The following is a 72089-nucleotide window of genomic DNA, read 5'->3' as shown; positions in this document are numbered from 1 at the left end:
ACAGATAGCGGTGTAGATATTTCCATGTTTATACAGATGGCGGTGTAGATATTTCCATGTTTATACAGATAACTATGTAATTATTTCCATGTTTATACAGATGGCGGTGTAGATATTTCGATGTTTATAGAGATAGCAGTGGAGATATTTCCATGTATACACTGATCGTGGTGTAGACATTTCCATGTTTATAGAGATGGCGGTGTAGATATGTCCATGTTCATAGAGATAGCGGTGTTGATTTTTCCATGTTTATAGAGATAGCGGTGTGGATATTTCCATGTTTATACAGATAGGGGTGTAGATATTTCCCTGTTTATAGAGATGGCGGTGTAGATATTTCCATGTTTATACAGATCACGGTGTAGATATTTCCTTGCTTATACAAATAGCGGTGTAGTTATTTCCATGTTTATACAGATAGTGGTGTAGATATTTCCATGTATATACAGATGGCTTTGTAGATATTTCCATGTTTATACAGATGGCTTTGTAGATATTTCCATGTTTATACAGATGACTTTGTAGGTATTTCCATGTTTATACAGATGGCGTTGTAGATATTTCCATGTTTATAGAGATAACTGTGTAGATATTTCCATGTTTATACAGATAGCGGTGTAGATATTTCCACGTTTATACAGATATCGGTGTAGATATTTCCATGTTTACACAGATTGCGGTGTAGATATTTCCATCTTTCTACAGATGGCATTGTAGATACTTCCATGTTTATACAGATGACTGTATATGTATTTCCATGTTTTTACAGATGGCGGTGCAGATATTTCCATGTCTATAGAGATAGCGGTGTAGATATTTCCATGTTTGTACAGATGGCGGTGTTGATATTTCCATCCATACACAGATGACCGTGTAGATATTTCCATGTTTATACAGATGGCGGCGCAGACATTTCCATGGATATGTAGATGGCGGTGTAGATATTTCCATGTTTATACAGATAGCGGTGTAGTTATTTCCATGTTTATATAGATAGCGGTGTAGATATTTCCATGTATGTACACATGGCCGTGTAGATATTTCCAAGTTTATACAGATGGCGGTGTAGATATTTCCATGTTTATACAGATAACTTTGTAAGTATTTCCATGTTTATACAGATGGCGGTGTAGATATTTCGATGTTTATAGAGATAGCAGTGGAGATATTTCCATGTTTATACAGATAGCGGTGTAGACATTTCCATGTTTATAGAGATGGCGGTGTAGATATTTCCATGTATATACAGATGGCTGTGTAGATACTTCCATGTTTATACAGAGGGCTGTGTAGATATTTCCATGTTTATACAGATGACTTTGTAGGTATTTCCAAGTTTATACAGATGGCGGTGTAGATATCTCCATGTTTATAGAGATAACTGTGTAGATATTTCCATGTTTATACAGATCGCGGTGTAGATATTTCCATGTTTATACAGATCACGGTGTAGATATTTACATGTTTATACAGATAGCGGTGTAGATATTTCCATGTTTTTACAGATCGCGGTGTAGATATTTCCATGTTTATACAGATCGCGGTGTAGATATTTCCATGTTTATACAGATCGCGGTGTAGATATTTCCATGTTTATACAGATATCGGTGTAGATATTTCCATGTTTACACTGATTGCGGTGTAGATATTTCCATCTTTCTACTGATGGCATTGTAGATATTTCCATGTTTATACAGATGACTGTATAGGTATTTCCATGTTTTTACAGATGGCGGTGCAGATATTTCCATGTCTATAGAGATAGCGGTGTAGATATTTCCATGTTTGTACAGATGGCGGTGTTGATATTTCCAGCTATACACAGATGGCCGTGTAGATATTTCCATGTTTATTCAGATGGCGGCATAGATATTTCCAAGGACATGCAGATGGCGGTGTAGTTATTTCCATGTTTATACAGATAGCGGTGTAGGTATTTCCATGTTTACACAGATGGTGGTGTAGATATTTCCGTGTTTATACACATGGCGGAGTAGATACTTCCATCTTTATGGAGATGGCAGTGTAGTTATTTTCATGTTCATAGAGATGGCGGTGTAGATATTTCCATATTTATAGAGATAGCGGTGTAGTTATTTCCATCTTTCAACAGATGGCAGTGTAGATATTTCCATGTTTATACAGATGGCCGTGTAGATATTTCCATATTTATACAGATGTCTGTGTAGATATTTCCATGTGTATACAGATGGTATTGTAGCTATTTCCATGTTTATACAGATGGTGGTGTAGATATTTCCATGTTTATTCAGATGACTGTGTAGATATTTCCATGTTTCTACAGATGGCTGTGTAGATATTTCAATGTTTATATAGATGGCGCTGTTGATATTTCCATGTTTATACAGATAACGGTGGAGATATTTCCATGTTTATACAGAGAGCAGTGGAGATATTTCCATGTTTATACACATAGCGGTGTACATATTTCCATGTTTATAGAGACAGCGGTGTAGGTATTTCCACGTTTATACAGATAGCGGTGCAGATATTTCCATGTTTACACAGATGCCTATGCAGATATTTCCATATTTATACAGAGGGCTGTGTAGATATTTCTATATTTATACAGATGGCAGTGTAGATATTTACATGTTCCTACACATGACTGTGAATGTATTTCCATGTTTATACAGATGTCTTTGTAGTTATTTCCATGTTTATAGAGATAGCGGTGCAGATATTTCCATGTTTATACAGATAACGGTGTATATATTTCCATGTTTATACAGATCATGGTGTGGATATTTCCATGTTTATACAGATACCGGTGTAGATATTTCCATGTTTATACAGACCACAGTGTAGATATTTCCATGTTTATAGAGATAGCAGTGTAGATATTTCCATGTTTGTACAGATGGCGGTGTTGATGTTTCCATCTATACACTGATTGCCGTGTAGGTATTTCCATGTGTATACAGATGGCATTGTAGATATTTCCATGTGTATACAGATGGTGGTGTAGATATTTCCATGTTTACACAGATGACTGTATAGGTATTTCCATGTTTATACAGATGGCGGTGTAGATATTTCCAAGTTTATAGAGATAGCGGTGTAGATATTTCCATATTTATACAGATAACGGTGTAGAAGTTTCCATGTTTATACAGATAGCGGTGTAAATATTTCCATGTTTATACAGATCACAGTGTAGATATTTCCATGTTTATAGAGATAGCGGTGTAGATATTTCCATGTTTATACCGATAGCGGTGTTGATATTTCCATGTTTATACAGACCGCGGTGTAGATATTTCCATGTTTATACAGATAGCGGTGCAGATATTTCCATGTTTGTACAGATGGCGGTGTCGATATTTCCATCTATACACAGATGACCGTGTAGATATTTCCATGTTTATACAGATGGCGGTGCATATATTTCCATGGATGTGTAGATGGCGGTGTAGATATTTCCATGTTTATACAGATAGCGGTGTAGTTATTTCCATGTTTATATAGATAGCGGTGTAGATATTTCCATCTTTCTACAGATGGCATTGTAGATATTTCCATGTTTATACAGATGACTGTATAGGTATTTCCATGTTTTTACAGATGGCGGTGCAGATATTTCCATGTCTATAGAGATAGCGGTGTAGATATTTCCATGTTTGTACAGATGGCGGTGTTGATATTTCCATCTATACACAGATGGCCGTGTAGATATTTCCATGTTTATTCAGATGGCGGCGTAGATATTTCCAAGGACATGCAGATGGCAGTGTAGTTATTTCCATGTTTATACAGATAGCGGTGTAGGTATTTCCATGTTTACACAGATGGTGGTGTAGATATTTCCGTGTTTATACACATGGCGGAGTAGATACTTCCATCTTTATGGAGATGGCAGTGTGGATATTTTCATGTTCATAGAGATGGCGGTGTAGATATTGCCATATTTATAGAGATAGCGGTGTAGATATTTCCATCTTTCTACAGATGGCAGTGTAGATATTTCCATGTTTATACAGATGGCCTTGTAGATATTTCCATATTTATACAGATGTCTGTGTAGATATTTCCATGTGTATACAGATGGTATTGTAGCTATTTCCATGTTTATACAGATGGTGGTGTAGATATTTCCATGTTTATTCAGATGACTGTGTAGATATTTCCATGTTTTTACAGATGGCAGTGTAGATATTTCAATGTTTATATAGATGGCGCTGTTGATATTTCCATGTTTATACAGATAACGGTGGAGATATTTCGATGTTTATACAGAGAGCAGTGGAGATATTTCCATCTTTATACACATAGCGGTGTACATATTTCCATGTTTATAGAGACAGCGGTGTAGGTATTTTCACGTTTATACAGATAGCGGTGCAGATATTTCCATGTTTACACAGATGCCTATACAGATATTTCCATATTTATACACAGGGCTGTGTAGATATATCTATATTTATACAGATGGCAGTGTAGATATTTAAATGTTCCTACACATGACTGTGTAGGTATTTCCATGTTTATACAGATGTCTTTGTAGTTATTTCCATGTTTATAGAGATAGCGGTGCAGATATTTCCATGTTTATACAGATAGTGGTGTATATATTTCCATGTTTATACAGATCATGGTGTGGATATTTCCATGTTTATACAGATACCGGTGTAGATATTTCCATGTTTATACAGACCACAGTGTAGATATTTCCATGTTTCTAGAGATAGCAGTGTAGATATTTCCATGTTTGTACAGATGGCGGTGTTGATGTTTCCATCTATACACTGATTGCCGTGTAGGTATTTCCATGTGTATACAGATGGCATTGTAGATATTTCCATGTTTATACAGATGGTGGTGTAGATATTTCCATGTTTACACAGATGACTGTATAGGTATTTCCATGTTTATACAGATGGCGGTGTAGATATTTCCAAGTTTATAGAGATAGCGGTGTAGATATTTCCATATTTATACAGATAACGGTGTGGAAGTTTCCATGTTTATACAGATAGCGATGTAAATATTTCCATGTTTATACAGATCACGGTGTAGATATTTCCATGTTTATAGAGATAGCGGTGTAGATATTTCCATGTTTATACCGATAGCGGTGTTGATATTTCCATGTTTATACAGACCGCGGTGTAGATATTTCCATGTTTATACAGATAGCGGTGCAGATATTTCCATGTTTGTACAGATGGCGGTGTTGATATTTCCATCTATACACAGATGACCGTGTAGATATTTCCATGTTTATACAGATGGCGGCGCAGATATTTCCATGGATATGTAGATGGCGGTGTAGATATTTCCATGTTTATACAGATAGCGGTGTAGTTATTTCCATGTTTATATAGATAGCGGTGTAGATATTTCCAACTATGTACACATGGCTGTGTAGATATTTCCATGTTTATAGACATGGCGGTGTAGATATTTCCATGTTTATACAGATAACTTTGTAAGTATTTCCATGTTTATACAGATGGCGGTGTAGATATTTCGATGTTTATAGAGACAGCAGTGGAGATATTTCCATGTTTATACAGATTGCGGTGTAGATATTTCCATGTTTATATTGATCGTGGTGTAGACATTTCCAAGTTTATAGAGATGGCGGTGTAGATATTCCCATGTTCATAGAGATAGCGGTGTTGATTTTTCCATGTTTATAGAGATAGCGGTGTGGATATTTCCATGTTTATACAGATAGGGGTGTAGATATTTCCCTGTTTATAGAGATGGCGGTGTAGATATTTCCATGTTTATACAGATCACGGTGTAGATATTTCCTTGTTTATACAAATAGCGGTGAAGTTATTTCCATGTTTATACAGATAGTGGTGTAGATATTTCCATGTATATACAGATGGCTGTGTAGATATTTCCATGTTTATACAGAGGGCTGTGTAGATATTTCCATGTTTATACAGATGACTTTGTAGGTATTTCCATGTTTATGCAGATGGCGGTGTAGATATTTCCATGTTTATAGAGATAACTGTGTAGATATTTCCATGTTTATACAGATAGCGGTGTAGATATTTCCAAGTTTATAAAGATCGCGGTGTAGATATTTCCATGTTTATACAGATCGCGGTGTAGATATTTCCATGTTTATACAGATAGCGGTGTAGATATTTCCATGTATTTACAGATATCGGTGTAGATATTTCCATGTTTACACAGATTGCGGTGTAGATATTTCCATCTTTCTACAGATGGCATTGTAGATATTTCCATGTTTATACAGATGACTGTATAGGTATTTCCATGTTTTTACAGATGGCGGTGCAGATATTTCCATGTCTATAGAGATAGCGGTGCAGATATTTCCATGTTTGTACAGATGGCGGTGTTGATATTTCCATCAATACACAGATGACCGTGTAGATATTTCCATGTTTATACAGATGGCGGCACAGATATTTCCATGGATATGTAGATGGCGGTGTAGATATTTCCATGTTTATACTGATCGTGGTGTAGGCATTTCCATGTTTATAGAGATGGCGGTGTAGATATTTCCATGTTCATAGAGATAGCGGTGTTGATTTTTCCATGTTTATTGAGATAGCGGTGTGGATATTTCCATGTTTATACAGATAGGGTTGTAGATATTTCCATGTTTATAGAGATGGCAGTGTAGATATTTCCATATTTATACAGATCACGGTGTGGATATTTCCTTGTTTATACAAATAGCGGTGTAGTTATTTCCATGTTTATACAGATAGTGGTGTAGATATTTCCATGTATATACAGATGGCTGTGTAGATATTTCCATGTTTATACAGAGGGCTGTGTAGATATTTCCATGTTTATACAGATGACTTTGTAGGTATTTCCATGTTTATACAGATGGCGGTGTAGATATTTCCATGTTTATAGAGATAACTGTGAAGATATTTCCATGTTTATACAGATCGCGGTGTAGATATTTCCATGTTTATACAGATCGCGGTGTAGATATTTCCATGTTTATACAGATCGCGGTGTAGATATTTCCATGTTTATACAGATAGCGGTGTAGATATTTCCATGTTTTTACAGATATCGGTGTAGATATTCCCATGTTTACACAGATTGCGGTGTAGATATTTCCATCTTTCTACAGATGGCATTGTAGATATTTCCATGTTTATACAGATGACTGTATAGTTATTTCCATGTTTTTACAGATGGCGGTGCAGATATTTCCATGTCTATAGAGATAGCGGTGTAGATATTTCCATGTTTGTACAGATGGCGGTGTTGATATTTCCATCTATACAGAGATGGCCGTGTAGATATTTCCATGTTTATTCAGATGGTGGCATAGATATTTCCAAGGACATGCAGATGGCGGTGTAGTTATTTCCATGTTTATACAGATAGCGGTGTAGGTATTTCCATGTTTACACAGATGGTGGTGTAGATATTTCCGTGTTTATACACATGGCGGAGTAGATACTTCCATCTTTATGGAGTTGGCAGTGTAGATATTTTCATGTTCATACAGATGGCGGTGTAGATATTTCCATATTTATAGAGATAGCGGTGTAGATATTTCCATCTTTCTACAGATGGCAGTGTAGATATTTCCATGTTTATACAGATGGCCGTGTAGATATTTCCATATTTATACAGATGTCTGTGTAGATATTTCCATGTGTATACAGATGGTATTGTACCTATTTCCATGTTTATACAGATGGTGGTGTAGATATTTCCATGTTTATTCAGATGACTGTGTAGATAGTTACATGTTTTTACACATGGCTGTGTAGATATTTCAATGTTTATATAGATGGCGCTGTTGATATTTCCATGTTTATACAGATAACGGTGGAGATATTTCCATGTTTATACAGAGAGCAGTGGAGGTATTTCCATGTTTATACACATAGCGGTGTACATATTTCCATGTTTATAGAGACATCGGTGTAGGTATTTCCACGTTTATACAGATAGCGGTGCAGATATTTCCATGTTTACACAGATGCCTATGCAGATATTTCCATATTTATACAGAGGGCTGTGTAGATATTTCTATATTTATACAGATGGCAGTGTAGATATTTAAATGTTCCTACACATGACTGTGTAGGTATTTCCATGTTTATACAGATGTCTTTGTAGTTATTTCCGTTTATAGAGATAGCGGTGCAGATATTTCCATGTTTATACAGATAGCGGTGTATATATTTCCATGTTTATACAGACCACAGTGTACATATTTCCATGTTTATAGAGATAGAAGTGTAGATATTTCCATGTTTGTACAGATGGCGGTGTTGATGTTTCCATCTGTACACTGATTGCCGAGTAGGTATTTCCATGTGTATACAGATGGCATTGTAGATATTTCCATGTTTATACAGATGGTGGTGTAGATATTTCCATGTTTACACAGACGATTGTATAGGTATTTCCATGTTTATACAGATGGCGGTGTAGATATTTCCAAGTTTATAGAGATAGCGGTGTAGATGTCTCCATATTTATACAGATAACGGTGTAGAAGTTTCCATGTTTATAGAGATAGCGGTGTAAATATTTCCATGTTTATACAGATCACGGTGTAGATATTTCCATGTTTATAGAGATAGCGGTGTAGATATTTCCATGTTTATACCGATAGCGGTGTTGATATTTCCATGTTTATACAGACCGCGGTGTAGATATTTCCATGTTTATACAGATAGCGGTGCAGATATTTCCATGTTTGTACAGATGGCGGTGTTGATATTTCCATCTATACACAGATGACCGTGAAGATATTTCCATGTTTATACAGATGGCGGCGCAGATATTTCCATGGATATGGAGATGGCGGTGTAGATATTTCCATGTTTATACAGATAGCGGTGTAGATATTACCATGTTTATACAGATCGCGGTGTAGATATTTCCATTTTTATACAGATCGCGGTGTAGATATTTCCATGTTTATACAGATAGCGGTGTAGATATTTCCATGTTTTTACAGATATCGGTGTAGATATTTCCATGTTTACACAGATTGTGGTGTAGATATTTCCATCTTTCTACAGATGGCATTGTAGATATTTCCATGTTTATACAGATGACTGTATAGGTATTTCCATGTTTTTACAGATGGCGGTGCAGATATTTCCATGTCTATAGAGATAGCGGTGCAGATATTTCCATGTTTGTACAGATGGCGGTGTTGATATTTCCATCTATACGCAGATGACCGTGTAGATATTTCCATGTTTATACAGATGGCGGCGCAGATATTTCCATGGATACGTAGATGGCGGTGTAGATATTTCCATGTTTATACTGATCGTGGTGTAGACATTTCCATGTTTATAGAGATGGCGGTGTAGATATTTCCATGTTCATAGAGATAGCGGTGTTGATTTTTCCATGTTTATAGAGATAGCGGTGTGGATATTTCCATGTTTGTACACATGGCTGTGTAGATATTTCCATGTTTATACAGATGGCGGTGTAGATATTTCCATGTTTATACAGATAACTTTGTAAGTATTTCCATGTTTATACAGATGGCGGTGTAGATATTTCGATGTTTATAGAGACAGCAGTGGAAATATTTCCATGTTTATACAGATAGCGATGTAGATATTTCCATGTTTATACTGATCGTGGTGTAGACATTTCCATGTTTATAGAGATGGCGTTGTAGATATTTCCATGTTCATAGCGATAGCGGTGTTGATTTTTCCATGTTTATAGAGATAGCGGTGTGGATATTTCCATGTTTATACAGATAGGGGTGTAGATATTTCCCTGTTTATTGAGATGGTGGTGTAGATATTTCCATATTTATACAGATCACTGTGTAGATATTTCCTTGTTTATGCAAATAGCGGTGTAGTTATTTCCATGTTTATACAGACAGTGGTGTAGATATTTCCATGTATATACAGATAGCTGTGTAGATATTTCCATGTTTATATAGAGGGCTGTGTAGATATTTCCATGTTTATACAGATGACTTTGTAGGTATTTCCATGTTTATACAGATGGCGGTGTAGATATTTCCATGTTTATAGAGATAACTGTGTAGATATTTCCATGTTTATACAGATAGCGGTGTAGATTTTCCATGTTTATACAGATCGCGGTGTAGATAATTCCATGTTTATACAGATCGTGGTGTAGATATTTCCATGTTTATACAGATAGCGGTGTAGATATTTCCATGTTTTTACAGATATCGGTGTAGATATTTCCATGTTTACACAGATTGCGGTGTAGGTATTTCCATCTTTCTACAGATGGCATTGTAGATATTTCCATGTTTATACAGATGACTGTATAGTTATTTCCATGTTTTTACAGATGGCGGTGCAGATATTTCCATGTCTATAGAGATAGCGGTGCAGATATTTCCATGTTTGTACAGATGGCGGTGTTGATATTTCCATCTATACACAGATGACCGTGTAGATATTTCCATGTTTATACAGATGGCGGCGCAGATATTTCCATGGATACGTAGATGGCGGTGTAGATATTTCCATGTTTATACTGATCGTGGTGTAGACATTTCCATGTTTATAGAGATGGCGGTGTAGATATTTCCATGTTCATAGAGATAGCGGTGTTGATTATTCCATGTTTATAGAGATAGCGGTGTGGATATTTCCATGTTTGTACACATGGCTGTGTAGATATTTCCATGTTTATACAGATGGCGGTGTAGATATTTCCATGTTTATACAGATAACTTTGTAAGTATTTCCATGTTTATACAGATGGCGGTGTAGATATTTCGATGTTTATAGAGATAGCTGTGGAGATATTTCCATGTTTATACAGATAGCGGAGTAGATATTTCCATGTTTATACTGATCGTGGTGTAGACATTTCCATGTTTATAGAGATGGCGTTGTAGATATTTCCATGTTCATAGCGATAGCGGTGTTGATTTTTCCATGTTTATAGAGATAGCGGTGTGGATATTTCCATGTTTATACAGATAGGGGTGTAGATATTTCCCTGTTTATTGAGATGGCGGTGTAGATATTTCCATATTTATACAGATCACGGTGTAGATATTTCCTTGTTTATGCAAATAGCGGTGTAGTTATTTCCATGTTTATACAGACAGTGGTGTAGATATTTCCATGTATATACAGATAGCTGTGTAGATATTTCCATGTTTATATAGAGGGCTGTGTAGATATTTCCATGTTTATACAGATGACTTTGTAGGTATTTCCATGTTTATACAGATGGCGATGTAGATATTTCCATGTTTATAGAGATAACTTTGAAGATATTTCCATGTTTATACCGATAGCGGTGTAGATATTTCCATGTTTATACAGATCACGGTGTAGATATTTCCATGTTTATACAGATCGCGGTGTAGATATTTCCATGTTTATACAGATAGCGGTGTAGATATTTCCATGTTTTTACAGATATCGGTGTAGATATTTCCATGTTTACACAGATTGCTGTGTAGATATTTCCATCTTTCTACAGATGGCATTGTAGATATTTCCATGTTTATACAGATGACTGTATAGGTATTTCCATGTTTTTACAGATGGCGGTGCAGATATTTGCATGTCTAGAGAGATAGCGGTGTAGATATTTCCATGTTTGTACAGATGGCGGTGTTGATATTTCCATCTATACACAGATGGCCGTGTACGAATTTCCATGTTTACACAGATGGTGGTGTAGATATTTCCGTGTTTATACACATGGCGGAGTAGATACTTCCATCTTTATGGAGATGGCAGTGTAGATATTTTCATGTTCATAGAGATGGCGGTGTAGATATTTCCATATTTATAGAGATAGCGGTGTAGATATTTCCATCTTTCTACTGATGGCAGTGTAGATATTTCCATGTTTATACAGATGGCCGTGTAGATATTTCCATATTTATACAGATGTCTGTGTAGATATTTCCATGTGTATACAGATGGTATTGTAGCTATTTCCATGTTTATACAGATGGTTGTGTAGATATTTCCATGTTTATTCAGATGACTGTGTAGATAGTTCCATGTTTTTACAGATGGCTGTGTAGATATTTCAATGTTTATATAGATGGCGCTGTTGATATTTCCATGTTTATACAGATAACGGTGGAGATATTTCCATGTTTATACAGAGAGTAGTGGAGGTATTTCCATGTTTATACACATAGCGGTGTACATATTTCCATGTTTATAGAGACAGCGGTGTAGGTATTTCCACGTTTATACAGATAGCGGTGCAGATATTTCCATGTTTACACAGATGCCTATGCAGATATTTCCATATTTATACAGAGGGCTGTGTAGATATTTCTATATTTATACAGATGGCAGTGTAGATATTTAAATGTTCCTACACATGACTGTGTAGTTATTTCCATGTTTATACAGATGTCTTTGTAGTTATTTCCATGTTTATAGAGATAGCGGTGCAGATATTTCTATGTTTATACAGATAGCGGTGTATATATTTCCATGTTTATACAGATCATGGTGTGGATATTTCCATGTTTATACAGATACCGGTGTAGATATTTCCATGTTTATACAGACCACAGTGTACATATTTCCATGTTTATAGAGATAGCAGTGTAGATATTTCCATGTTTGTACAGATGGCGGTGTTGATGTTTCCATCTATACACTGATTGCCGAGTAGTTATTTCCATGTGTATACAGATGGAATTGTAGATATTTCCATGTTTATACAGATGGTGGTGTAGATATTTCCATGTTTACACAGGTGAGTGTATAGGTTTTTCCATGTTTATACAGATGGCGGTGTAGATATTTCCAAGTTTATAGAGATAGCGGTGTAGATATTTCCATATTTATACAGATAACGGTGTAGAAGTTTCCATGTTTATACAGATAGCGGTGTAAATATTTCCATGTTTATACAGATCACGGTGTAGATATTTCCATGTTTATAGAGATAGCGGTGTAGATATTTCCATGTTTATACCGATAGCGGTGTTGATATTTCCATGTTTATACAGACTGTGGCGTAGATATTTTCATGTTTATACAGATAGCGGTGCAGATATTTCCATGTTTGTACAGATGGCGGTGTTGATATTTCCATCTATACACAGATGACCGTGTAGATATTTCCATGTTTATACAGATGGCGGCGCAGATATTTCCATGGGTATGTAGATGGCGGTGTAGATATTTCCATGTTTATACAGATAGCGGTGTAGTTATTTCCATGTTTATATAGATAGCGGTGTAGATATTTCCATGTATGTACACATGGCTGTGTAGATATTTCCATGTTTATACTGATGGCGGTGTAGATATTTCCATGTTTATACAGATAACTTTGTAACTATTTCCATGTTTATACAGATGGCGGTGTAGATATTTCGATGTTTATAGAGATAGCAGTGGAGATCTTTCCATGTTTATACAGATAGCGGTGTAGATATTTCCATGTTTATACTGATCGTGGTGTAGACATTTCCATGTTTATAGAGATGGCTGTGTAGATATTTCCATGTTCATAGAGATAGCGGTGTTGATTTTTCCATGTTTATAGAGATAGCGGTGTGGATATTTCCATGTTTATACAGATAGGGGTGTAGATATTTCCCTGTTTATAGAGATGGCGGTGTAGATATTTCCATGTTTATACAGATCACGGTGTAGATATTTCCTTTTTTCTACAAATAGCGGTGTAGTTATTTCCATGTTTATACAGATAGTGGTGTAGATATTTCCATGTATATACAGATGGCTGTGTAGATATTACCATGTTTATACAGAGGGCTGTGTAGATATTTCCATGTTTATACAGATGACTTTGTAGGTATTTCCATGTTTATACAGATGGCGGTGTAGATATTTCCATGTTTATAGAGATAACTGTGTAGATATTTCCATGTTTATACAGATCGCGGTGTAGATATTTCCATGTTTATACAGATCGCGGTGTAGATAACTCCATGTTTATACAGATCGCGGTGTAGATATTTCCATGTTAATACAGATAGCTGTGTAGATATTTCCATGTTTTTACAGATATCGGTGTAGATATTTCCATGTTTACACAGATTGCGGTGTAGATATTTCCATCTTTCTACAGATGGCATTGTAGATATTTCCATGTTTATACAGATGACTGTATAGGTATTTCCATGTTTTTACAGATGGCGGTGCAGATATTTCCATGTCTATAGAGATAACGGTGTAGATATTTCCATGTTTGTACAGAGGGTGGTGTTGATATTTCCATCTATACACAGATGGCCGTGTAGATATTTCCATGTTTATTCAGATGGCGGCGTAGATATTTCCAAGGACATGCAGATGGCGGTGTAGTTTTTTCCATGTTTATACAGATAGCGGTGTAGGTATTTCCATGTTTACACAGATGGTGGTGTAGATATTTCCGTGTTTATACACATTGCGGAGTAGATACTTCCATCTTTATGGATATGGCAGTGTAGATATTTTCATGTTCATAGAGATGGCGGTGTAGATAATTCCATATTTATAGAGATAGCGTTGTAGATATTTCCATCTTTCTACAGATGGCAGTGTAGATATTTCTATGTTTATACAGATGGCCGTGTAGATATTTCCATATTTATACAGATGTCTGTGTAGATATTTCCATGTGTATACAGATGGTATTGTAACTATTTCCATGTTTATACAGATGGTGGTGTAGATATTTCCATGTTTATTCAGATGACTGTGTAGATAGTTCCATGTTTTTACAGATGGCAGTGTAGATATTTCACTGTTTATATACATGGCGCTTTTGATATTTCCATGTTTATACAGATAACGGTGGAGATATTTCCATGTTTATACAGAGAGCAGTGGAGATATTTCCATGTTTATACACATCGCGGTGTACATATTTCCATGTTTATAGAGACAGCGGTGTAGGTATTTCCACGTTTATACAGATAGCGGTGCAGATATTTCCATGTTTACACAGATGCCTATGCAGATATTTCCATATTTATACAGAGGGCTGTGTAGATATTTCTATATTTATACAGATGGCAGTGTAGATATTGAAATGTTCCTACACATGACTGTGTAGGTATTTCCATGTTTATACAGATGTCTTTGTAGTTATTTCCATGTTTATAGAGATAGCGGTGCAGATATTTCCATGTTTATACAGATAGCGCTGTATATATTTCCATGTTTATACAGATCATGGTGTGGATATTTCCATGTTTATACAGATACCGGTGTAGATATTTCCATGTTTATACAGACCACAGTGTACATATTTCCATGTTTATAGAGATAGCAGTGTAGATATTTCCATGTTTGTACAGATGGCGGTGTTGATGTTTCCATCTATACACTGATTGCAGTGTAGGTATTTCCATGTGTATACAGATGGCATTGTAGATATTTCCATGTTTATACAGATGGTGGTGTAGATATTTCCATGTTTACACAGATGACTGTATAGGTATTTCCATGTTTATACAGATGGCGGTGTAGATATTTCCAAGTTTATAGAGATAGCGGTGTAGATATTTCCATATTTATACAGATAACGGTGTAGAAGTTTCCATGTTTATACAGATAGCGGTGTAAATATTTCCATGTTTATACAAATCACGGTGTAGATATTTCCATGTTTATAGAGATAGCAGCGTAGTTATTTCCATGTTTATACCGATAGCGGTGTTGATATTTCCATGTTTATACAGACCGCGGTGTAGATATTTCCATGTTTATACAGATAGCGGTGCAGATATTTCCATGTTTGTACAGATGGCGGTGTTGATATTTCCATCTATACACAGATGACCGTGTAGATATTTCCATGTTTATACAGATGGCGGCGCAGATATTTCCATGGATATGTAGATGGCGGTGTAGATATTTCCATGTTTATACAGATAGCGGTGTAGTTATTTCCATGTTTATATACATAGCGGTGTAGATATTTCCATGTATGTACACATGGCTGTGTACATATTTCCTAGTTTATACAGATAACTTTGTAAGTATTTCCATGTTTATACAGATGGCGGTGTAGATATTTCGATGTTTATAGAGATAGCAGTGGAGATCTTTCCATGTTTATACAGATAGCTGTGTAGATATTTCCATGTTTATACTGATCGTGGTGTAGACATTTCCATGTTTATAGAGATGGCGGTGTAGATATTTCCATGTTCATAGAGATGGCGGTGTTGATTTTTCCATGTTTATAGAGATAGCGGTGTGGATATTTCCATGTTTATACAGATAGGGGTGTAGATATTTCCCTGTTTATAGAGATGGCGGTGTAGATATTTCCATGTTTATACAGATCACGGTGTAGATATTTCCTTGTTTATACAAATAGTGGTGTAGATATTTCCATGTTTATACACATAGTGGTGTAGATATTTCCATGTATATACAGATGGCTGTGTAGATATTTCCATGTTTATACAGAGGGCTGTGTAGATATTTCCATGTTTATAGAGATGACTTTGTAGGTATTTCCATATTTATACAGATGGCGGTGTAGATATTTCCATGTTTCTAGAGATTACTGTGTAGATATTTCCATGTTTATACAGATAGCGGTGTAGATATTTCCATGTTTATACAGATCGCGGTGTAGATATTTCCATGTTTTACAGATCGCGCTGTAGATATTTCCATGTTTATACAGATAGCGGTGTAGATATTTCCATGTTTTTACAGATATCGGTGTAGATATTTCCATGTTTACACAGATTGTGGTGTAGATATTTCCATCTTTCTACAGAATACATTGTAGATATTTCCATGTTTATACAGATGACTGTATAGGTACTTCCATGTTTTTACAGATGGCGGTGCAGATATTTCCATGTCTATAGAGATCGCGGTGTAGATATTTCCATGTTTGTACAGATGGCGGTGTTGATATTTCCATCTATACACAGATGGCCGTGTAGCTATTTCCATGTTTATTCAGATGGCGGCATAGATACTTCCAAGGACATGCAGATGGCGGTGTAGTTATTTCCATGTTTATAAAGATAGCGGTGTAGGTATTTCCATGTTTACACAGACGGAGGTGTAGATATTTCCGTGTTTATACACATGGCGGAGTAGATACTTCCATCTTTATGGAGATGGCAGTGTAGATATTTTCATGTTCATAGAGATGGCGGTGTAGATATTTCCATATTTATAGAGATAGCGGTGTAGATATTTCCATCTTTCTACAGATGGCAGTGTAGATATTTCCATGTTTATAAAGATGGCCGTGTAGATATTTCCATATTTATACAGATGTCTGTGTAGATATTTCCATGTGTATACAGATGGTATTGTAGCTATTTCCATGTTTATACAGATGGTGGTGTAGATATTTCCATGTTTATTCAGATGACTGTGTAGATATTTCCATGTTTTTACAGATGGCAGTGTAGATATTTCACTGTTTATATAGATGGCACTGTTGATATTTCCATGTTTATACAGATAACGGTGGAGATATTTCCATGTTTATACAGAGAGCAGTGGAGATATTTCCATGTTTATACACATAGCGGTGTACATATTTCCATGTTTATAGAGACAGCGGTGTAGGTATTTCCACGTTTATACAGATAGCGGTGCAGATATTTCCATGTTTACACAGATACCTATGCAGATATTTCCATATTTATACAGAGGGCTGTGTAGATATTTCTATATTTATACAGATGGCAGTGTAGATATTGAAATGTTCCTACACATGACTGTGTAGGTATTTCCATGTTTATACAGATGTCTTTGTAGTTATTTCCATGTTTATAGAGATAGCGGTGCAGATATTTCCATGTTTATACAGATAGCGGTGTATATATTTCCATGTTTATACAGATCATGGTGTGGATATTTCAATGTTTATACAGATACCGGTGTAGATATTTCCATGTTTATACAGACCACAGTGTAGATATTTCCATGTTTATAGAGATAGCAGTGTAGATATTTCCATGTTTGTACAGATGGCGGTGTTGATGTTTCCATCTATACACTGATTGCAGTGTAGGTATTTCCATTTGTATACAGATGGCATTGTAGATATTTCCATGTTTATACAGATGGTGGTGTAGATATTTCCATGTTTACACAGATAACGGTGTAGAAGTTTCCATGTTTATACAGATAGCGGTGTAAATATTTCCATGTTTATACAAATCACGGTGTAGATATTTCCATGTATATAGAGATAGCAGCGTAGTTATTTCCATGTTTATACCGATAGCGGTGTTGATATTTCCATGTTTATACAGACCGCGGTGTAGATATTTCCATGTTTATACAGATAGCGGTGCAGATATTTCCATGTTTGTACAGATGGCGGTGTTGATATTTCCATCTATACACAGATGACCGTGTAGATATTTCCATGTTTATACAGATGGCGGCGCAGATATTTCCATGGATATGTAGATGGCGGTGTAGATATTTCCATGTTTATACAGATAGCGGTGTAGTTATTTCCATGTTTATATACATAGCGGTGTAGATATTTCCATGTATGTACACATGGCTGTGTAGATATTTCCAAGTTTATACAGATGGCGGTGTAGATATTTCCATGTTTATACAGATAACTTTGTAAGTATTTCCATGTTTATACAGATGGCGGTGTAGATATTTCGATGTTTATAGAGATAGCAGTGGAGATATTTCCATGTTTATACAGATTGCGGTGTATATATTTCCATGTTTATACTGATCGTGGTGTAGACATTTCCATGTTTATAGAGATGGCGGTGTAGATATTTCCATGTTCATAGAGATGGCGGTGTTGATTTTTCCATGTTTATAGAGATAGCGGTGTGGATATTTCCATGTTTATACAGATAGGGGTGTAGATATTTCCCTGTTTATAGAGATGGCGGTGTAGATATTTCCATGTTTATACAGATCACGGTGTAGATATTTCCTTGTTTATACAAATAGCGGTGTAGTTATTTCCATGTTTATACAGATAGTGGTGTAGATATTTCCATGTATATACAGATGGCTGTGTAGATATTTCCATGTTTATACAGAGGGCTGTGTAGATATTTCCATGTTTATAGAGATGACTTTGTAGGTATTTCCATGTTTATACAGATGGCGGTGTAGATATTTCCATGTTTATAGAGATAACTGTGTAGATATTTCCATGTTTATACAGATAGCGGTGTAGATATTTCCATGTTTATACAGATCGCGGTGTAGATATTTCCATGTTTATACAGATCGCGGTGTAGATATTTCCATGTTTATACAGATAGCGGTGTAGATATTTCCATGTTTTTACAGATATCGGTGTAGATATTTCCATGTTTACACAGATTTCGGTGTAGATATTTCCATCTTTCTACAGATGGCATTGTAGATATTTCCATGTTTATACAGATGACTGTATAGTTATTTCCATGTTCTTACAGATGGCGGTGCAGATATTTCCATGTCTATAGAGATAGCGGTGTAGATATTTCCATGTTTGTACAGATGGCGGTGTTGATATTTCCATCTATACACAGATGGCAGTGTAGATATTTCCATGTTTATTCAGATGGAGGCATAGATACTTCCAAGGACATGCAGATGGCGGTGTAGTTATTTCCATGTTTATAAAGATAGCGGTGTAGGTATTTCCATGTTTACACAGATGGAGGTGTAGATATTTCCGTGTTTATACACATCGCGGAGTAGATACTTCCATCTTTATGGAGATGGCAGTGTAGATATTTTCATGTTCATAGAGATGGCGGTGTAGATATTTCCATATTTATAGAGATAGCGGTGTAGATATTTCCATCTTTCTACAGATGGCAGTGTAGATATTTCCATGTTTATACAGATGGCCATGTAGTTATTTCCATATTTATACAGATGTCTGTGTAGATATTTCCATGTGTATACAGATGGTATTGTAGCTATTTCCATGTTTATACAGATGGTGGTGTAGATATTTCCATGTTTATTCAGATGACTGTGTAGATAGTTCCAAGTTTTTACAGATGGCAGTGTAGATATTTCAATGTTTATATAGATGGCGCTGTTGATATTTCCATGTTTATACAGATAACGGTGGAGATATTTCCATGTTTATACAGAGAGCAGTGGGGATATTTTCATGTTTATACACATAGCGGTGTACATATTTCCATGTTTATAGAGACAGCGGTGTAGGTATTTCCACGCTTATACAGATAGCGGTGCAGATATTTCCATGTTTACACAGATGCCTATGCAGATATTTCCATATTTATACAGAGGGCTGTGTAGATATTTCTATATTTATACAGATGACAGTGTAGTTATTTAAATGTTCCTACACATGACTGTGTAGGTATTTCCATGTTTATACAGATGTCTTTGTAGTTATTTCAATGTTTATAGAGATAGCGGTGCAGATATTTCCATGTTTATACAGATAGCGGTGTATATATTTCCATGTTTATACAGATCATGGTGTGGATATTTCCATGTTTATACAGATACCGGTGTAGATATTTCCATGTTTATACAGACCACAGTGTAGATATTTCCATGTTTATAGAGATAGCAGTGTAGATATTTCCATGTTTGTACAGATGGCGGTGTTGATGTTTCCATCTATACACTGATTGCAGTGTAGGTATTTCCATGTGTATACAGATGGCATTGTAGATATTTCCATGTTTATACAGATGGTGGTGTAGATATTTCCATGTTTACACAGATGACTGTATAGGTATTTCCATGTTTATACAGATGGCGGTGTAGATATTTCCAAGTTTATAGAGATAGCGGTGTAGATATTTCCATATTTATACAGATAACGGTGTAGAAGTTTCCATGTTTATACAGATAGCGGTGCAGATATTTCCATGTTTGTACAGATGGCGGTGTTGATATTTCCATCTATACACAGATGACCGTGTAGATATTTCCATGTTTATACAGATGGCGGCGCAGATATTTCCATGGATATGTAGATTGCGGTGTAGATATTTCCATGTTTATACAGATAGCGGTGTAGTTATTTCCATGTTTATATACATAGCGGTGTAGATATTTCCATGTATGTACACATGGCTGTGTAGATATTTCCAAGTTTATACAGATGGCGGTGTGGATATTTCCATGTTTATACAGATAACTTTGTAAGTATTTCCATGTTTATACAGATGGCGGTGTAGATATTTCGATGTTTATAGAGATAGCAGTGGAGATATTTCCATGTTTATACAGATTGCGGTGTAGATATTTCCATGTTCATACTGATCGCGGTGTAGACATTTCCATGTTTATAGAGATGGCGGTGTAGATATTTCCATGTTCATAGAGATGGCGGTGTTGATTTTTCCATGTTTATAGAGATAGCGGTGTGGATATTTCCATGTTTATACAGATAGGGGTGTAGATATTTCCCTGTTTATAGAGATGGCGGTGTAGATATTTCCATGTTTATACAGATCACGGTGTAGATATTTCCTTGTTTATACAAATAGCGGTGTAGTTATTTCCATGTTTATACAGATAGTGGTGTAGATATTTCCATGTATATACAGATGGCTGTGTAGATATTTCCATGTTTATACAGAGGGCTGTGTAGATATTTCCATGTTTATAGAGATGACTTTGTAGGTATTTCCATGTTTATACAGATGGCGGTGTAGATATTTCCATGTTTATAGAGATAACTGTGTAGATATTTCCACGTTTATACCGATAGCGGTGTAGATATTTCCATGTTTATACAGATCGCGGTGTAGATATTTCCATGTTTATACAGATCGCGGTGTAGATATTTCCATGTTTATACAGATAGCGGTGTAGATATTTCCATGTTTTTACAGATATCGGTGTAGATATTTCCATGTTTACACAGATTGCGGTGTAGATATTTCCATCTTTCTACAGATGGCATTGTAGATATTTCCATGTTTATACAGATGACTGTATAGGTATTTCCATGTTCTTACAGATGGCGGTGCAGATATTTCCATGTCTATAGAGATAGCGGTGTAGATATTTCCATGTTTGTACAGATGGCGGTGTTGATATTTCCATCTATACACAGATGGCCGTGTAGCTATTTCCATGTTTATTCAGATGGAGGCCTAGATACTTCCAAGGACATGCAGATGGCGGTGTAGTTATTTCCATGTTTATAAAGATAGCGGTGTAGGTATTTCCATGTTTACACAGACGGAGGTGTAGATATTTCCGTGTTTATACACATGGCGGAGTAGATAGTTCCATCTTTATGGAGATGGCAGTGTAGATATTTTCATGTTCATAGAGATGGCGGTGTAGATATTTCCATATTTATAGAGATAGCGGTGTAGATATTTCCATCTTTCTACAGATGGCAGTGTAGATATTTCCATGTTTATACAGATGGCCGTGTAGATATTTCCATATTTATACAGATGTCTGTGTAGATATTTCCATGTGTATACAGATGGTATTGTAGCTATTTCCATGTTTATACAGATGGTGGTGTAGATATTTCCATGTTTATTCAGATGACTGTGTAGATATTTCCATGTTTTTACAGATGGCAGTGTAGATATTTCAATGTTTATATAGATGGCGCTGTTGATATTTCCATGTTTATACAGATAACGGTGGAGATATTTCCATGTTTATACAGAGAGCAGTGGGGATATTTTCATGTTTATACACATAGCGGTGTACATATTTCCATGTTTATAGAGACAGCGGTGTAGGTATTTCCACGCTTATACAGATAGCGGTGCAGATATTTCCATGTTTACACAGATGCCTATGCAGATATTTCCATATTTATACAGAGGGCTGTGTAGATATTTCTATATTTATGCAGATGACAGTGTAGATATTGAAATGTTCCTACACATGACTGTGTAGGTATTTCCATGTTTATACAGATGTCTTTGTAGTTATTTCAATGTTTATAGAGATAGCGGTGCAGATATTTCCATGTTTATACAGATAGCGCTGTATATATTTCCATGTTTATACAGATCATGGTGTGGATATTTCCATGTTTATACAGATACCGGTGTAGATATTTCCATGTTTATACAGACCACAGTGTAGATATTTCCATGTTTATAGAGATAACAGTGTAGATATTTCCATGTTTGTACAGATGGCGGTGTTGATGTTTCCATCTATACACTGATTGCAGTGTAGGTATTTCCATGTGTATACAGATGGCATTGTAGATATTTCCATGTTTATACAGATGGTGGTGTACATATTTCCATGTTTACACAGATGACTGTATAGGTATTTCCATGTTTATACAGATGGCGGTGTAGATATTTCCAAGTTTATAGAGATAGCGGTGTAGATATTTCCATATTTTTACAGATAACGGTGTAGAAGTTTCCATGTTTATACAGATAGCGGTGCAGATATTTCCATGTTTGTACAGATGGCGGTGTTGATATTTCCATCTATACACAGATGACCGTGTAGATATTTCCATGTTTATACAGATGGCGGCGCAGATATTTCCATGGATATGTAGATGGCGGTGTAGATATTTCCATGTTTATACAGATAGCGGTGTAGTTATTTCCATGTTTATATACATAGCGGTGTAGATATTTCCATGTATGTACACATGGCTGTGTAGATATTTCCAAGTTTATACAGATGGCGGTGTGGATATTTCCATGTTTATACAGATAACTTTGTAAGTATTTCCATGTTTATACAGATGGCGGTGTAGATATTTCGATGTTTATAGAGATAGCAGTGGAGATATTTCCATGTTTATACAGATTGCGGTGTAGATATTTCCATGTTTATACTGATCGTGGTGTAGACATTTCCATGTTTATAGAGATGGCGGTGTAGATATTTCCATGTTCATAGAGATGGCGGTGTTGATTTTTCCATGTTTATAGAGATAGCGGTGTGGATATTTCCATGTTTATACAGATAGGGGTGTAGATATTTCCCTGTTTATAGAGATGGCGGTGTAGATATTTCCATGTTTATACAGATCACGGTGTAGATATTTCCTTGTTTATACAAATAGCGGTGTAGTTATTTCCATGTTTATACAGATAGTGGTGTAGATATTTCGATGTATATACTGATGGCTGTGTAGATATTTCCATGTTTATACAGAGGGCTGTGTAGATATTTCCATGTTTATAGAGATGACTTTGTAGGTATTTCCATGTTTATACAGATGGCGGTGTAGATATTTCCATGTTTCTAGAGATAACTGTGTAGATATTTCCATGTTTATACCGATAGCGGTGTAGATATTTCCATGTTTATACAGATCGCGGTGTAGATATTTCCATGTTTATACAGATCGCGGTGTAGATATTTCCATGTTTATACAGATATCGGTGTAGATATTTCCATGTTTTGACAGATATCGGTGTAGATATTTCCATGTTTACACAGATTGCGGTGTAGATATTTCCATCTTTCTACAGATGGCATTGTAGATATTTCCATGTTTATACAGATGACTGTATAGGTATTTCCATGTTTTTACAGATGGCGGTGCAGATATTTCCATGTCTATAGAGATAGCGGTGTAGATATTTCCATGTTTGTACAGATGGCGGTGTTGATATTTCCATCTATACACAGATGGCCGTGTAGCTATTTCCATGTTTATTCAGATGGCGGCATAGATACTTCCAAGGACATGCAGATGGCGGTGTAGTTATTTCCATGTTTATAAAGATAGCGGTGTAGGTATTTCCATGTTTACACAGACGGAGGTGTAGATATTTCCGTGTTTATACACATGGCGGAGTAGATACTTCCATCTTTATGGAGATGGCAGTGTAGATATTTTCATGTTCATAGAGATGGCGGTGTAGATATTTCCATATTTATAGAGATAGCGGTGTAGATATTTCCATCTTTCTACAGATGGCAGTGTAGATATTTCCATGTTTATACAGATGGCCGTGTAGATATTTCCATATTTATACAGATGTCTGTGTAGATATTTCCATGTGTATACAGATGGTATTGTAGCTATTTCCATGTTTATACAGATGGTGGTGTAGATATTTCCATGTTTATTCAGATGACTGTGTAGATAGTTCCAAGTTTTTACAGATGGCAGTGTAGATATTTCAATGTTTATATAGATGGCGCTGTTGATATTTCCATGTTTATACAGATAACGGTGGAGATATTTCCATGTTTATACAGAGAGCAGTGGGGATATTTTCATGTTTATACACATAGCGGTGTACATATTTCCATGTTTATAGAGACAGCGGTGTAGGTATTTCCACGCTTATACAGATAGCGGTGCAGATATTTCCATGTTTACACAGATGCCTATGCAGATATTTCCATATTTATACAGAGGGCTGTGTAGATATTTCTATATTTATGCAGATGACAGTGTAGTTATTTAAATGTTCCTACACATGACTGTGTAGGTATTTCCATGTTTATACAGATGTCTTTGTAGTTATTTCAATGTTTATAGAGATAGCGGTGCAGATATTTCCATGTTTATACAGATAGCGCTGTATATATTTCCATGTTTATACAGATCATGGTGTGGATATTTCCATGTTTATACAGATACCGGTGTAGATATTTCCATGTTTATACAGACCACAGTGTAGATATTTCCATGTTTATAGAGATATCAGTGTAGATATTTCCATGTTTGTACAGATGGCGGTGTTGATGTTTCCATCTATACACTGATTGCAGTGTAGGTATTTCCATGTGTATACAGATGGCATTGTAGATATTTCCATGTTTATACAGATGGTGGTGTAGATATTTCCATGTTTACACAGATGACTGTATAGGTATTTCCATGTTTATACAGATGGCGGTGTAGATATTTCCAAGTATATAGAGATAGCGGTGTAGATATTTCCATATTTATACAGATAACGGTGTAGAAGTTTCCATGTTTATACAGATAGCGGTGCAGATATTTCCATGTTTGTACAGATGGCGGTGTTGATATTTCCATCTATACACAGATGACCGTGTAGATATTTCCATGTTTATACAGATGGCGGCGCAGATATTTCCATGGATATGTAGATGGCGGTGTAGATATTTCCATGTTTATACAGATAGCGGTGTAGTTATTTCCATGTTTATATACATAGCGGTGTAGATATTTCCATGTATGTACACATGGCTGTGTAGATATTTCCAAGTTTATACAGATGGCGGTGTGGATATTTCCATGTTTATACAGATAACTTTGTAAGTATTTCCATGTTTATACAGATGGCGGTGTAGATATTTCGATGTTTATAGAGATAGCAGTGGAGATATTTCCATGTTTATACAGATTGCGGTGTATATATTTCCATGTTTATACTGATCGTGGTGTAGACATTTCCATGTTTATAGAGATGGCGGTGTAGATATTTCCATGTTCATAGAGATGGCGGTGTTGATTTTTCCATGTTTATAGAGATAGCGGTGTGGATATTTCCATGTTTATACAGATAGGGGTGTAGATATTTCCCTGTTTATAGAGATGGCGGTGTAGATATTTCCATGTTTATACAGATCACGGTGTAGATATTTCCTTGTTTATACAAATAGCGGTGTAGTTATTTCCATGTTTATACAGATAGTGGTGTAGATATTTCCATGTATATACAGATGGCTGTGTAGATATTTCCATGTTTATACAGAGGGCTGTGTAGATATTTCCATGTTTATAGAGATGACTTTGTAGGTATTTCCATGTTTATACAGATGGCGGTGTAGATATTTCCATGTTTCTAGAGATAACTGTGTAGTTATTTCCATGTTTATACAGATCGCGGTGTAGATATTTCCATGTTTATACAGATCGCGGTGTAGATATTTCCATGTTTATACAGATCGCGGTGTAGATATTTCCATGTTTGTACAGATAGCGGTGTAGATATTTCCATGTTTATACTGATCGTGGTGTAGACATTTCCATGTTTATAGAGATGGCGGTGTAGATATTTCCATGTTCATAGAGATGGCGGTGTTGATTTTTCCATGTTTATAGAGATAGCGGTGTGGATATTTCCATGTTTATACAGATAGGGGTGTAGATATTTCCCTGTTTATAGAGATGGCGGTGTACATATTTCCATGTTTATACAGATAGCGGTGCAGATATTTTCATGTTTGTACAGATGGTGGTGTTGATATTTCCATCTATACACAGATGACCGTGTAGATATTTCCATGTTTATACAGATGGCGCCGCAGATATTTCCATGGATATGTAGATGGCGGTGTAGATATTTCCATGTTTATACAGATAGCGGTGTAGTTATTTCCATGTTTATATAGATAGCGGTGTAGTTATTTCCATGTATGTACACGTGGCTGTGTAGATATTTCCATGTTTATACAGATGGCGGTGTAGATATTTCCATGTTTATACAGATAACTTTGTAAGTATTTCCATGTTTATACAGATGGCGGTGTAGATATTTCGATGTTTATAGAGATAGCAGTGGAGATATTTCCATGTTTATACAGATAGCGGTGTAGATATTTCCATGTTTATACTGATCGTGGTGTAGACATTTCCATGTTTATAAAGATGGCGGTGTAGATATTTCCATGTTCATAGAGATAGCGGTGTTGATTTTTCCATGTTTATAGAGATAGCGGTGTGTATATTTCCATGTTTATACAGATAGGGGTGTAGATATTTCCCTGTTTTAGAGATGGCGGTGTAGATATTTCCATATTTATACAGATCACGGTGTAGATATTTCCTTGTTTATACAAATAGCGGTGTTTTTATTTCCATGTTTATACAGATAGTGGTGTAGATATTTCCATGTATATACAGATGGCTGTGTAGATATTTCCATGTTTATACAGATGGCTGTGTAGATATTTCCATGTTTATACAGATGACTTTGTAGGTATTTCCATGTTTATACAGATGACGGTGTAGATATTTCCATGTTTATAGAGATAACTGTGTAGATATTTCCATGTCTATATAGATGGTGGTGTAGATATTTCCAAGTTTATTGAGATAGCGGTGTAGATATTTCCATATTTATACAGATAACGGTGTAGAAGTTTCCATGTTTATACAGATAGCGGTGTAAATATTTCCATGTTTATACAGATCACGGTGTAGATATTTCCAGGTTTATAGAGATAGCGGTGTAGATATTTCCATGTTTATACCGATAGCGGTGTTGATATTTCCATGTTTATACAGACCGCGGTGTAGATATTTCCATGTTTATACAGATAGCGGTGCAGATATTTCCATGTTTGTACAGATGGCGGTGTTGATATTTCCATCTATACACAGACGACCGTGTAGATATTTCCATGTTTATACAGATGGCGGCGCAGATATTTCCATGGATATGTAGATGGCGGTGTAGATATTTCCATGTTTATACAGATAGCGGTGTAGTTATTTCCGTGTTTATATAGATAGCGGTGTAGATATTTCCATGTATGTACACATGGCTGTGTAGATATTTCCATGTTTATACAGATGGCGGTGTAGATATTTCCATGTTTATACAGATAACTTTGTAAGTATTTCCATGTTTATACAGATGGCGGTGTAGATATTTCGATGTTTATAGAGATAGCAGTGGAGATATTTCCATGTTTATACAGATAGCGGTGTAGATATTTCCATGTTTATACTGCTCGTGGTGTAGACATTTCCATGTTTATAGAGATGGCGGTGTAGATATTTCCATGTTCATAGAGATAGCGGTGTTGATTTTTCCATGTTTATAGAGATAGTGGTGTGGATATTTCCATGTTTATACAGATAGGTGTGTAGATATTTCCCTGTTTATAGAGATGGAGGTGTAGATATTTCCATGTTTATACAGATCACGGTGTAGATATTTCCTTGTTTATACAAATAGCGGTGTTTTTATTTCCATGTTTATACAGATAGTGGTGTAGATATTTCCATGTATATACAGATGGCTGTGTAGATATTTCCATGTTTATACAGATGGCTGTGTAGATATTTCCATGTTTATACAGATGACTTTGTAGGTATTTCCATGTTTATACAGATGGCGGTGTAGATATTTCCATGTTTATAGAGATAACTGTGTAGATAGTTCCATGTTTATACAGATAGCGGTGTAGATATTTCCATGTTTATACAGATCGCGGTGTAGATATTTCCATGTTTATACAGATCGCGGTGAAGATATTTCCATGTTTATACAGATAGCGGTGTAGATATTTCCATGTTTTTACAGATATCGGTGTAGATATTTCCATGTTTACACAGATTGCGGTGTAGATATTTCCATCTTTCTACAGATGGCATTGTAGATATTTCCATGTTTATACAGATGACTGTATGGGTATTTCCATGGTTTTACAGATGGCGATGCAGATATTTCCATGTCTATAGAGATAGCGGTGTAGATATTTCCATGTTTATACAGATGGCGGTGTTGATATTTCCATCTATACACAGATGGCCGTGTAGATATTTCCATGTTTATTCAGATGGCGGCGTAGATATTTCCAAGGACATGCAGATGGCGGTGTAGTTATTTCCATGTTTATACAGATAGCGGTGTAGGTATTTCCATGTTTACACAGATGGTGGTGTAGATATTTCCGTGTTTATACACATGGCGGAGTAGATATTTCCATCTTTATGGAGATGGCAGTGTAGATATTTTCATGTTCATAGAGATGGCGGTGTAGATATTTCCATATTTATAGAGATAGCGGTGTAGATATTTCCATCTTTCTACAGATGGCAGTGTAGATATTTCCATGTTTATACAGATGGCCGTGTAGATATTTCCATATTTATACAGATGTCTGTGTAGATATTTCCATGTGTATACAGATGGTATTGTAGCTATTTCCATGTTTATTCAGATGGTGGTGTAGATATTTCCATGTTTATTCAGATGACTGTGTAGATATTTCCATGTTTTTACAGATGGCAGTGTAGATATTTCAGTGTTTATATACATGGCGCTGTTGATATTTCCATGTTTATACAGATAACAGTGGAGATATTTCCATGTTTATACAGAGAGCAGTGGAGATATTTCCATGTTTATACACATAGCGGTGTACATATTTCCATGTTTATAGAGACAGCGGTGTAGGTATTTCCATGTTTATACAGATAGTGGTGCAGATGTTTCCATGTTTACACAGATGCCTATGCAGATATTTCCATAATTATACAGAGGGCTGTGTAGATATTTCTATATTTATACAGATGGCAGTGTTAATATTTAAATGTTCCTACACATGACTGTGTAGGTATTTCCATGTTTATACAGATGTCTTTGAAGTTATTTCCATGTTTATAGAGATAGCGGTGCAGATATTTCCATGTTTATACAGATAGCGGTGAATATATTTCCATGTTTATACAGATCATGGTGTAGATATTTCCATGTTTATACAGATACCGGTGTAGATATTTCCATGTTTATACAGACCGCAGTGTAGATATTTCCATGTTTATAGAGATAGCAGTGTAGATATTTCCATGTTTGTACTGATGGCGGTGTTGATGTTTCCATCTATACACTGATTGCTGTGTAGGTATTTCCATGTGTATACAGATGGCATTGTAGATATTTCCATGTTTATACAGATGGTGGTGTAGATATTTCCATGTTTACACAGATGATTGTATAGGTATTTCCATGTTTATACAGATGGCGGTGTAGATATTTCCAAGTTTATAGAGATAGCGGTGTAGATATTTCCATATTTATACAGATAACGGTGTAGAAGTTTCCATGTTTATACAGATAGCGGTGTAAATATTTCCATGTTTATACAGATCACGGTGTAGATATTTCCATGTTTATAGAGATAGCGGTGTAGATATTTCCACGTTTATACCGATAGCGGTGTTGATATTTCTATGTTTATACAGACCGCGGTGTAGATATTTCCATGTTTATACAGATAGCGGTGCAGATATTTCCATGTTTGTACAGATGGCGGTGTTGATATTTCCATCTATACACAGATGACCGTGTAGATATTTCCATGTTTATTCAGATGGCGGCGTAGATATTTCCAAGGACATGCAGATGGCGGTGTAGTTATTTCCATGTTTATACAGATAGCGGTGTAGGTATTTCCATGTTTACACAGATGGTGGTGTCGATATTTCCGTGTTTATACACATGGCGGAGTAGATACTTCCATCTTTATGGAGATGGCAGTGTAGATATTTTCATGTTCATAGAGATGGCGGTGTAGATATTTCCATATTTATAGAGATAGCGGTGTAGATATTTCCATCTTTCTACAGATGGCAGTGTAGATATTTCCATGTTTATACAGATGGCCGTGTAGATATTTCCATATTTATACAGATGTCTGTGTAGATATTTCCATGTGTATACAGATGGTATTGTAGCTATTTCCATGTTTATACAGATGGTGGTGTAGATATTTCCATGTTTATTCAGATGACTGTGTAGATCGTTCCATGTTTTTACAGATGGCAGTGTAGATATTTCCATGTTTATACAGATGTCTTTGTAGTTATTTCCATATTTATAGAGATAGCGGTGCAGATATTTCCATGTTTATACAGATAGCGCTGTATATATTTCCATGTTTATACAGATCATGGTGTGGATATTTCCATGTTTATACAGATACCGGTGTAGATATTTCCATGTTTATACAGACCACAGTGTACATATTTCCATGTTTATAGAGATAGCAGTGTAGATATTTCCATGTTTGTACAGATGGCGGTGTTGATGTTTCCATCTATACACTGATTGCAGTGTAGGTATTTCCATGTGTATACAGATGGCATTGTAGATATTTCCATGTTTATACAGATGGTGGTGTAGTTATTTCCATGTTTACACAGATGACTGTATAGGTATTTCCATGTTTATACAGATGGCGGTGTAGATATTTCCAAGTTTATAGAGATAGCGGTGTAGATATTTCCATATTTATACAGATAACGGTGTAGAAGTTTCCATGTTTATACAGATAGCGGTGTAAATATTTCCATGTTTCTATAAATCACGGTGTAGATATTTCCATGTTTATAGAGATAGCAGCGTAGTTATTTCCATGTTTATACCGATAGCGGTGTTGATATTTCCATGTTTATACAGACCGCGGTGTAGATATTTCCATGTTTATACAGATAGCGGTGCAGATATTTCCATGTTTGTACAGATGGCGGTGTTGATATTTCCATCTATACACAGATGACCGTGTAGATATTTCCATGTTTATACAGATGGCGGCGCAGATATTTCCATGGATATGTAGATGGCGGTGTAGATATTTCCATGTTTATACAGATAGCGGTGTAGTTATTTCCATGTTTATATATATAGCGGTGTAGATATTTCCATGTATGTACACATGGCTGTGTAGATATTTCCAAGTTTATACAGATGGCGGTGTGGATATTTCCATGTTTATACAGATAACTTTGTAAGTATTTCCATGTTTATACAGATGGCGGTGTAGATATTTCGATGTTTATAGAGATAGCAGTGGAGATATTTCCATGTTTATACAGATTGCGGTGTAGATATTTCCATGTTTATACTGATCGTGGTGTAGACATTTCCATGTTTATACAGATCGCGGTGTAGATATTTCCATGTTTATACAGATAGCGGTGTAGATATTTCCATGTTTTTACAGATATCGGTGTAGATATTTCCATGTTTACACAGATTGCGGTGTAGATATTTCCATCTTTCTACAGATGGCATTGTAGATATTTCCATGTTTATACAGATGACTGTATGGGTATTTCCATGGTTTTACAGATGGCGATGCAGATATTTCCATGTCTATAGAGATAGCGGTGTAGATATTTCCATGTTTATACAGATGGCGGTGTTGATATTTCCATCTATACACAGATGGCCGTGTAGATATTTCCATGTTTATTCAGATGGCGGCGTAGATATTTCCAAGGACATGCAGATGGCGGTGTAGTTATTTCCATGTTTATACAGATAGCGGTGTAGGTATTTCCATGTTTACACAGATGGTGGTGTAGATATTTCCGTGTTTATACACATGGCGGAGTAGATATTTCCATCTTTATGGAGATGGCAGTGTAGATATTTTCATGTTCATAGAGATGGCGGTGTAGATATTTCCATATTTATAGAGATAGCGGTGTAGATATTTCCATCTTTCTACAGATGGCAGTGTAGATATTTCCATGTTTATACAGATGGCCGTGTAGATATTTCCATATTTATACAGATGTCTGTGTAGATATTTCCATGTGTATACAGATGGTATTGTAGCTATTTCCATGTTTATTCAGATGGTGGTGTAGATATTTCCATGTTTATTCAGATGACTGTGTAGATATTTCCATGTTTTTACAGATGGCAGTGTAGATATTTCAATGTTTATATACATGGCGCTGTTGATATTTCCATGTTTATACAGATAACAGTGGAGATATTTCCATGTTTATACAGAGAGCAGTGGAGATATTTCCATGTTTATACACATAGCGGTGTACATATTTCCATGTTTATAGAGACAGCGGTGTAGGTATTTCCATGTTTATACAGATAGTGGTGCAGATGTTTCCATGTTTACACAGATGCCTATGCAGATATTTCCATAATTATACAGAGGGCTGTGTAGATATTTCTATATTTATACAGATGGCAGTGTTAATATTTAAATGTTCCTACACATGACTGTGTAGGTATTTCCATGTTTATACAGATGTCTTTGAAGTTATTTCCATGTTTATAGAGATAGCGGTGCAGATATTTCCATGTTTATACAGATAGCGGTGAATATATTTCCATGTTTATACAGATCATGGTGTAGATATTTCCATGTTTATACAGATACCGGTGTAGATATTTCCATGTTTATACAGACCGCAGTGTAGATATTTCCATGTTTATAGAGATAGCAGTGTAGATATTTCCATGTTTGTACTGATGGCGGTGTTGATGTTTCCATCTATACACTGATTGCTGTGTAGGTATTTCCATGTGTATACAGATGGCATTGTAGATATTTCCATGTTTATACAGATGGTGGTGTAGATATTTCCATGTTTACACAGATGATTGTATAGGTATTTCCATGTTTATACAGATGGCGGTGTAGATATTTCCAAGTTTATAGAGATAGCGGTGTAGATATTTCCATATTTATACAGATAACGGTGTAGAAGTTTCCATGTTTATACAGATAGCGGTGTAAATATTTCCATGTTTATACAGATCACGGTGTAGATATTTCCATGTTTATAGAGATAGCGGTGTAGATATTTCCACGTTTATACCGATAGCGGTGTTGATATTTCTATGTTTATACAGACCGCGGTGTAGATATTTCCATGTTTATACAGATAGCGGTGCAGATATTTCCATGTTTGTACAGATGGCGGTGTTGATATTTCCATCTATACACAGATGACCGTGTAGATATTTCCATGTTTATTCAGATGGCGGCGTAGATATTTCCAAGGACATGCAGATGGCGGTGTAGTTATTTCCATGTTTATACAGATAGCGGTGTAGGTATTTCCATGTTTACACAGATGGTGGTGTCGATATTTCCGTGTTTATACACATGGCGGAGTAGATACTTCCATCTTTATGGAGATGGCAGTGTAGATATTTTCATGTTCATAGAGATGGCGGTGTAGATATTTCCATATTTATAGAGATAGCGGTGTAGATATTTCCATCTTTCTACAGATGGCAGTGTAGATATTTCCATGTTTATACAGATGGCCGTGTAGATATTTCCATATTTATACAGATGTCTGTGTAGATATTTCCATGTGTATACAGATGGTATTGTAGCTATTTCCATGTTTATACAGATGGTGGTGTAGATATTTCCATGTTTATTCAGATGACTGTGTAGATCGTTCCATGTTTTTACAGATGGCAGTGTAGATATTTCCATGTTTATACAGATGTCTTTGTAGTTATTTCCATATTTATAGAGATAGCGGTGCAGATATTTCCATGTTTATACAGATAGCGCTGTATATATTTCCATGTTTATACAGATCATGGTGTGGATATTTCCATGTTTATACAGATACCGGTGTAGATATTTCCATGTTTATACAGACCACAGTGTACGTATTTCCATGTTTATAGAGATAGCAGTGTAGATATTTCCATGTTTGTACAGATGGCGGTGTTGATGTTTCCATCTATACACTGATTGCAGTGTAGGTATTTCCATGTGTATACAGATGGCATTGTAGATATTTCCATGTTTATACAGATGGTGGTGTAGATATTTCCATGTTTACACAGATGACTGTATAGGTATTTCCATGTTTATACAGATGGCGGTGTAGATATTTCCAAGTTTATAGAGATAGCGGTATAGATATTTCCATATTTATACAGATAACGGTGTAGAAGTTTCCATGTTTATACAGATAGCGGTGTAAATATTTCCATGTTTCTACAAATCACGGTGTAGATATTTCCATGTTTATAGAGATAGCAGCGTAGTTATTTCCATGTTTATACCGATAGCGGTGTTGATATTTCCATGTTTATACAGACCGCGGTGTAGATATTTCCATGTTTATACAGATAGCGGTGCAGATATTTCCATGTTTGTACAGATGGCGGTGTTGATATTTCCATCTATACACAGATGACCGTGTAGATATTTCCATGTTTATACAGATGGCGGCGCAGATATTTCCATGGATATGTAGATGGCGGTGTAGATATTTCCATGTTTATACAGATAGCGGTGTAGTTATTTCCATGTTTATATACATAGCGGTGTAGATATTTCCATGTATGTACACATGGCTGTGTAGATATTTCCAAGTTTATACAGATGGCGGTGTGGATATTTCCATGTTTATACAGATAACTTTGTAAGTATTTCCATGTTTATACAGATGGCGGTGTAGATATTTCGATGTTTATAGAGATAGCAGTGGAGATATTTCCATGTTTATACAGATTGCGGTGTAGATATTTCCATGTTTATACTGATCGTGGTGTAGACATTTCCATGTTTATACAGATCGCGGTGTAGATATTTCCATGTTTATACAGATAGCGGTGTAGATATTTCCATGTTTTGACAGATATCGGTGTAGATATTTCCATGTTTACACAGATTGCGGTGTAGATATTTCCATCTTTCTACAGATGGCATTGTAGATATTTCCATGTTTATACAGATGACTGTATAGGTATTTCCATGTTTTTACAGATGGCGGTGCAGATATTTCCATGTCTATAGAGATAGCGGTGTAGATATTTCCATGTTTGTACAGATGGCGGTGTTGATATTTCCATCTATACACAGATGGCAGTGTAGATATTTCCATGTTTATTCAGATGGAGGCATAGATACTTCCAAGGACATGCAGATGGCGGTGTAGTTATTTCCATGTTTATAAAGATAGCGGTGTAGGTATTTCCATGTTTACACAGATGGAGGTGTAGATATTTCCGTGTTTATACACATGGCGGAGTAGATACTTCCATCTTTATGGAGATGGCAGTGTAGATATTTTCATGTTCATAGAGATGGCGGTGTAGATATTTCCATATTTATAGAGATAGCGGTGTAGATATTTCCATCTTTCTACAGATGGCAGTGTAGATATTTCCATGTTTATACAGATGGCCGTGTAGATATTTCCATATTTATACAGATGTCTGTGTAGATATTTCCATGTGTATACAGATGGTATTGTAGCTATTTCCATGTTTATACAGATGGTGGTGTAGATATTTCCATGTTTATTCAGATGACTGTGTAGATAGTTCCAAGTTTTTACAGATGGCAGTGTAGATATTTCAATGTTTATATAGATGGCGCTGTTGATATTTCCATGTTTATACAGATAACGGTGGAGATATTTCCATGTTTATACAGAGAGCAGTGGGGATATTTCCATGTTTCTACACATAGCGGTGTACATATTTCCATGTTTATAGAGACAGCGGTGTAGGTATTTCCATGTTTATACAGATAGCGGTGCAGATATTTCCATGTTTACACAGATGCCTATGCAGATATTTCCATATGTATACAGAGGGCTGTGTAGATATTTCTATATTTATACAGATGACAGTGTAGTTATTTAAATGTTCCTACACATGACTGTGTAGGTATTTCCATGTTTATACAGATGTCTTTGTAGTTATTTCAATGTTTATAGAGATAGCGGTGCAGATATTTCCATGTTTATACAGATAGCGCTGTATATATTTCCATGTTTATACAGATCATGGTGTGGATATTTCCATGTTTATACAGATACCGGTGTAGATATTTCCATGTTTATACAGACCACAGTGTAGATATTTCCATGTTTATAGAGATAGCAGTGTAGATATTTCCATGTTTGTACAGATGGCGGTGTTGATGTTTCCATCTATACACTGATTGCAGTGTAGGTATTTCCATGTGTATACAGATGGCATTGTAGATATTTCCATGTTTATACAGATGGTGGTGTAGATATTTCCATGTTTACACAGATGACTGTATAGGTATTTCCATGTTTATACAGATGGCGGTGTAGATATTTCCAAGTTTATAGAGATAGCGGTGTAGATATTTCCATATTTATACAGATAACGGTGTAGAAGTTTCCATGTTTATACAGATAGCGGTGCAGATATTTCCATGTTTGTACAGATGACGGTGTTGATATTTCCATCTATACACAGATGACCGTGTAGATATTTCCATGTTTATACAGATGGCGGCGCAGATATTTCCATGGATATGTAGATGGCGGTGTAGATATTTCCATGTTTATACAGATCGCGGTGTAGATATTTCCATGTTTATACAGATCGCGGTGAAGATATTTCCATGTTTATACAGATAGCGGTGTAGATATTTCCATGTTTTTACAGATATCGGTGTAGATATTTCCATGTTTACACAGATTGCGGTGTAGATATTTCCATCTTTCTACAGATGGCATTGTAGATATTTCCATGTTTATACAGATGACTGTATGGGTATTTCCATGGTTTTACAGATGGCGATGCAGATATTTCCATGTCTATAGAGATAGCGGTGTAGATATTTCCATGTTTATACAGATGGCGGTGTTGATATTTCCATCTATACACAGATGGCCGTGTAGATATTTCCATGTTTATTCAGATGGCGGCGTAGATATTTCCAAGGACATGCAGATGGCGGTGTAGTTATTTCCATGTTTATACAGATAGCGGTGTAGGTATTTCCATGTTTACACAGATGGTGGTGTAGATATTTCCGTGTTTATACACATGGCGGAGTAGATATTTCCATCTTTATGGAGATGGCAGTGTAGATATTTTCATGTTCATAGAGATGGCGGTGTAGATATTTCCATATTTATAGAGATAGCGGTGTAGATATTTCCATCTTTCTACAGATGGCAGTGTAGATATTTCCATGTTTATACAGATGGCCGTGTAGATATTTCCATATTTATACAGATGTCTGTGTAGATATTTCCATGTGTATACAGATGGTATTGTAGCTATTTCCATGTTTATTCAGATGGTGGTGTAGATATTTCCATGTTTATTCAGATGACTGTGTAGATATTTCCATGTTTTTACAGATGGCAGTGTAGATATTTCAATGTTTATATACATGGCGCTGTTGATATTTCCATGTTTATACAGATAACAGTGGAGATATTTCCATGTTTATACAGAGAGCAGTGGAGATATTTCCATGTTTATACACATAGCGGTGTACATATTTCCATGTTTATAGAGACAGCGGTGTAGGTATTTCCATGTTTATACAGATAGTGGTGCAGATGTTTCCATGTTTACACAGATGCCTATGCAGATATTTCCATAATTATACAGAGGGCTGTGTAGATATTTCTATATTTATACAGATGGCAGTGTTAATATTTAAATGTTCCTACACATGACTGTGTAGGTATTTCCATGTTTATACAGATGTCTTTGAAGTTATTTCCATGTTTATAGAGATAGCGGTGCAGATATTTCCATGTTTATACAGATAGCGGTGAATATATTTCCATGTTTATACAGATCATGGTGTAGATATTTCCATGTTTATACAGATACCGGTGTAGATATTTCCATGTTTATACAGACCGCAGTGTAGATATTTCCATGTTTATAGAGATAGCAGTGTAGATATTTCCATGTTTGTACTGATGGCGGTGTTGATGTTTCCATCTATACACTGATTGCTGTGTAGGTATTTCCATGTGTATACAGATGGCATTGTAGATATTTCCATGTTTATACAGATGGTGGTGTAGATATTTCCATGTTTACACAGATGATTGTATAGGTATTTCCATGTTTATACAGATGGCGGTGTAGATATTTCCAAGTTTATAGAGATAGCGGTGTAGATATTTCCATATTTATACAGATAACGGTGTAGAAGTTTCCATGTTTATACAGATAGCGGTGTAAATATTTCCATGTTTATACAGATCACGGTGTAGATATTTCCATGTTTATAGAGATAGCGGTGTAGATATTTCCACGTTTATACCGATAGCGGTGTTGATATTTCTATGTTTATACAGACCGCGGTGTAGATATTTCCATGTTTATACAGATAGCGGTGCAGATATTTCCATGTTTGTACAGATGGCGGTGTTGATATTTCCATCTATACACAGATGACCGTGTAGATATTTCCATGTTTATTCAGATGGCGGCGTAGATATTTCCAAGGACATGCAGATGGCGGTGTAGTTATTTCCATGTTTATACAGATAGCGGTGTAGGTATTTCCATGTTTACACAGATGGTGGTGTCGATATTTCCGTGTTTATACACATGGCGGAGTAGATACTTCCATCTTTATGGAGATGGCAGTGTAGATATTTTCATGTTCATAGAGATGGCGGTGTAGATATTTCCATATTTATAGAGATAGCGGTGTAGATATTTCCATCTTTCTACAGATGGCAGTGTAGATATTTCCATGTTTATACAGATGGCCGTGTAGATATTTCCATATTTATACAGATGTCTGTGTAGATATTTCCATGTGTATACAGATGGTATTGTAGCTATTTCCATGTTTATACAGATGGTGGTGTAGATATTTCCATGTTTATTCAGATGACTGTGTAGATCGTTCCATGTTTTTACAGATGGCAGTGTAGATATTTCCATGTTTATACAGATGTCTTTGTAGTTATTTCCATATTTATAGAGATAGCGGTGCAGATATTTCCATGTTTATACAGATAGCGCTGTATATATTTCCATGTTTATACAGATCATGGTGTGGATATTTCCATGTTTATACAGATACCGGTGTAGATATTTCCATGTTTATACAGACCACAGTGTACATATTTCCATGTTTATAGAGATAGCAGTGTAGATATTTCCATGTTTGTACAGATGGCGGTGTTGATGTTTCCATCTATACACTGATTGCAGTGTAGGTATTTCCATGTGTATACAGATGGCATTGTAGATATTTCCATGTTTATACAGATGGTGGTGTAGATATTTCCATGTTTACACAGATGACTGTATAGGTATTTCCATGTTTATACAGATGGCGGTGTAGATATTTCCAAGTTTATAGAGATAGCGGTGTAGATATTTCCATATTTATACAGATAACGGTGTAGAAGTTTCCATGTTTATACAGATAGCGGTGTAAATATTTCCATGTTTCTACAAATCACGGTGTAGATATTTCCATGTTTATAGAGATAGCAGCGTAGTTATTTCCATGTTTATACCGATAGCGGTGTTGATATTTCCATGTTTATACAGACCGCGGTGTAGATATTTCCATGTTTATACAGATAGCGGTGCAGATATTTCCATGTTTGTACAGATGGCGGTGTTGATATTTCCATCTATACACAGATGACCGTGTAGATATTTCCATGTTTATACAGATGGTGGCGCAGATATTTCCATGGATATGTAGATGGCGGTGTAGATATTTCCATGTTTATACAGATAGCGGTGTAGTTATTTCCATGTTTATATACATAGCGGTGTAGATATTTCCATGTATGTACACATGGCTGTGTAGATATTTCCAAGTTTATACAGATGGCGGTGTGGATATTTCCATGTTTATACAGATAACTTTGTAAGTATTTCCATGTTTATACAGATGGCGGTGTAGATATTTCGATGTTTATAGAGATAGCAGTGGAGATATTTCCATGTTTATACAGATTGCGGTGTAGATATTTCCATGTTTATACTGATCGTGGTGTAGACATTTCCATGTTTATACAGATCGCGGTGTAGATATTTCCATGTTTATACAGATAGCGGTGTAGATATTTCCATGTTTTTACAGATATCGGTGTAGATATTTCCATGTTTACACAGATTGCGGTGTAGATATTTCCATCTTTCTACAGATGGCATTGTAGATATTTCCATGTTTATACAGATGACTGTATAGGTATTTCCATGTTTTTACAGATGGCGGTGCAGATATTTCCATGTCTATAGAGATAGCGGTGTAGATATTTCCATGTTTGTACAGATGGCGGTGTTGATATTTCCATCTATACACAGATGGCAGTGTAGATATTTCCATGTTTATTCAGATGGAGGCATAGATACTTCCAAGGACATGCAGATGGCGGTGTAGTTATTTCCATGTTTATAAAGATAGCGGTGTAGGTATTTCCATGTTTACACAGATGGAGGTGTAGATATTTCCGTGTTTATACACATGGCGGAGTAGATACTTCCATCTTTATGGAGATGGCAGTGTAGATATTTTCATGTTCATAGAGATGGCGGTGTAGATATTTCCATATTTATAGAGATAGCGGTGTAGATATTTCCATCTTTCTACAGATGGCAGTGTAGATATTTCCATGTTTATACAGATGGCCGTGTAGATATTTCCATATTTATACAGATGTCTGTGTAGATATTTCCATGTGTATACAGATGGTATTGTAGCTATTTCCATGTTTATACAGATGGTGGTGTAGATATTTCCATGTTTATTCAGATGACTGTGTAGATAGTTCCAAGTTTTTACAGATGGCAGTGTAGATATTTCAATGTTTATATAGATGGCGCTGTTGATATTTCCATGTTTATACAGATAACGGTGGAGATATTTCCATGTTTATACAGAGAGCAGTGGGGATATTTCCATGTTTCTACACATAGCGGTGTACATATTTCCATGTTTATAGAGACAGCGGTGTAGGTATTTCCATGTTTATACAGATAGCGGTGCAGATATTTCCATGTTTACACAGATGCCTATGCAGATATTTCCATATGTATACAGAGGGCTGTGTAGATATTTCTATATTTATACAGATGACAGTGTAGTTATTTAAATGTTCCTACACATGACTGTGTAGGTATTTCCATGTTTATACAGATGTCTTTGTAGTTACTTCAATGTTTATAGAGATAGCGGTGCAGATATTTCCATGTTTATACAGATAGCGCTGTATATATTTCCATGTTTATACAGATCATGGTGTGGATATTTCCATGTTTATACAGATACCGGTGTAGATATTTCCATGTTTATACAGACCACAGTGTAGATATTTCCATGTTTATAGAGATAGCAGTGTAGATATTTCCATGTTTGTACAGATGGCGGTGTTGATGTTTCCATCTATACACTGATTGCAGTGTAGGTATTTCCATGTGTATACAGATGGCATTGTAGATATTTCCATGTTTATACAGATGGTGGTGTAGATATTTCCATGTTTACACAGATGACTGTATAGGTATTTCCATGTTTATACAGATGGCGGTGTAGATATTTCCAAGTTTATAGAGATAGCGGTGTAGATATTTCCATATTTATACAGATAACGGTGTAGAAGTTTCCATGTTTATACAGATAGCGGTGCAGATATTTCCATGTTTGTACAGATGGCGGTGTTGATATTTCCATCTATACACAGATGACCGTGTAGATATTTCCATGTTTATACAGATGGCGGCGCAGATATTTCCATGGATATGTAGATGGCGGTGTAGATATTTCCATGTTTATACAGATAGCGGTGTAGTTATTTCCATGTTTATATACATAGCGGTGTAGATATTTCCATGTATGTACACATGGCTGTGTAGATATTTCCAAGTTTATACAGATGGCGGTGTGGATATTTCCATGTTTATACAGATAACTTTGTAAGTATTTCCATGTTTATACAGATGGCGGTGTAGATATTTCGATGTTTATAGAGATAGCAGTGGAGATATTTCCATGTTTATACAGATTGCGGTGTAGATATTTCCATGTTTATACTGATCGTGGTGTAGACATTTCCATGTTTATAGAGATGGCGGTGTAGATATTTCCATGTTCATAGAGATGGCGGTGTTGATTTTTCCATGTTTATAGAGATAGCGGTGTGGATATTTCCATGTTTATACAGATAGGGGTGTAGATATTTCCCTGTTTATAGAGATGGCGGTGTAGATGTTTCCATGTTTATACAGATCACGGTGTAGATATTTCCTTGTTTATACAAATAGCGGTGTAGTTATTTCCATGTTTATACAGATAGTGGTGTAGGTATTTCCATGTGTATACAGATGGCTGTGTAGATATTTCCATGTTTATACAGAGGGCTGTGTAGATATTTCCATGTTTATAGAGATGACTTTGTAGGTATTTCCATGTTTATACAGATGGCGGTGTAGATATTTCCATGTTTCTAGAGATAACTGTGTAGTTATTTCCATGTTTATACAGATAGCGGTGTAGATATTTCCATGTTTATACAGATCGCGGTGTAGATATTTCCATGTTTATACAGATCGCGGTGTAGATATTTCCATGTTTGTACAGATAGCGGTGTAGATATTTCCATGTTTTTACAGATATCGGTGTAGATATTTCCATGTTTACACAGATTGCGGTGTAGATATTTCCATCTTTCTACAGATGGCATTGTAGATATTTCCATGTTTATACAGATGACTGTATAGGTATTTCCATGTTTATACAGATGGCGGTGCAGATATTTCCATGTCTATAGAGATAGCGGTGTAGATATTTCCATGTTTGTACAGATGGCGGTGTTGATATTTCCATCTATACACAGATGGCCGTGTAAATATTTCCATGTTTATTCAGATGGCGGCATAGATACTTCCAAGGACATGCAGATGGCGGTGTAGTTATTTCCATGTTTATAAAGATAGCGGTGTAGGTATTTCCATGTTTACACAGACGGAGGTGTAGATATTTCCGTGTTTATACACATGGCGGAGTAGATACTTCCATCTTTATGGAGATGGCAGTGTAGATATTTTCATGTTCATAGAGATGGCGATGTAGATATTTCCATATTTATAGAGATAGCGGTGTAGATATTTCCATCTTTCTACAGATGGCAGTGTAGATATTTCCATGTTTATGCAGATGGCCGTGTAGATATTTCCATATTTATACAGATGTCTGTGTAGATATTTCCATGTGTATACAGATGTTATTGTAGCTATTTCCATGTTTATACAGATGGTGGTGTAGATATTTCCATGTTTATTCAGATGACTGTGTAGATATTTCCATGTTTTTACAGATGGCAGTGTAGATATTTCACTGTTTATATAGATGGCGCTGTTGATATTTCCATGTTTATACAGATAACGGTGGAGATATTTCCATGTTTATACAGAGAGCAGTGGAGATATTTCCATGTTATACACATAGCGGTGTACATATTTCCATGTTTATAGAGACAGCGGTGTAGGTATTTCCACGTTTATACAGATAGCGGTGCAGATATTTCCATGTTTACACAGATGCCTATGCAGATATTTCCATATTTATACAGAGGGCTGTGTAGATATTTCTATATTTATACAGATGGCAGTGTAGATATTGAAATGTTCCTACACATGACTGTGTAGGTATTTCCATGTTTATACAGATGTCTTTGTAGTTATTTCCATGTTTATAGAGATAGCGGTGCAGATATTTCCATGTTTATACAGATAGCGGTGTATGTATTTCCATGTTTATACAGATCATGGTGTGGATATTTCCATGTTTATACAGATACCGGTGTAGATATTTCCATGTTTATACAGACCACAGTGTTGATATTTCCATGTTTATAGAGATAGCAGTGTAGATATTTCCATGTTTGTTCAGATGGCGACGTTGATGTTTCCATCTATACACCGATTGCCGTGTAGGTATTTCCATTTGTATACAGATGGCATTGTAGATATTTCCATGTTTATACAGATGGTGGTGTAGATATTTCCATGTTTACACAGATGACTGTATAGGTATTTCCATCTTTATACAGATGGCGGTGTAGATATTTCCAAGTTTATAGAGATAGCGGTGTAGATATTTCCATATTTATACAGATAACGGTGTAGAAGTTTCCATGTTTATACAGATAGCGGTGTAAATATTTCCATGTTTCTACAAATCACGGTGTAGATATTTCCATGTTTATAGAGATAGCAGCATAGTTATTTCCATGTTTATACCGATAGCGGTGTTGATATTTCCATGTTTATACAGACCGCGGTGTAGATATTTCCATGTTTATACAGATAGCGGTGCAGATATTTCCATGTTTGTACTGATGGCGGTGTTGATATTTCCATCTATACACAGATGACCGTGTAGATATTTCCATGTTTATACAGATGGCGGCGCAGATATTTCCATGGATATGTAGATGGCGGTGTAGATATTTCCATGTTTATACAGATAGCGGTGTAGTTATTTCCATGTTTATATACATAGCGGTGTAGATATTTCCATGTATGTACACATGGCTGTGTAGATATTTCCAAGTTTATACAGATGGCGGTGTGGATATTTCCATGTTTATACAGATAACTTTGTAAGTATTTCCATGTTTGTACAGATGGCGGTGTAGATATTTCGATGTTTATAGAGATAGCAGTGGAGATATTTCCATGTTTATACAGATTGCGGTGTAGATATTTCCATGTTTATACTGATCGTGGTGTAGACATTTCCATGTTTATAGAGATGGCGGTGTAGATATTTCCATGTTCATAGAGATGGCGGTGTTGATTTTTCCATGTTTATAGAGATAGCGGTGTGGATATTTCCATGTTTATACAGATAGGGGTGTAGATATTTCCCTGTTTATAGAGATGGCGGTGTAGATATTTCCATGTTTATACAGATCACGGTGTAGATATTTCCTTGTTTATACAAATAGCGGTGTAGTTATTTCCATGTTTATACAGATAGTGGTGTAGGTATTTCCATGTATATACAGATGGCTGTGTAGATATTTCCATGTTTATACAGAGGGCTGTGTAGATATTTCCATGTTTATAGAGATGACTTTGTAGGTATTTCCATGTTTATACAGATGGCGGTGTAGATATTTCCATGTTTCTAGAGATAACTGTGTAGTTATTTCCATGTTTATACAGATAGCGGTGTAGATATTTCCATGTTTATACAGATCGCGGTGTAGATATTTCCATGTTTATACAGATCGCGGTGTAGATATTTCCATGTTTGTACAGATAGCGGTGTAGATATTTCCATGTTTTTACAGATATCGGTGTAGATATTTCCATGTTTACACAGATTGCGGTGTAGATATTTCCATCTTTCTACAGATGGCATTGTAGATATTTCCATGTTTATAGAGATGACTGTATAGGTATTTCCATGTTTTTACAGATGGCGGTGCAGATATTTCCATGTCTATAGAGATAGCGGTGTAGATATTTCCATGTTTGTACAGATGGCGGTGTTGATATTTCCATCTATACACAGATGGCTGTGTAGATATTTCCATGTGTATACAGATGTTATTGTAGCTATTTCCATGTTTATACAGATGGTGGTGTAGATATTTCCATGTTTATTCAGATGACTGTGTAGATATTTCCATGTTTTTACAGATGGCAGTGTAGATATTTCACTGTTTATATAGATGGCGCTGTTGATATTTCCATGTTTATACAGATAACGGTGGAGATACTTCCATGTTTATACAGAGAGCAGTGGAGATATTTCCATGTTTATACACATAGCGGTGTACATATTTCCATGTTTATAGAGACAGCGGTGTAGGTATTTCCACGTTTATACAGATAGCGGTGCAGATATTTCCATGTTTACACAGATGCCTATGTAGATATTTCCATATTTATACAGAGGGCTGTGTAGATATTTCTATATTTATACAGATGGCAGTGTAGATATTGAAATGTTCCTACACATGACTGTGTAGGTATTTCCATGTTTATACAGATGTCTTTGTAGTTATTTCCATGTTTATAGAGATAGCGGTGCAGATATTTCCATGTTTATACAGATAGCGCTGTATATATTTCCATGTTTATACAGATCATGGTGTGGATATTTCCATGTTTATACAGATACCGGTGTAGATATTTCCATGTTTATACCGACCACAGTGTACATATTTCCATGTTTATAGAGATAGCAGTGTAGATATTTCCATGTTTGTACAGATGGCGGTGTTGATGTTTCCATCTATACAGTGATTGCAGTGTAGGTATTTCCATGTGTATACAGATGGCATTGTAGATATTTCCATGTTTATACAGATGGTGGTGTAGATATTTCCATGTTTACACAGATGACTGTATAGGTATTTCCATGTTTATACAGATGGCGGTGTAGATATTTCCAAGTTTATAGAGATAGCGGTGTAGATATTTCCATATTTATACAGATAACGGTGTAGAAGTTTCCATGTTTATACAGATAGCGGTGTAAATATTTCATGTTTATACAAATCACGGTGTAGATATTTCCATGTTTATAGAGATAGCATCGTAGTTATTTCCATGTTTATACCGATAGCGGTGTTGATATTTCCATGTTTATACAGACCGCGGTGTAGATATTTCCATGTTTATACAGATAGCGGTGCAGATATTTCCATGTTTGTACAGATGGCGGTGTTGATATTTCCATCTATACACAGATGACCGTGTAGATATTTCCATGATTATACAGATGGCGGCGCAGATATTCCATGGATATGTAGATGGCGGTGTAGATATTTCCATGTTTATACAGATAGCGGTGTAGTCATTTCCATGTTTATATACATAGCGGTGTAGATATTTCCATGTATGTACACATGGCTGTGTAGATATTTCCAAGTTTATACAGATGGCGGTGTGGATATTTCCATGTTTATACAGATAACTTTGTAAGTATTTCCATGTTTATACAGATGGCGGTGTAGATATTTCGATGTTTATAGAGATAGCAGTGGAGATATTTCCATGTTTATACAGATTGCGGTGTAGATATTTCCATGTTTATACTGATCGTGGTGTAGACATTTCCATGTTTATACAGATCGCGGTGTAGATATTTCCATGTTTATACAGATAGCGGTGTAGATATTTCCATGTTTTTACAGATATCGGTGTAGATATTTCCATGTTTATACAGATTGCGGTGTAGATATTTCCATCTTTCTACAGATGGCATTGTAGATATTTCCATGTTTATACAGATGACTGTATAGGTATTTCCATGTTTTTACAGATGGCGGTGCAGATATTTCCATGTCTATAGAGATAGCGGTGTAGATATTTCCATGTTTGTACAGATGGCGGTGTTGATATTTCCATCTATACACAGATGGCCGTGTAGATATTTCCATGTTTATTCAGATGGCGGCATAGATACTTCCAAGGACATGCAGATGGCGGTGTAGTTATTTCCATGTTTATAAAGATAGCGGTGTAGGTATTTCCATGTTTACACAGATGGTGGTGTAGATATTTCCGTGTTTATACACATGTCGGAGTAGATACTTCCATCTTTATGGAGATGGCAGTGTAGATATTTTCATGTTCATAGAGATGGCGGTGTAGATATTTCCATATTTATAGAGATAGCGGTGTAGATATTTCCATCTTTCTACAGATGGCAGTGTAGATATTTCCATGTTTATACAGATGGCCGTGTAGATATTTCCATATTTATACAGATGTCTGTGTAGATATTTCCATGTGTATACAGATGGTATTGTAGCTATTTCCATGTTTATACAGATGGTGGTGTAGATATTTCCATGTTTATTCAGATGACTGTGTAGATACTTCCAAGTTTTTACAGACGGCAGTGTAGATATTTCAATGTTTATATACATGGCGCTGTTGATATTTCCATGTTTATACAGATAACGGTGGAGATATTTCCATGTTTATACAGAGAGCAGTGGGGATATTTTCATGTTTATACACATAGCGGTGTACATATTTCCATGTTTATAGAGACAGCGGTGTAGGTATTTCCACGTTTATACAGATAGCGGTGCAGATATTTCCATGTTTACACAGATGCCTATGCAGATATTTCCATATTTATACAGAGGGCTGTGTAGATATTTCTATATTTATACAGATGACAATGTAGATATTTAAATGTTCCTACACATGACTGTGTAGGTATTTCCATGTTTATACAGATGTCTTTGTATTTATTTCCATGTTTATAGAGATAGCGGTGCAGATATTTCCATGTTTATACAGATAGGGCTGTATATATTTCCATGTTTATACAGATCATGGTGTGGATATTTCCATGTTTATACAGATACCGGTGTACATATTTCCATGTTTATACAGACCACAGTGTAGATATTTCCATGTTTGTAGAGATAGCAGTGTAGATATTTCCATGTTTGTACAGATGGCGGTGTTGATGTTTCCATCTATACACTGATTGCAGTGTAGGTATTTCCATGTGTATACAGATGGCATTGTAGATATTTCCATGTTTATACAGATGGTGGTGTAGATATTTCCATGTTTACACAGATGACTGTATAGGTATTTCCATGTTTATACAGATGGCGGTGTAGATATTTCCAAGTTTATAGAGATAGCGGTGTAGATATTTCCATATTTATACAGATAACGGTGTAGAAGTTTCCATGTTTATACAGATAGCGGTGCAGATATTTCCATGTTTGTACAGATGGCGGTGTTGATATTTCCATCTATACACAGATGACCGTGTAGATATTTCCATGTTTATACAGATGGCGGCGCAGATATTTCCATGGATATGTAGATGGCGGTGTAGATATTTCCATGTTTATACAGATAGCGGTGTAGTTATTTCCATGTTTATATAGATAGCGGTGTAGATATTTCCATGTATGTACACATGGCTGTGTAGATATTTCCATGTTTATACAGATGGCGGTGTAGATATTTCCATGTTTATACAGATAACTTTGTAAGTATTTCCATGTTTATACAGATTGCGGTGTAGATATTTCGATGTTTATAGAGATAGCAGTGGAGATATTTCCATGTTTATACAGATAGCGGTGTAGATATTTCCATGTTTATACTGATCGCGGTGTAGACATTTCCATGTTTATAGAGATGGGGGTGTAGATATTTCCATATTCATAGAGATAGCGGTGTTGATTTTTTCATGTTTATAGAGATAGCGGTGTGGATATTTCTATGTTTATACAGATAGGGGTGTAGATATTTCCCTGTATATAGAGATGGCGGTGTAGATATTTCCATGTTTATACAGATCACGGTGTAGATATTTCCTTGTTTATACAAATAGCAGTGTAGTTATTTCCATGTTTATAGAGATAGTGGTGTAGATATTTCCATGTATATACAGATGGCTGTGTAGATATTTCCATGTTTATACTGATGACTTTGTAGGTATTTCCATGTTTATACAGATGGCGGTGTAGATATTTCCATGTTTATAGAGATAACTGTGTAGATATTTCCACGTTTATACAGATAGCGGTGTAGATATTTCCATGTTTATAGAGATAGCAGTGTAGAAATTTCCATGTTTGTACAGATGGCGGTGTTGATGTTTCCATCTATACACTGATTGCCGTGTAGGTATTTCCATGTGTATACAGATGGCATTGTAGATATTTCCATATTTATACAGATGGTGGTGTAGATAGTTCCATGTTTACACAGCTGACTGTATAGGTATTTCCATGTTTATACAGATGGCGGTGTAGATATTTCCAAGTTTATAGAGATAGCGGTGTAGATATTTCCATATTTATACAGATAACGGTGTAGAAGTTTCCATGTTTATACAGATAGCGGTGCAGATATTTCCATGTTTGTACAGATGGCGGTGTTGATATTTCCATCTATACACAGATGGCGGTGTAGATATTTCCATGTTTATTCAGATGGCGGCGTAGATATTTCCATGGATATGTAGATGGCGGTGTAGATATTTCCATGTTTATACAGATAGTGGTGTAGTTATTTCCATGTTTATATAGATAGCGGTGTAGATATTTCCATGTATGTACACATGGCTGTGTAGATATTTCCATGTTTATACAGATGGCGGTGTAGATATTTCCATGTTTTTACAGATAACTTTGTAAGTATTTCCATGTTTATACAGATTGCGGTGTAGATGTTTCGATGTTTATAGAGATAGCAGTGGAGATATTTCCATGTTTATACAGATAGCGGTGTAGATATTTCCATGTTTATACTGATCGTGGTGTAGACATTTCCATGTTTATAGAGATTGGGGTGTAGATATTTCCATATTCATAGAGATAGCGGTGTTGATTTTTCCATGTTTATAGAGATAGCGGTGTGGATATTTCTATGTTTATACAGATGGGGTGTAGATATTTCCCTGTTTATAGAGATGGCGGTGTAGATATTTCCATGTTTATACAGATCACGGTGTAGATATTTCCTTGTTTATACAAATAGCGGTGTAGTTATTTCCATGTTTATACAGATATTGGTGTAGATATTTCCATGTATATACAGATGGCTGTGTAGATATTTCCATGTTTATACAGATGAATTTGTAGGTATTTCCATGTTTATACAGATGGCGGTGTAGATATCTCCATGTTTATAGAGATAACTGTGTAGATATTTCCACGTTTATACAGATAGCGGTGTAGATATTTCCATGTTTATACAGATCGCGGTGTAGATATTTCCATGTTTATACAGATACCGGTGTAGATATTTCCATGTTTATACAGACCACAGTGTAGATATTTCCATGTTTATAGAGATAGCAGTGTAGATATTTCCATGTTTGTACAGATGGCGGTGTTGATATTTCCATCTATACACTGATTGCAGTGTAGGTATTTCCATGTGTATACAGATGGCATTGTAGATATTTCCATGTTTATACAGATGGTGGTGTAGATATTTCCATGTTTACACAGATGACTGTATAGGTATTTCCATGGTTATACACATGGCGGTGTAGATATTTCCAAGTTTATAGAGATAGCGGTGTAGATATTTCCATATTTATACAGATAACGTTGTAGAAGTTTCCATGTTTGTACAGATAGCGGTGCAGATATTTCCATGTTTGTACAGATGGCGGTGTTGATATTTCCATCTATACACAGATGACCGTGTAGATATTTCCATGTTTATACAGATGGCGGCGCAGATATTTCCATGGATATGTAGATGGCGGTGTAGATATTTCCATGTTTATACAGATAGTGGTGTAGTTATTTCCATGTTTATAGAGATAGCGGTGTAGATATTTCCATGTATGTACACATGGCTGTGTAGATATTTCCATGTTTATACAGATGGCGGTGTAGATATTTCCATGTTTATACAGATAACTTTGTAAGTATTTCCATGTTTATACAGATTGCGGTGTAGATATTTCGATGTTTATAGAGATAGCAGTGGAGATATTTCCATGTTTATACAGATAGCGGTGTAGATATTTCCATGTTTATACTGATCGTGGTGTAGACATTTCCATGTTTATAGAGATGGGGGTGTAGATATTTCCATATTCATAGAGATAGCGGTGTTGATTTTTCCATGTTTATAGAGATAGCGGTGTGGATATTTCTATGTTTATACAGATAGGGGTGTAGATATTTCCCTGTTTATAGAGATGGCGGTGTAGATATTTCAATGTTTATACAGATCACGGTGTAGATATTTCCTTGTTTATACAAGTAGCAGTGTAGTTATTTCCATGTTTATACAGATAGTGGTGTAGATATTTCCATGTATATACAGATGGCTGTGTAGATATTTCCATGTTTATACAGATGACTTTGTAGGTATTTCCATGTTTATACAAATGGCGGTGTAGATATTTCCATGTTTATAGAGATAACTGTGTAGATATTTCCACGTTTATACAGATAGCAGTGTAGATATTTCCATGTTTATACAGATGGCTGTGTAGATATTTCCATGTTTATAGAGATAACTGTGTAGATATTTCCACGTTTATACAGATAGCAGTGTAGATATTTCCATGTTTATACAGATCGCGGTGTAGATATTTCCATGTTTATACAGATCACGGTGTAGATATTTCCATGTTTATAGAGATAGCAGTGTAGATATTTCCATGTTTGTACAGATGGCTGTGTTGATGTTTCCATCTATACACTGATTGCCGTGTAGGTATTTCCATGTGTATACAGATGGCATTGTAGATATTTCCATGTTTATACAGATGGTGGTGTAGATATTTCCATGTTAACACAGATGACTGTATAGGTATTTCCATGTTTATACAGATGGCGGTGTAGATATTTCCAAGTTTATAGAGATAGCGGTGTAGATATTTCCATATTTATACAGATAACGGTGTAGAAGTTTCCATGTTTATACAGATAGCGGTGCAGATATTTCCATGTTTGTACAGATGGCGGTGATGATATTTCCATCTATACACAGATGGCGGTGTAGATATTTCCATGTTTATTCAGATGGCGGCGTAGATATTTCCATGGATATGTAGATGGCGGTGTAGATATTTCCATGTTTATGCAGATAGTGGTGTAGTTATTTCCATGTTTATATAGATAGCGGTGTAGATATTTCCATGTATGTACACATGGCTGTGTAGATATTTCCATGTTTATACAGATGGCGGTGTAGATATTTCCATGTTTATACAGATAACTTTTTAAGTATTTCCATGTTTATACAGATTGCGGTGTAGATATTTCGATGTTTATAGAGATAGCAGTGGAGATATTTCCATGTTTATACAGATAGCGGTGTAGATATTTCCATGTTTATACTGATCGTGGTATAGACATTTCCATGTTTATAGAGATGGGGGTGTAGATATTTCCATATTCATAGAGATAACGGTGTTGATTTTTCCATGTTTATAGAGATAGCGGTGTGGATATATCTATGTTTATACAGATAGGGGTGTAGATATTTCCCTGTTTATAGAGATGGCTTTGTAGATATTTCCATGTTTATACAGATCACGGTGTAGATATTTCCTTGTTTATACAAATAGCGGTGTAGTTATTTCCATGTTTATACAGATATTGGTGTAGATATTTCCATGTATATACAGATGGCTGTGTAGATATTTCCATGTTTATACAGATGACTGTATAGGTATTTCCATGTTTTTACAGATGGCAGTGCAGATATTTCCATGTCTATAGAGATAGCGGTGTAGATATTTCCATGTTTGTACAGATGGCGGTGTTGATATTTCCATCTATACACAGATGGCAGTGTAGATATTTCCATGTTTATTCAGATGGCGGCATAGATACTTCCAAGGACATGCAGATGGCGGTGTAGTTATTTCCATGTTTATAAAGATAGCGGTGTAGGTATTTCCATGTTTACACAGATGGAGGTGTAGATATTTCCGTGTTTATACACATGGCGGAGTAGATACTTCCATCTTTATGGAGATGGCAGTGTAGATATTTTCATGTTCATAGAGATGGCGGTGTAGATATTTCCATACTTATAGAGATAGCGGTGTAGGTATTTCCATGTTTACACAGATGGAGGTGTAGATATTTCCATGTTTATACAGATGGCGGTGTAGATATCTCCATGCTTATAGAGATAACTGTGTAGATATTTCTACGTTTATACAGATAGTGGTGTAGATATTTCCATGTTTACACAGATCGCGGTGTAGATATTTCCATGTTTATACAGATCACGGTGTAGATATTTCCATGTTTATAGAGATAGCAGTGTAGATATTTCCATGTTTGTACAGATGGCGGTGTTGATGTTTCCATCTATACACTGATTGCCGTGTAGGTATTTCCATGTGTATACAGATGGCATTGTAGATATTTCCATGTTTATACAGATGGTGGTGTAGATATTTCCATGTTTACACAGATGACTGTATAGGTATTTCCATGTTTATACAGATGGCCGTGTAGATATTTCCAAGTTTATAGAGATAACCTTGTAGATATTTCCATGTTTATACAGATAGCGGTGTAGATATTTCCATGTTTTTACAGATATCGGTGTAGATATTTCCATGTTTACACAGATTGCGGTGTAGATATTTCCATCTTTCTACAGATGGCATTGTAGATATTTCCATGTTTATACAGATGACTGTATGGGTATTTCCATGGTTTTACAGATGGCGATGCAGATATTTCCATGTCTATAGAGATAGCGGTGTAGATATTTCCATGTTTATACAGATGGCGGTGTTGATATTTCCATCTATACACAGATGGCCGTGTAGATATTTCCATGTTTATTCAGATGGCGGCGTAGATATTTCCAAGGACATGCAGATGGCGGTGTAGTTATTTCCATGTTTATACAGATAGCGGTGTAGGTATTTCCGTGTTTACACAGATGGTGGTGTAGATATTTCCGTGTTTATACACATGGCGGAGTAGATATTTCAATCTTTATGGAGATGGCAGTGTAGATATTTTCATGTTCATACAGATGGCGGTGTAGATATTTCCATATTTATAGAGATAGCGGTGTAGATATTTCCATCTTTCTACAGATGGCAGTGTAGATATTTCCATGTTTATACAGATGGCCGTGTAGATATTTCCATATTTATACAGATGTCTGTGTAGATATTTCCATGTGTATACAGATGGTATTGTAGCTATTTCCATGTTTATTCAGATGGTGGTGTAGATATTTCCATGTTTATTCAGATGACTGTGTAGATATTTCCATGTTTTTACAGATGGCAGTGTAGATATTTCACTGTTTATATACATGGCGCTGTTGATATTTCCATGTTTATACAGATAACAGTGGAGATATTTCCATGTTTATACGGAGAGCAGTGGAGATATTTCCATGTTTATACACATAGCGGTGTACATATTTCCATGTTTATAGAGACAGCGGTGTAGGTATTTCTATGTTTATACAGATAGTGGTGCAGATGTTTCCATGTTTACACAGATGCCTATGCAGATATTTCCATAATTATACAGAGGGCTGTGTAGATATTTCTATATTTATACAGATGGCAGTGTTAATATTTAAATGTTCCTACACATGACTGTGTAGGTATTTCCATGTTTATACAGATGTCTTTGAAGTTATTTCCATGTTTATAGAGATAGCGGTGCAGATATTTCCATGTTTATACAGATAGCGGTGAATATATTTCCATGTTTATACAGATCATGGTGTAGATATTTCCATGTTTATACAGATACCGGTGTAGATATTTCCATGTTTATACAGACCGCAGTGTAGATATTTCCATGTTTATAGAGATAGCAGTGTAGATATTTCCATGTTTGTACAGATGGCGGTGTTGATGTTTCCATCTATACACTGATTGCTGTGTAGGTATTTCCATGTGTATACAGATGGCATTGTAGATATTTCCATGTTTATACAGATGGTGGTGTAGATATTTCCATGTTTACACAGATGATTGTATAGGTATTTCCATGTTTATACAGATGGCGGTGTAGATATTTCCAAGTTTATAGAGATAGCGGTGTAGATATTTCCATATTTATACAGATAACGGTGTAGAAGATTCCATGTTTATACAGATAGCGGTGTAAATATTTCCATGTTTATACACATCACGGTGTAGATATTTCCATGTTTATAGAGATAGCGGTGTAGATATTTCCACGTTTATACCGATAGCGGTGTTGATATTTCCATGTTTATACAGACCGCGGTGTAGATATTTCCATGTTTATACAGATAGCGGTGCAGATATTTCCATGTTTGTACAGATGGCGGTGTTGATATTTCCATCTATACACAGATGACCGTGTAGATATTTCCATGTTTATACAGATGGCGGTGTATATATTTCCATGTTTATACAGATCATGGTGTGGATATTTCCATGTTTATAGAGATAGCGGTGTAGATATTTCCATGTTTATTCTGCTCTCGGTGCAGGTATTTCCATGTTTCTACAGATGGCAGTGTAGGTATTTCCATGTTTATGCAGATAGCGGTGTAGATATTTCCATGTTTATGCAGGTAGAGGTGTAGATATTTCCATGTATATGCAGATCTCGGTGAAGATATTTCCATCTTTCTACTGATGGCAGTGTAGATATTTCTGTTTATAGAGTTGGCTGTGTAGATAATTCCATATTTATACAGACGGCGGTTTAGTTATTTCCATGTTTATGCTGATGGCTGTGTAGATATTTTCATGTTTCTAGAGATGGCAGTGTACATATTTCTAAGTTTATAGAGATAGCGGTGTAGATAATTCCATGTTTATAGAGATGGCGGTGTAGGTATTTCCATGTTTATAGAGATAGTGGTGTAGATATTTCCATGTTTATATAGATAGCGGTGTAGATATTTCCATTTTTATACAGATAGTGGTGTTGCTATTTCCATGTTTATACAGAGAGCGGTGTAGATATTTCCATGTTTATATAGCTCGCGGTGTAGATATTTCCATCTTTATACAGATGGCGGTGTAGATATTTCCATATTTATAGAGATAGCATTGTAGATATTTCCATGATTATACAGATAGCGGTGTAGATATTTCCATGTTTATACAGAGAGCGTTGCATATAATTCCATGTTTATAGAGATAGCGTTGTAGATATTTCCATCTTTGCATAGATTGCGGTGTAGATATTTCCATCTTTACAGAGATAGCGGTGTAGATATTGCCATGTTTACACAGATAGCTGTTTAGATATTTCCATGTTTACACAGATAGAGTTGTAGATATTTCCAGGTTTATACAGATAGTAGTGTAGATATTTCCATGTTTATACAAATGACTGTGTATATATTTCCATGTTTATACAGATGGCGGTGTAGATATTTCCATGTTTATACAAATGACTGTGTATGTATTTCCATGTTTATACAGACGGCGGTGTAGATATTTCCATGTTTATAAAGATAGCGGTGTAGGTATTTCCATGTTTATAACGATAGCGATGTAGATATTTCCATGTTTATACAGAGAGCGGTGGAGATATTTCCATGTTTATACAGATGGCGGTGTAGATATTTCCATGTTTATACAGATAGTAGTGTAGATATTTCCATGTTTATACAGATGACTGTGTATGTATTTCCACGTTTATACAGATGGCGTTGTAGATATTTCCACGTTTATACAGATAGCCACGTAGATACTTCCATGTTTATACAGATACCGGTGAAGGAATTTCCATGTTTATAGAGATAACGGTGTAGATATTTCCATGTTTATACACATGGCATTGCAGAGATTTCCGTTGGTATACAGATGGCAGTGTAGGTATTTCCATGTTTATACAGATGGAGGTATAGAAGTTTCCAAGTTTATACAGATTGCGGTGTAGATATTTCCATGTTTCTACAGATAGCGGTGTAGATATTTCCATGTTTTTACAGATATCGGTGTGGATATTTCCATGTTTACACAGATTGCGGTGTAGATATTTCCAACTTTCTACAGATGGCATTGTAGATATTTCCATGTTTATACAGATGGCGGTGTAGATATTTCCATGTTTATATAGATGGTGGTGTAGATATTACCATGTTTATACAGATAGCGGTATACATATTTCCATGTTTATACAGATCGTGGTGAAGATATTTCCATGTTTATTCAGATCGCGGTGTAGATATTTCCATGTTTATACAGATCGCGGTGTAGATATTTCCATGTTTATACAGATAGTGGTTTAGATATTTCCATGTTTATACAGATAGCGTTGTAGGTATTACCATGTTTATAGAGATAGCGGTGTAGGTATTTCCATGTTTATAGACATAGCGGTGAAGATATTTCCATGTTTATATAGATGGCGTTGTAGATATTTCCATGTTTATACCGATAGCGGTGTTGGTATTTCCACATTTATACAGATAGCGATGCAGATATTTCCATGTTTATACAGCTCGCGGTGCAGATATTTGTATCTTTATACACATGGCATTGTAGATATTTCCTTATTCACACTGATGGCGGTGTAGATGTTTCCATGTTTATACAGATGGCGGTGTAGTTAGTTCCACGTTAATGGAGATGGCAGTGTAGATATTTTCATGTTTATAGAGATGGTGGTGTAGATATTTCCATGTTTATAGAGATAGCAGTGTAGATATTTACATGTTTATACAGATGGCTGTGTAGATATTTCCATGTGTATACAGATGGCATTGTAGATATTTCCATTTTTATACAGATGACTGTATAGGTATTTCCATGTTTTTACAGATGGCAGTGCAGATATTTCCATGTATATAGAGATAGCGTTGTAGATATTTCCATGTTTGTACAGATGGTGGTGTTGATATTTCCATCTATACATAGATGCCCGTGTACATATTTCCATGTTTATACAGATGGCGGCGTAGATATTTCCATGGACAAGCAGATGGCAGTGTAGATATTTCCATGTTTATTCAGATAGCGGTATAGATATTTCCATGTTATCACAGATGGTGGTGTAGATATTTCCGTGTTTATACACATGGCGTAGTAGATAATTCCATCTTTATGGAGATGGCAGTGTAGTTATTTTCATGTTTATAGAGATGGCGGTGTAGATATTTCCATATTATAGAGATAGCGGTGTAGATATTTCCATCTTTCTACAGATGGCGGTGTAGATATTTCCATATTTATACAGCTGTCTGTGTAGATATTTCCATGTGTATACAGATGGTATTGTAGGTATTTCCGTGTTTATACAGATGGTGGTGTAGATATTTCCATGTTTATTCTGATGACTGTGTAGATATTTCCATGTTTTTACAGATGACAGTGTAGATATTTCAATGTTTATAGAGATGGCGCTGTAGATATTTCCATGTTTATATAGATCGCGGTGTAGATATTTCCATGTTTATACAGATTGCGGTGTAGATATTTCCATGTTTTTACAGATATTGGTGTAGATATTTCCATGTTTACACAGAGTTCAGTGTAGATATTTCCATCTTTCTACAGATGGCATTGTAGATATTTCCATGTTTATACAGATGGCGGTGTAGATATTTCCATGTTTATATAGATGGTGGTGTAGATATTACCATGTTTGTACAGATAGCGGTGTAGATATTTCCATGTTTATACAGATCGTGGTGAAGATATTTCCATGTTTATATAGATCGCGGTGTAGATATTTCCATGTTTATACAGATCGCGGTTTAGATATTTCCATGTTTATACAGATAGCGGTCTAGATATTTCCATGTTTATACAGATAGCGGTGTAGATATTTCCATGTTTATTGAGATAGCGGTGTAGGTATTTCCATGTTTATAGACATAGCGGTGTAGATATTTCCATGTTTATATAGATGGCGTTGTAGATATTTCCATGTTCATACCGATAACGGTGGTGGTATTTCCACGTTTATACAGGTAGCGATGTAGATATTTCCATGTTTATACTGCTCGCGGTGCAGATATTTATATCTTTATACAGATGGCATTGTAGATATTTCCTTATTCACACAGATGGCGGTGTAGATGTTTCCATGTTTATACAGATGGCGGAGTAGTTAGTTCCATGTTTATGGAGATGGCAGTATAGATATTTTCATGATTATAGAGATGGCGGTGTAGATATTTCCATGTTTATAGAGATAGCAGTGTAGATATTTACATGTTTATACAGATGGGTGTGTAGATATTTCCATGTGTATACAGATGGCATTGTAGATATTTCCATGTTTATACAGATGACTGTATAGGTATTTCCATGTTTTTACAGATGGCAGTGCAGATATTTTCATGTTTATAGAGATGGCGGTGTAGATATTTCCATGTTTATAGAGATAGCGGTGTAGATACTTCCATGTTTGTACAGATGGCGGTGTTGATATTTCCATCTATACACAGATGGCCGTGAAGATACTTACATGTTTATACTCATGGCAGCGTAGATATTTCCATGGACATGCAGATGGCAGTGTAGATATTTCCATGTTTTCACAGATTGTGGTGTAGATATTTCCATGTTTATACAGATTGCGGTGTAGATATTTCCAAATTTATACAGATGTCTGTGTAGATATTTCCATGTGTGTACAAATGGTATTGTAGGTATTTCCATGTTTATACAGATGGTGGTGTAGATATTTCCATGTTTATTCAGATGACTGTGTAGATATTTCCATGTTTTTACAAATGGCAGTGTAGATATTTCAATGTTTATAGAGATGGGGCTGTAGATATTTCCATGTTTATACAGATCGCGGTGTAGATAGTTCCAAGTTTATACAGATAGCGGTGTAGATATTTCCATGTTTTTACAGATATCGGTGTAGATATTTCCATGTTTATACAGATGGCGGTGTAGATATTTCCATATTTATATAGATGGTGGTGTAGAAATTACCATGTTTATACAGATAGCGGTGTAGATATTTCCATGTTTATACAGATCGTGGTGAAGATATTTCCATGTTTATACAGATCGCGGTGTAGATATTTCCATAATTATACAGATCGCGGTGTAGATATTTCCATATTTATACAGATAGCCGTGTAGTTATTTCCATGTTTATACAGATAGCGGTGTAGATATTTCCATGTTTATTGAGATAGCGGTGTAGGTATTTGCATGTTTATAGACATAGCGGTGTAGATGTTTCCATGTTTATATACATGGCGTTGTAGATATTTCCATGTTCATACCGATAACGGTGTTGGTATTTCCAAGTTTATACAGATAGCGATGTAGATATTTCCATGTTTATACAGCTCACGGTGCAGATATTTATATCTTTATACAGATGGCGGTGTAGATATTTCCATGTTTATATGGATGGTGGTGTAGATATTACCGTGTTTATACAGAGAGCGGTGTAGATATTTCCATGTTTGTACAGATGGCGGTGTTGATATTTTCATCTATACACAGATGACCGTGTAGATGTTTCCATTTTTATATAGATGGCGGTGCAGATATTTCCATGGAAATGTAGATGGCGGTGTAGATATTTCCATGTTTACACAGACAGCGGTGTAGTTATTTCCATGTTTATATGGATAGCGGTGTAGATGTTTCCATGTATATACACATGGCTGTGTAGATATTTCCATGTTTATAAAGATGGCGGTGTAGATATTTCCATGTTTATACCGATAAGTTTGTAGGTATTTCCATGTTTACACAGATGGCGGTGTAGATATTTCCATGTTTATACAATTGGCGGTGTAGATATTTCCAAGTTTATACAGATCGTGGTGTAGATATTTCCATGTTTATAGAGATAGCTGTGTAGATATTTCCATGTTTATACAGATAGCGGTGTAGATATTTCCATGTTTATACAATTGGCGGTGTAGATATTTCCATGTTTATAGAGATCGTGGTGTAGATATTTCCATGTTTATACAGATAGCGGTGTAGATATTTCCATCTTTCTACGGATGGCAGTGTAGGAATTTCCATATTTATACAGATGGCGGTGTAGATATTTCCATGTTTATGCAGAAGTCTATGCAGATATTTCCATATTTATACAGAGGGCTGTGTAGATATTTCTATGTTTATACAGATGGCAGTGTAGATATTTAAATGTTCCTACACATGACTTGGTAGGTATTTCCATGTTTATACAGATGTCTTTGTAGATATTTCCATGTTTATAGAGATAGCGGTGCAGATATTTCCATGTTTATACAGATAGCGATGCATATATTGCCATGTTTATACAGATTTTGGTGTAGATATTTCCATGTTTATACAGATAGCGGTGTAGATATTTCCATGTTTATACAGACCGCAGTGTAGATATTTCCATGTTTATAGAGATAGCGGTGTAGATATTTCCATTTTTGTACAGATGGCGGTGTTGATGTTTCCATCTATACGCAGATTGCCGTGTAGGTATTTCCGTGTGTATACAGATGGCATTGTACATATTTCCATGTTTATACAAATGGTGGTGTAGTTATTTCCATGTTTACACAGATGACTGTAGAGGTATTTCTATGTTTTCACAGATGATGGTGTAGATATTTCCATGTTTATAGAGATAGCGGTGTAGATATTTCCATATTTATACAGATAACGGTTTGGAAATTTCCATGTTTATACAGATATCGGTGTAAATATTTCCATGTTTATACAGATCACGGTGTAGATATTTCCATGTTTATAGAGATAGCGGTGTAGATATTTCCATGTTTATACAGATAGCGGTGTAGACATTTCCATGTTTATACAGACCGCAGTGTAGTTATTTCCATGTTTATACAGATAGTGGTGCAGATATTTCCACATTTATACAGATAGTGGTGTAGTTATTAGCATGTTTATACAGATAGCGGTGTAGATATTTCCTTGTTTATACAAATAGCGGTGTAGATATTTCCACGTTTATACAGATAGCGGTGTAGTTATTTCCATGTATATACAGATGGCTGTGTAGATATTTCCATGTTTATACAGATGACTTTGCAGGTATTTCCATGTTTATACAGATGGCGGTGTAGATATTTCCAAGTTTATACAGATGGCGGTGTAGATATTTCCATGTTTATAGAGATAGCAGTGGAGATATTTCCATGTTTATACAGATAGCGGTGTATATATTTCCATGTTTATACTGATCGCGGTGTAGATATTTCCATGTTTATAGAGATAGCGGTGTAGATATTTCCATGTTCATACAGATAGCGGTGTTGATTTTTCCATGTTTATAGAGATAGCTGTGTGGATATTTCCATGTTTATACAGATAGGGGTGTAGATATTTCCATGTTTATAGAGATGGCGTTGTAGATATTTCCATGTTTATACAGATCACGGTGTAGATATTTCCATGTTTATACAGATCGCGGTGTATAAATTTCCATGTTTATACAGATCATGGTGTAGATATTTCCATGTTTATACAGCTCGCGGTGTTGAGATTACCATGTTTATAGGGATAGAGGTGCAAATATTTCCACATTTATACAGATAGCAGTGTAGTTATTAGCATGTTTATACAGATAGCCGTGTAGATATTTCCATGTATAAACAGATGTCTGTGTATATATTTCCATGTTTAAAGACATGGCGGTGTAGATATTTCCTTGTTTATACAAATAGCGGTGTAGATATTTCCACGTTTATACAGATAGCGGTGTAGTTATTTCCATGTATATACAGATGGCTGTGTAGATATTTCCATGTTTATACAGATGACTTTGCAGGTATTTCCATGTTTATACAGATGGCGGTGTAGATATTTCCATGTTTATACAGATAGCGGTGCAGATATTTCCATGTTTGCAGAGATGGCGGTGTTGATATTTCCATCTATACACAGATGACCGTGTAGATATTTCCATGTTTATACAGATGGCGGCACAGATATTTCTATGGATATGTAGATGGTGGTGTAGATATTTCCATGTATATACAGATAGCGCTGTACTTTTTTCCATGTTTATATAGAGAGCGGTGTAGATATTTCCATGGATGTACACATGGCTGTGTAGATATTTCCAAGTTTATAGAGATGGCGGTGTAGATATTTCCATGTTTATACAGATCGCGGTGTAGGTATTTCCATGTTTATACAGATGATGGTGTAGATATTTCCATGTTTATACAGATCATGGTGTTGATATTACCATGTTTATAGGGATAGCGGTGCAAATATCTCCACATTTATACAGATAGCGGTGTAGTTATTAGCATGTTTATACAGATAGCGGTGTAGATATTTCCATGTATAAACAGATGTCTGTGTACATATTTCCATGTTTTAACAGATGGCAGTGTAGATATTTCCTTGTTTATACAAATAGCGGTGTAGTTATTTCCATGTTTATACAGATAGCGGTGTAGATATTTCCATGTATATACAAATGGCTGTGTAGATATTTCCATGTTTATACAGATGGCTGTGTAGATGTTTCCATGTTTATACAGATGACTTTGTAGGTATTTCCATGTTTATAGAGTTAGCTGTGTAGATATTTCCATGTTTATACAGATAACGGTGTCGATATTTCCATGTTTATACAGATCGCGGTGTAGATATTTCCATGTTTATACAGACAGCAGTGGAGATATTTAAATGTTTATACACATAGCGGTGTACATATTTCCATGTTTATAGAGACAGCGGTGTAGGTATTTCCACGTTTATACAGATAGCGGTGCGGATATTTCCATGTTTATACAGATGCCTAGGGAGATATTTCCATATTTATACAGAGGGCTGTGTAGATATTTCCATGTTTACACTGATAGCGTTGTAGATATTTCATTGTTTATAGAGATAGCGGTGTAGGTATTTCCATGTTTTTGAAGATACCGGTGTAGTTATTTCCGTGTTTAAAAGGTAGCGGTGGAGATATTTCCATGTTTATGCTGATAGCGGTGTAAAAATTTCCATGTTTATACAGATAGCGGTGTAGTTATTTCCATGTTTATACAGATAGCGGTGTAGGTATTTCCATGTTTATAGAGACTGCGGTGTTGATATTGACATCTTTGCACAGATTGCTGTGTAGATATTTCCATGTTTATACAGATTGCGGTGTAGTTATTTCCATGTTGATACAGATACCGGTGTAGATATTTCCATGTTTATACAGGTAGCGGTGTAGAAATTCCCATGTTTATACAGATCGCTTTGTAGATATTTCCATCTTTCTACAGATGTCAGTGTAGATATTTCCAAGTTTATACAGATGTCTTTGTAGATATTTCCATGTTTATGCAGATGGCGGTGTTGGTATTTCCATGTTTATAGAGATGGCGGTGTAGTTATTTCTATGTTTATAGAGATAGCAGTGTAAATATTTCCAAGTTTATAGAAATGGTGGTGAAAGTATTTTCATGTTTATAGAGATAGCGGTGTAGATATTTCCATGTTTATAAAGATAGGGGTGGTGCTACTTCCATGTTTATACAGATAGCGGTGTAGATATATCCATGTTATTACAGATCACGGTGTAGATATTTCCATCTTTATACAAATGGCAGTGAAGATATTTCCATGTTTATACAGATAGCGGTGTAGATATTTCCATATATATAGAGATAGCGGTGTAGGTATTTCCATATTTATACAGATTGCGGCGTAGGTATTTCCATCTTTATACAGATTGCGGTGTAGTTATTTCCATGTTTATACAGATAGAAGTGAAGATATTTCCATGTTTATACAGATAGTGGTGTAGATATTTCCAAGTTTATACAGATGGCGGTGTAGATACATCCAAGTTTCTGAAGATGACGCTGTAGATATTTTCATGTTTATGGAGATGGCGGTGTAGATATTTCCATGAATATAGAGATTGCAGTGTAGGTATTTCCATGTTTATAGAGATAGCGGTGTAAGTATTTCCATGTGTATAGAGATGGTGGTGTAAGTATTTTCATGTTTATAGAGATAGCGGTGTACATATTTCCATATTTATACAGATAGCGGTGTAGGTATTTCCATGTTTATACAGATTGTGGTGTACATATTTCCATGTTTCTACAGATTGCGGTGTAGTTATTTCCATCTTTGCACAGATTGCCGTGTAGATATTTCCATGTTTACGCAGATAGCTGTGTAGATATTTCCAAGTTTACACAGATAGCTGTGTAGATATTTCCATGTTTACACATATAGTGTTGTAGATATTTCCATGTTTATACAGATTACGGTGTAGATATGTTCATGTTTATACAGAAACCGCTGTAGATATTTTCATGTTTATACAGATAGCGGTGGAGATATTTCCATGTTTATAGAGACTGCGGTATACATGTTTCCATGTTTATACAGATAGCGGTGTAGATATTTCCATGTTTACAGAGATAGCAGTGTAGTTATTTCCATCTTTGCACAGATTGCTGTCTAGATATTTCCACTTTTACACAGATAGCTGTGTAGATATTTCCAAGTTTACACAGATAGCTGTGTAGATATTTCCATGTTTACACAGATATCTTTGTAGATATTTCCATGTTTATACAGATAGCGGTGTAGATATTTCCATGTTTATACAGATAACGGTGTAGATATTTCCATGTTTATACAGATAGCGGTGGAGATATATCCCTGTTTATACAGATAGCGATGTAGATATTTCCATGTTTATAGAGATAGTGGTGTAGATATTTCCATGTTTATAGAGATAGCGGTGTAGATATTTCCAAGTTTATACAGATGGCTGTGTAGATAATTCCATGTGTGTACAGATGGCGGTGTAGATATTTCCATGTTTATACAGATGGCAGTGTAGATATTTCCATGTTTATACAGGTAGCGGTGTAGATATTTCCAAGTTTACAGAGATAGCGGTGTAGTTATTTCCGTCTTTGCACAGATAGCCGTGTAGATATTTCCATGTTTACGCAGAGAGCTGTGTAGGTTTTTCCAAGTTTACACAGATAGCTGTGTAGATATTTCAATGTTTACACACATAACGTGGTAGATATTTCCATGTTTATGCAGATAGCTGTGTAGATATTTCCAAGTTTACACAGATAGCTGTGTAGATATTTCCATGTTTACACTCATACCGTGGTAGATATTTCCATGTTTATACAGATTGTGGTGTAGATATGTCCATGATTATACAGATAGCGGTGTAGTTATTTCCATGTTTATACAGATAGCGGTGTAGATATTTCCATGTTTACAGAGATAGCAGTGTAGATATTTCCATCTTTGCACAGATTGCTGTGTAGATATTTCCATTTTTACACAGATAGCTGTGTAGATATTTCCAAGTTTACTCAGATAGCTGTGTAGATATTTCCATGTTTACACAGATAGCATTGTATATATTTCCATGTTTATACATTTAGCGGTGTCGATAATTCCATGTTTATACAGATAGCGGTGGAGATATTTCCCTGTTTATACAGATAACGAAGTAGATATTTCCATGTTTATGCAGATAGCGGTGTAGATATTTCCATGTTTATAGAGACTGCGGTGTGTATTTTTCCATGTTTATACAGATGGCTTTGTAGTTATTTCCATTTTTATACAGATGGCGCTGTAGATATTTCCATGTTTATGCAGAAGGCAGTGAAGATATTTCCATCTCTACCCTGATGACTGTGTAGATATTTCCATGTTTATACAGATGTTGGCACAGATATTTCCATGGATATGTAGAGGGCGCTGTAGATATTTCCATGTTTATATAGATAGCGGTGTAGATATTTCCATGTATATACACATGGCTGTGTAGATATTTCCATGTTTATATATATGTCGGTGTAGATATTTCCTTGTTTATACAGATAACTTTGTAATTTTTTCCATGTTTATACAGATGGCAGTGTAGATATTTCGATGTTTATAGAGATAGCAGCAGAGATATTTCCATATTTATACAGATAGCAGTGTAGATATTTCCATGTTTATACTGATCGTGCTGTAGATATCCCCAAGTTTATAGAGATAGCGGTGTAGATATTTCCATGTTCATAGAGATAGCGGTGTTGATTTTTCCATGTTTATAAAGATAGCGGTGTGGATATTTCCATGTTTATTCAGACAGGGGTGTAGATATTTCCATGTTTATAGAGATGGCGGTGTAGATATTTCCATGTTTATACAGATCGCTGTGTAGATATTTCCATCTTTATACAGATCATGGTGCAGATATTTCCATGTTTACACAGATCGCGGTGTTGATATTACCATGTTTATAGGGATAGCGGTGCAAATATTTCCACGTTTATACAGATAGCGGTGTAGTTATTAACATGTTTATACAGATAGCGGTGTAGATATTTCCATGTATAAACAGATGTCTGTGTAGATATTTCCATGTTTAAACAGATGGTGGTGTAGATATTTCCTTGTTTATACAAATAGCGGTATATTTATTTCAATGTTTTTACAAATAGCAGTGCAGATATTTCCATGTATATACAGAAGGCTGTGTAGATATTTCCATGTTTATACAGATGGCTGTGTAGATATTTCCATGTTTATACAGATGACTTTGTAGGTATTTCCATGTTTATACAGATTGCGGTGTAGATATTTCCTTGTTTATAGCGATAGCAGTGTAGATATTTCCATGTTTATACAGATAGCGGTGTCGATATTCCATGTTTATACAGATCGCGGTGTAGATATTTCCATGTTTATACAGATCGCGGTGTAGATATTTCCATATTCCTACACATGACTTTGTTGGTATTTCCATGTTTATACAGATGGCTTTGTAGATATTTCCATGTTTATAGAGATAGCGGTGTAGATATTTCCATGTTTATTCAGATAGCGGTGTAAGTATTTCCATGTTTATACAGATCGTGTTGTAGATATTTCCATGTTTATACAGATCACGGTGTAGATATTTCCATGTTTATACAGATCGCGGTGTAGATATTTCCATGTTTATACAGATCATGGTGTAGATATTTCCATGTTTATAGAGATCACGCTGTTGATATTACCATGTTTATAGGGATAGCAGTGCAAATATATCCACATTTATGCAGATAGCGGTGTAGTTATTAGCATGTTTATACAGATAGCGGTGTAGATATTTCCACGTATAAACAGATGTCTTTGTATACATTTCCATCTTTAAACAGATGGCGGTGTAGATATTTCCTTGTTTATGCAAATAGCGGTCTAGTTATTTCCATGTTTATACAGATCACGGTGTAGATATTTCCTGGTTTATACAAATAGCGGTGTAGTTATTTCCATGTTCATACAGATAGCGGTGTAGATATTTCCTTGTTTATACAAATAGCGGTGTAGATATTTCCATGTTTATACATATCTCGGTGTAGATATATCCTTGTTTATACAAATAGGGGTGTAGTTATTTCCATGTTTATACAGATAGCGGTGTAGATATTTCCATGTATATATGGATGGCTGTGTAGATACATCCATGTTTATACAGATGGATGTGTAGATATTTCCATGTTTATACAGATGACTTTGTAGGTATTTCCATGTTTATACAGATGGCGGTGTAGATGTTTCCATGTTTATAGACATAGCTGTGTAGATATTTCCATGTTTATACAGATAGCGGTGAAAATATTTCCATGTTTATACAGATCGTGGTGTAGATATTTCCATGTTTATACAGATACCTGTGTAGAAATTTCCATGTTTATACAGACCGCAGTGTAGATATTTCCATGTTTATACAGATCACGGTGTAGATATTTCCTTGTTTATACAAATAAGGGTGTAGTTATTTCGATGCTTATACAGATAGCGGTGTAGATATTTCCAAGTTTTTACAGATGGCGGTGTTGATGTTTCCATCTATACACAGATTGCCGTCTAGTTATTTCCATGTGTATACAGATGGTATTGTAGGTATTTCCATGTTTATACAGATGGTGGTGTAGATATTCCATGTTTATTCAGATGACTGTGTAGATATTTCCATGTTTTTACAGATGGCAGTGTAGATATTTCAATATTTATAGAGATGGCGCTGTAGATATTTCCATGTTTATACAGATAACGGTGGAGATAATTCCATGTTTATACAGACAGCAGTGGAGATATTTCCATGTTTATACACATAGCGGTGTACATATTTCCATGTTTATAGAGACAGCGGTGTAGGTACTTTCATGTTTATACTGATCGCGGTGTAGATATTTCCATGTTTATAGAGATGGCGGTGTAGATATTTCCATGTTCATAGAGATAGCGGTGTAGATATTTCCATCTTTCTACAGATGGCAGTGTAGATATTTCCATGTTTATACAGATGGCCGTGTAGATATTTCCATGTTTATACAGATGGCCGTGTAGATATTTCCATATTTATACAGATGTCTGTGTAGATATTTCCATGTGTATACACATGGTATTGTAGCTATTTCCATGTTTATACAGATGGTGGTGTAGTTATTTCCATGTTTATACAGATGACTGTTTACATATTTCCATGTTTTTACAGATGGCTGTGTAGATATTTCAATGTTTATATAGATGGCGCTGTTGATATTTCCATGTTTATACAGATAACGGTGGAGATATTTCCATGTTTATACAGAGAGCAGTGGAGATATTTCCATGTTTATACACATAGCGGTGTACATATTTCCATGTTTATAGAGACAGCGGTGTAGGTATTTCCACGTTTATACAGATAGCGGTGCAGATATTTCCATGTTTACACAGATTCCTATGCAGATATTTCCATATTTATACAGAGGGATGTGTAGATATTTCTATATTTATACACATGGCAGTGTAGATATTTAAATGTTCCTACACAAGACTGTGTAGTTATTTCCATGTTTATACAGATGTCTTTGTAGTTATTTCCATGTTTATAGAGATAGTGGTGCAGATATTTCCATGTTTATACAGATAGCGGTGTATATATTTCCATGTTTATACAGATCATGGTGTGGATATTTCCATGTTTATACAGATACCGGTGTAGATATTTCCATGTTTATACAGACCACAGTGTACATATTTCCATGTTTATAGAGACAGCAGTGTAGATATTTCCATGTTTGTACAGATGGCGGTGTTGATGTCTCCATCTATACACTGATTGCCGTGTAGGTATTTCCATCTGTATACAGATGGCATTGTAGATATTTCCATGTTTATACAGATGGTGGTGTAGATATTTCCATGTTTACACAGATGACTGTATAAGTATTTCCATGTTTATACAGATGGCGGTGTAGATATTTCCAAGTTTATAGAGATAGTGGTGTAGATATTTCCATATTTATACAGATAACGGTGTAGAAGTTTCCATGTTTATACAGATAGCGATGTAAATATTTCCATGTTTATACAGATCACGGTGTAGATATTTCCATGTTTATAGAGATAGTGGTGTAGATATTTCCATGTTTATACCGATAGCGGTGTTGATATTTCCATGTTTATACAGACCGCGGTGTAGATATTTCCATGTGTATACAGATAGCGGTGCAGATATTTCCATGTTTGTACAGATGGCGGTGTTGATATTTCCATCTATACGCGGATGACCGTGTAGATATTTCCATGTTTATACAGATGGCGGTGTACATATTTCGATGTCTATAGAGATAT

The sequence above is a fragment of the Pan troglodytes genome, chromosome 13 (genome assembly GCF_028858775.2).
Source record: "Pan troglodytes isolate AG18354 chromosome 13, NHGRI_mPanTro3-v2.0_pri, whole genome shotgun sequence".
NCBI classification, from domain to species: Eukaryota; Metazoa; Chordata; class Mammalia; order Primates; family Hominidae; genus Pan; species Pan troglodytes.
Note: the sequence above shows the minus strand (reverse complement) of the source record.